This window comes from Gobio gobio, assembly GCF_949357685.1.
Source record: "Gobio gobio genome assembly, chromosome: 8".
In the NCBI taxonomy this organism is placed as follows: domain Eukaryota; kingdom Metazoa; phylum Chordata; class Actinopteri; order Cypriniformes; family Gobionidae; genus Gobio; species Gobio gobio.
The window spans coordinates 17,540,390-17,612,478 of NC_137114.1; the positions used below are offsets into that span (position 1 = coordinate 17,540,390).

The following is a 72,089-nucleotide window of genomic DNA, read 5'->3' on the forward strand; positions in this document are numbered from 1 at the left end:
GAGAGAGAGCTCAGTGGATACAACGGATATTAGCAGAACGACTATAGAAAGAGAGAGATGACAGAGAAAATACAAAAGAGGAAAAGGTCATGGGAATATAACTTTAAAAAGAAGAGTAAGAGGCAAGAGGACACGTGTTAATATCGGAGAAGCTTTTCCTGAAAACGGCGTGAAAACGGAAGCAAGGGTTGCCCTATTTCTTCTCGATACGCGAGTAATTTTGTTTTTGTCTTTTGGTTCCCCTTTTAGTGATCACAATAACCCCTTAGGGTATTCACACTTGGCATGTTTGGTTTGATTAAAATGAATCCTGGTGCGATTGCTCTGTTAGTGCGGCTCATTTGAACATGTGTGAACGCTGCCATCTGAACCCAGGTGTGCACCAAACAAGCGGACAGAGACCACTGAAAAGACGGGTCTCAGTCCACTTCCAAACAAACTCTGGTGCGGTGCGACTGAAATAGGAACGCAACACGGTCCAAAGACATGTAAACAAACCAAAAACAGGACATGATGTCACAAGATATGACCCTAAAAAGGACAGAATGCTCAAGCACATCTGCTTTTTTTCGTCATAGTCATGATTTTGCCATCACAGTTTGGTACAGGCATCAGAACCGCGTCTTCCCACAGCAGATCTTTATTTCTGTGTGTGTGAGCCGCTAATATGACTCCTTTACACATTTTCTAAGCTCTTCACGAGTTCTTAGCTGGTCAAAATACCATCATATGCAGGCTACACACATACAACGAACGCATTTAGCCCAGAACCAAGGATAGTTTTGGATGCGATTGTTTCCGTCGCGAAATATACGTCATAAAAGTCGACCAATCAGGTTGTGAACATATCCTTATGCCTTAGGTTTGGTGTTAAAATGCCAATGTGAACACTAAGTGGGCCACGACTAAGTGTTTTTTTTTTTTCAAACGAACCAAGCGAACTAAACTACAAGTGTGAACACACCCTTAATCTTGTCACATTTGTGACATATTAGTCACTTGGACTATCGTGTTATGTAGGAAGCTGCAAGGGTATGCAAGGGATGACTTTGCCATCGAAGGAGTAGAGGAGCTAGATAAAAATGAGACATTCAACCTGAATTATCATAGTAACACAAATTGCTTTCACTTAGTCGTTGCCTGTGTTGCATAGTGTGTATGTGATGGAGGAGGCATCGAGATGGGCGTGTTTGTTTTGGTGATTTCAAATATCAACAGCGTTCACCAGAAATCGCTTACTGCACCTTTAATTGAATGTGTTACTTGAAGTTTCTTTGTAATTATTTGTGAAATGTATTAAATTATGTGTCAATCTTTTTCCAGTGCACCAGTCAGCATCCATAGCTTTTCATCACGGACAGATGTACTGAGTAAGCAAAGTAAGTCATAAATCCTACATTATTTATGAAGAGAAACATTAGTAAATCTTTAAAAAAATATCAGATACTTTGTGTAATACATCAGGGACAGCCAGCCCCCTCCTCCCCCCTACTCAAAGCCACTGCTAGAGTTCCTCTTAACTATATAAAACATTTAAATTTTAGTAACTGATATGATTGAGATGGAAACTTTCCTCAGACTATGTAAACCATAGCTTAAGTAAAGATGAATGCAGTTTCGACTTTCTTGACCTACCTATAAATGATTATATCACTATGAATTTATCATATTTCGGTCCTTCTTTAGTATTGTGGTTTGACTGAGGCAAGAAACTGGCCCTTTGAAGAGTGTAAATGTCTGTTGACACAGAGTGGCATGCTGGTATATTAAAGGGTTAAAATGACATTTCTGTCATTAATTCCTCACCCTCATGTCATTCCAAACCTGCAAGACCTTCGTTCATAAATTAAGATAGCTTTGATGAAATCCGAGAGCTTTCTGGCCCCACATAGAGAGCAACACAACGACCACTTTCGTCAAACATAAATAGCGACTTTATTCGTCTTTTCTTTCGTGTCACTCTCTTACGATATTCACGTTGTTGGGCTATTCACACAGTGCAACACTTCCGAGTTCTACGGCATAACAGCGGCTCACTATTGGCTGAGCACCACATGCATGCGTTGTAGTCAGGGCTTGACAATAACACCCGCCAACCCGCCATTTGCGGGTGGATTTCAGCTGTGGTGTGTAACACAGTCCCTCCCACTAGCCACTTTGGCGAGTCTTCTCAAAAGGTATCTGTTATCGCGTTGTGCATTATAACAAATCACACGCCATTCTGTTGATCTTTTGAATGCAATGTCATATAATCAGAGGCGTTCAGATCAGTCACCACTGAAACGCGGGAGTTTTGTTCAGTGCATGCTCTCACTCACTGAGATCTGCACTCATCATAAACAGAGCAGAGATGCGTGCGATGCGATTGACTGTTTTTGTTCTATTTCAGCAGCACACAGATCACAGCAGAACCATAAAGTTGGCTTGACATTAGACATTCAATATTCGTGAATTTAGGGACCGTCTCTAAAGTTACATACAACATTGATTGGTATACACGTTTCTAACTTCAATAGCATTTGAAAATGACGACTTAGTCAAAAAAAACAACTGTAAAGGGTTCATATGGGTGTGAGGTATGATGCACACCTTTTAGATTTTTAGATTTAATAAACTGTCAAATTACATGAAAATATGAATATTTATATACTATGCTACTGTATGGGTTCAAACACAAAATATGCTAGATTTAACTATATCATAGCTGATAGAACACTGATGAGAATTTTTTTTTTTTCCAGACAAACAACTGTTAGTGTTTCTCTGTCTAGATTAAGGATCTTTACACACAACCTCATTAGAGCTATTTGATGACATGTTATACATTTCCTGTAGACTTGATTTGGGTGTGTACAGTGCTCATTAACATATAGCCAATAACAGACTTCCCAACAACAAAATTGTGGCCAGTGAAAATGCTGAGTGGCTAGTAACTTTGGAAAACCACTAGCCACAGTGGCTGGTGAGCAAAAAAGTTAATGTCAAGCCCTGGTTGTAGTGCTTACGTGAATCACGTACGAGAGTGAAACAGAAAAGAAGAGATTGTTGAATAAAGTCGTTATTTTTGTTTGTTTTTTGAACACAAAAAGTATTCTCTTCGCTTCATAACATTAACACCCTGTAGCCCAAGACTGGTTTCCCACTGAAGCTAAGCAGGGCTTAGCCTGGTCAGTACCTGGACGGGAGACCAACTGGGAAAACTAGGTTGCTGCTGGAAGAGGTGTTAGTGAGGCCAGCAGGGGGCGCTCACCCTGTGGTCTGTGTGGGTCCTAACACCCCAGGATAGTGATGGGGACACTATACTGTAACAAGCACCGTCCTTCGGATGAGACGTTAAACCGAGGTCCTGTGGTCATTAAAAATCCCAGGATGTCCTCCGATAAAGAGTAGGGGTGTAACCCCGGCATTCTGGCCAAATTTGCCCATTTATATATATATATATATATATATATATATATATATATATATATATATATATATATATATATATATATATATATATATATATATATATACGATTGGCTTCATCACTCGGTCTCCTCTCCACCAATCAGCTGGTTTGTGGTGGGCGTTCTGGTACAATATGGCCGCCGTCGCATCATCCAGGTGGTGCTGCACATTGGTGGTGGTTGAGGAGATTCCCCCCTTCTATGTAAAGCACTTTGAGTGCCTAGAAAAGTGCTATATAAATGTAACAAATTATTATTAATTATTAAGGTAGAACCACTGTAGTCACATGGACTATTTTAATTTTTATCTTAATATGTGTTCTGAAGATGAACAAAGGTCTTACGGGTGAGGAATTCGACATGAGGGTATAAGGAATTAATGAAAACAATTTTTATTTTTGGGTGAACTAACCCTTTAATGAAGATTATTTTAATGTTGGTATTATTATTGTTATTATTATTAATCATTGAAACTGGACTGTTAAGAAAGTAAGGATACTGAACAATGGTTTATTTATCGTATTGCATAAATGCGAAGCCCTATGCTCATAGTTTTGTTGTTAAATGTCATGATCATTTGAACCCTGTTAATAAATCCGATGCTAAACTGGTGCATTACTTTGTTCATTCGAGTAATGTTGTCTAAAATTTATGTCAATTGTATGCCGTAACACGCTGTATGTGCAGTATTCTGCTGGTGCGCAGACATAGCATAGCGTATGATGTTTATTTAAACCTATGGAGAATATAAGAACATGTTCTTGCAGTACTTTGGCATATTCCCATATGGCTGCATCCACAGAATTAATTGAGGAAAGTTGTGGGAAGGATACAGGAAGATTTCAACAGTGGTAGTTGCTCATGTTGAGTTTGCATAGCAATAGGGGAGTTTTACAAGTGTGTTGCTGCAGTGTTTTAGGGGAACATTTGGATAACCTTTGCTGCAAACCTAAGGGAGCCTTAGTTTTACACTTTCTCCATAGAGTTTCAAATTAATTGGTTGCATAGCACAAGGGGAGGCTCCAGTGTACTTACAATGCCCAAAGTGCTAACGCTATTGGAGCACTGGGAAAGCGTATGTAAAGGTGCTGAACGGTCACAAATGTGTGAGCATTTGGGAAGCGTTTCTTTAATGTTGTTATATCATTAGGGAAGCACTTGTGAAACTTTGCCTCTGGGTACTGCCTTGTGAGAGATCTATTGGGCGAGTATTTATGGATGGTTGGAGAAAACAGCCTCCAACTATCAGTTTTCAAGGGGCGCATGTTTGGAGAAGACAACAATGTTCAGCAGCCTTTGTTTTTCTCGAGCTTGCACCTTTCGTCTGGTAATGACTTATTGCACTGTTCTCAATCCTTAGCATGCATTAATTGAATGTGATTGTAATACATGTGAGATGCAATTCATGTTTGTAATTGAGAGGATTATTATAAATTGATGAATTTTTTGAACAAATGAGGTATTCTTTTTGCAGATGGTGGTATCTAAAGTGAGACATAAAAATGTTTTTAAAACATTTGAGGGTGCCATTTAAAACCTTTTTGCAGCATTCTCTCTTTGATATAGATATATATCTGTCAAGAGTTAAATGTATTGTGAGTGAATTATATTGTGTTTGCTTTGGGCTGATCGTCGTCGTTGTTGTTGCCGGGTGAATGTTTGTTGCTGCGCTCAGTCCCACCCTTTGATGTCTCCTGCAGGAAGAGGCGTGGCTTACAAAGTGACATAAGTATTCTGCGGTATTCTCTGCGGAAGTTCTGATTGAGCAGTCCGTACACTACGGCGTTCAGGCAGGAGTTAAAGTATGCCATGAAATAACTAACCACAAACAGCCAATCAGGGACCATGGGCGCAACACGGGGCGGGTCCACCGCTACAGCCAGGCCAATCAAATTCAGCGGCGCCCAGCAGACGGCGAACAGCACAAAGACGACGAACATGGTCAAGAAGTGGCGCAATTCATTTGGACGGAGGCGTGGCCTGACGTCGGTTGTGACCCGCCTCCTCACACGGAGCACCAGCACCCAAATCCTCAGATAACAGAACGTAACTACGCCGATGGGAAGTAGGAAATGCACGGTCACCACAGCGATGGTGTATCCCGCACTTGTCGTCTGACTAAAGGTGCATGAATAGACGCGGGGGTCGTACGTCAATGACCCCAACGCCAGGTTTGGAAGAATGGCAAGGGCGGTGAGTACCCAGACTAAGACCAGTAGCGCCATGGTTCCGGCACGGCCATAGATCTTCTCGTAGGTGTTGGCCTGACAGATGAAACAGTAGCGGTTGATGGCGATGGCGGTGATGTTGAAGATGGAGCCGATGACGCTCGCTCCCATCAGGAAGCCGCTGACCTTACATTCCATTTCCCCCGGCAACCAGCCTGCGTGCAGCATGGCGTGCAAGATCAGAGGGTAGGGATAGCAAACCACCAGAAGGTCGGCGAAAGCCAGACTCACTACAAACGCATTACCTACAGGACACACACAGAGAGAAGGAAATCAAATACAAGGCCTTATGTTATGGCATTAGAGCAAAATCAATTACTTTTGCTACATTCACATCATGTCGGAATTACTATAGTTACTAGTTTCTAAATCTTTACTAAACTCCGAATTACAAGTAGGAGTTCTGACATTTTTTATAGGTGTAGTCAGGGAACTACACTACCTTTCAAAAGTTTGGAGTCAGTAAGATTTTTCTGAAAGAAGTAACTACTTATGTCACCAAGTCTGTATTTATTTGAAAAAACAGTAAAAACAGTAATATTGTGAAATATGAATAACATTTTTGTAATTTATTCCTGTGATTAAAGCTGAATTTTCATTATCATTACTCCAGTCTTCAGTGTCACGTGATCCTTCAGAAATCAGCTCAGGGAGTAGGGAGCAGTGAACACTGCGTAGGGACCCTGTCAAATGGAACGCAGCAGAAAGTTTCCACTGTTGCACAATTCGGTCCCCATTGAAAGAGAAAATGCTGTGTAATGCAGCACAGCCAATCAAAAAAAAAAAAAGTAATACAGTTGTATGGAGCAGGATTTTAAACCAATGGGAGTTATCTGTGGGCGGGGCTTCTCACTGTGACAACACCTGGTCAGAACAATGATTTCATATGGAAGAGATGATGCCTGACACTTTATCACATCTGGTTAGGACACGGCATTACAAGAAACATGTCACTGGCTTTGGACAACAAATTGTACATTTCTTTTTTTGTCAATTGCATTAAAACTCCAATTAAAATACACTAGGTTCTTCAGATCCAATAAATTATGATACTGAAGCAGCATTTATCTGCCACTAGAAAAAAATTGGTCGCACTTTATTTTAGAGTTTGTGCACTTACATGTACTTACAGTGTAAGTACTGGTTAATATAAGGTAACTACATGGTTTAAAGGGTTAGTTCACCCAAAAATGAAAACCCGTAAGACCTCCGTTCATCTTCGGAACACAAATGAAGATATTTTATTTGAAAGCTGATGGCTGAGAAAGGCTTCAGATAGGCCTCCATTGGCATTCAGTACATTTACAGTCACAAGACCCATAAAAGGCACTTAAAACTAGGGGTGCACCGATCCGACTTTTTCAGTCCCGATACCGATACCGATGCCTGGGCTTTGTGTATCTGTCGATACCCGATACCGATCCGATATATTGTTGAATTAATAATAAACTGTATATCTTCCACCTTATACCTTCCTTGAAGAGACTAAAGGCACCAGACTTTACTAACTAAACATAACTAAGACAAAATAACAGATGTATGTAAGGTGTTGAATTCTTATTTATTTAAAAAACAATTGTGCATTCAAATCTAAAATAGAATGTAATCTAACTTCTTTAAATAAATAAAATGTAGCAGTGGAAACAAAAAACAGTGTATTGGTCAAACATACAATAGTAATCTGACAGTTACCAAACATTTTTTACACTACAGATAATTGTTTTGGTATATAATCATATCAATATTAAAAAGTAGCATTACAAATTAACAAATAGTCTAATTTTCTGCCTTATGCAATTTAATAAAAATTTTCAGCTAGCTAATAACAACTTTGTTCTGGTTTCACCTCACTCCAGATTAAATGATTGTAGGCTAGGCCTATTTATTTTACTACACATTGTCAACAGAAATAAGATGAAATACTGTTGATAATTAAAAATAATTCTTACTACCCACTCTTGCTAAATTGGGTAAGCACACTTGTGTTCTCATTTCAGTTGCGTTCTGAGTAAATTAATAAACTGAGTTCATGAGTTCAGTGTTGGACAGATCAGTTGTTCTGGCCAGTCGTTAAAATTATTCGGTTCAAAGGAGTCATTAGGTCACGAATCGGACATTAGCAGACGCGTTGTGTGCGAATCCCGTCTGTTAGAACATCGCGAAAGATGTCAACACACAGAAAACACTTCATAACTGGATATAATTTGTCTCCCGCTTATTGAAAGTATGCTTTATGTCAGCTGGTCAGAGAAGAGTCAATGTTTTTTGAGCGCAATTCACACCCAGTGATAATTCAAGGACAAAATTGTCCGAATGTGTCACGTGCAACATGGTTTCGGTCTTCCGAGCTTTTGATTTGGATTAATATGTGAAATATGAGAGCGAACACTGATTATTTTGAAGACCCAGAGAGCGTGCGCGGGGGAGGAGCTCTCAGATCGGTCTCTCTGTCACTCAGTCACAAGCGCAGCATCTGTTCTACATCACTCGTAAATCACAATAACTCATCAAATTAGGCTTTGGCCGTCAAAAAAATGTCAATGCAGGAAAGACCCTGACTTTGCAGTAATACCCTCGAAACAGCGACAAACTAGTTGGCGTGGCAAGCGTGAAATATCTCCTCCACACAGCCGACTCTCTGGCTCGCTCCCTTCTAGCATGCGACACACGTGAAGCTGACGAATGACGTAGGTTCTGCTGCGACGGAAAAAAACACCTGGATCGGCTTGTGGATCTGTTAATTTTTCCGATCCCCGATCCAGGTGTTTTGTCAGTATCGCGGCCGATATCCGATCCTAATATCGGATCGGTGCACCCCTACTTAAAACGCTGTTACAAAGTCCATCTCACCACAGTGGCTCCACAATAATTTTACGAAGCGACGACAATAGTTTTTGTGTGCAAAAAAAAATCAAAATAACGACTTTATTCAACCTCTTCTTGTCTTCCGTGTGTGACTCCAAGACGCATGCGCAAGAATATGACGTAGCGCCGGCGTTCGGCTTTAACCCCATTTGAGCACTACGCCGAGACCTAAAGCACGATCAATGTAGAATCCAACAGCTTAGATACGGCGCTTCTTCCTCTGCTTGTAAACAAATTGCTTCTGGGTCATGTGTCCAAACGCTGGATCTGCGTAATATTCTCGCGCATGCGTCGTGGAGGCACACACGGAAGACAAGAACAAATTGGATAAAGGCATTATTTAGATTTTTTTTGCGCACAAAATCTATTGTCATCGCATCGTAAAATTATTGTAGAGTCACTGTGGTGAGATGGACTTTGTAACAACGTTTTAAGTGCCTTTTATGGGTCTTGTGAGTGTAAATGTACTGAATGCCAATGGAGGCCTATCTGAAGCCTTTCTCAGCCATCAGCTTTCAACAAAAATATCTTCATTTGTGTTCCGAAGATGAAAGGAGGTCTTACGGGTGTCGAACGACATGAGGGTGAGTAATTAATGACAGAATTTTCATTTTTGGGTGAACTAACCCTTTAAGCTGTCCTCCAACAAAAAAAACAGACTCTATTGGTCGTTTTTCAAGCACCTTATTATGACCTTTATCTACGTTTTAAAGTCATGCCCCCTCTAACTGGCGTAAAAATAATGACAGTGTTGTGTTACGTCTGTCTCATAACATATGACTGTCGTTACCAATCAAAATGCGTGTTCATTTAAATGCAATATGTGGACTTTTTATCACATTTCGTCATATTTCCATTTAGAAAAAATTACCAACTATGTGACCTATATAGGCGTATTGGTTGGAGGACATGTTGGGATTAAGGTTAGGTTTAGGGGTAGGTTCAGGCTTAGTACCTAGTTATTACCCAGTTATTATAATTACTACAATAAGTACATAGTATGTACATGGGGAACAGGGCTCTAAAATAAAGTGCTTTTGCACACATTCTTACAAAAGTTTCTTGTCTAGAAAACACACAAACACAAGGAAGGTCAAGCAAGAAAGGAAACTTGACAGCAGCACCTGAACTGTTGTTGACATATTGCGTGTCTGGGAGTGAAGGAGCGTTTGTGCATGTAGGACAGGCTCAGGTGCACTAGTATTTTAAGTGTGAGGTTCATGCAAAGTTCAGATCCATTAGATTAAGTGTGGTGTCTGTGACACTGAGTTCTCCTCTACACTACAGTGTGCATGTTTGCCAGTCGGTCTCTTGCATGCATGTGTTGGGTGCTGGTTTGTTGGAAGTAGAGACTGTGTTCCCTTCAGATCAAGTTGTGTAAGCATTTACAGCACAGCGAGAGTTCAGATGTAGTTCAACACTTACTCCACACACAGACACGTACACCAAACCAATGTGTTACAGATCTCAAATACGTTTTGCAATGGATACATTCAGTGCATATCGATTGAATGCATTTGGCAAAAAGAGCCCATATAGAAAGTAATAATTTTAGGTTAATATTCCATATCATATCTCATCCAAATGACTTATGCTCCATTCACACTGATTTTATCGATGGAGGTCACCAGGTCCCTAGTAGCCATTCCTCTATGCTGTATAGATATTGCAGCAGTGCATTATATTTTGATGAATGTCTATCAATACGTGAATCAAACATGCTTAGAACAGCAACCATTTCTGGCACAGTTAACATTGCGTTGCTGCTCATTTCAACGTTTTTAAACTGTTGCATCACAGGACACGCCCACATTGCATCACAAATTGTCACTGTCTCTTATGTCACCGGAAATTGAATAAAAATGAATGATTTACGGTCCATGCAAATGGACGTAAACTTTCACAGCTGCCCATTTCCTCTTATCTCTCTCCCTCTTCTTCTCCAATTTGCCTTCCTCATCAGGATCCGTCAATGTCTGCTATCTTTCTCTCGCCCTGTGCCAATATCTCCCAGCGTATCTGATTTCCGATCCATCTCTTTTCCTCTCACTTATTACAACTCAATTCGCCTTCGCTCCCTTTCGTCCTTACTCACAAGAAGATTAAGAGGCAAGAGGAAGAAAGCTGCTGAACTTTTAAATGTTTTAATTGGTATGTTGAAAGGCTTTCTGAAAGAGAAATCGGGTCTAATATCTTGTCTGGAAGCTAGGCCAGAATAAATGTTCTTGAACATGAAGACAGAGTTAAGAAACAAATAAAAATTGGCTTTAGTAGAGCATCATACACACACACAAGCTTGTGCTCATTACTTCTGTGAACCCGCCACAAGCTGATGTGAGGACAAGGATGTGAGGAATAATGAATAAGTGAATGAATAAGTGTTCAGGAGATGAAAATTGTGCTAGCTACACAGATGCTTCCTGCGGGGTTTTGGGCTTTGACATTTGGAACAATATAATGTTTGTTAGCTAAACAGATGTTTAAATTGTTGCCTTCATAAACTCAAAAGCACATTGGTCCCCTTTACACCTAGCATTTCGATGCTTTTCAATTATTGTACCACTTACAAATGACATCAGATGTTGAGTCATCCGTAACATTATAATCAGAATATTTCAAAATGTATTTCCCAGGGAATGCATGAACTGTTAAAATGTATATACAAAGCTAAGTTGCTTTGGATAAAGGTGAATGCCAAATGGGTAATGTAAAATGCTTTCTGTCATTTGAGAGACAAAAAATATCTGGAGTCTGGTCTACTGTGTTTCCCTACTTTAGAAACATTCAGTAAAGGATGCTAATAGGTATTAGAAATGAAGACAATGGTGAAAAATAAAGTTTTAATGCTCTACAAATATTTTACAGATGATAAATATAGAGCAAAGCAGAAAATTTCAGCTGTTAATGCCAGGTGTAAAAGGTGGTTAAAGAGAAGTGCAGTGATGACTTATTTTTGTAGGCCAAACTTGGCATGGCATCACTGGCAGCACCGTGGTTCCCTCGGCAAAAACCCAACAGGATAATCTGTGATTAGTGATAACCTTTCACAAATGAACACAACTTTTATACATTTTTAAGTGTAAAACAATCAGCAGAAGTCAAATGCTAAACGTAGGCTATAAAAGTACTACACCACCGTCACCATCACTAAGCATTAACACTTTACAATAAGGTAGTATTAGTTAACGTTAGTTAATGCATTAGTTAACATGAACTAACCATGACCAACACCTCTGTTCAGCATTAGTTCATCTGTGTTAACATTAGTTCATAAAAATACATCTGTTCATAGTTTGTTCATATTAGTTCACAGTGCATTAACTAATGTTAACAAGATTTTAATAATGTATTAGTAAATGTTGAAATAACATTTATGTTGATACATATTTGTTGTGTCGATAATTGATGCTGTGTGAACGCCTATGTGTAATTGCATCTTGAAGCACGTATGAAATCCGTCCAATGGTGTGACGGAATATTATAGGTGGGTGATGTCAAGACCAGAAGGCTGTAAAGTGCACCCAGACCAAACCATGTCAGCTTCTGATGCATGGAAGGGTGACGCAGCGTCTCGTTCCCTTTTCAGGGAACCAAGGTTACAGTCTGCCCCTGAGAGGACTTACAGCTGCAAGTGCCGCCTCGACTCCCAGTCTCTATGAGGGGGGCTTGAGTAGTGACATTTAGCTTTTAAATAGACATCTTCCTCAGAACTAAATGCAGCCAAAGATCAACCAGACAAGTAAATACGGCCTGGATGAAAGGCTGAATATAGTATATTAATACAGACATCTAACTTCTCAAATCCAGACAAACATTTCATTTAATTTCTCAAAATTAAATGCAGCCAAGAAACAACCAGACAAACATACACGGTTTGAATGACAGGCTGAATATTCATATTAGAATAGTTTCAATATACAAAAAGAATCATAAAATCATAGCTTGCAAACACACATAACTAGTTTGCATGTGAACAAGAGAGAAAGGGAATCTCCCGTGTGCTCAGCTATATATATTGCGGACCCAAGCCACTAGATTCTTTATTGACTTTTTTCCCTCGAGAAGAACGCCAATAGGAGCGGAGCTAAAACTCCCGATAGTGCATGCAACACATAAATCACGTGTATCCCCACTCATAATGATTCAAATTGCTCCTTGCTCATCATTATACTCCTGTCTTATTACATAAATATATTCTTGAGACAAATAAATAGACAGAGACCATTTTTTCACACAGAACGCTTGCTGAAGGCACAGAAGCTGACATTGAATCCACCCCCCAAGATTATTGTTATATACACGAGTCTTGTCTGAAAGGCAAAGGATTGAGGTGTTGCTGTAATTTATTGTAATATCTTCATTATTACTGAAAAGTCTAGTTACAAATATAATTCCTTTGAAGTGCTTAATCTCTCACTCTATCTAGTGTAAATGATAAATCCCGTTTGACATTTGTGCTGGCTACTGTATCCAGGCCACCAGGGCACCATACAGACTTTATCTTGCTTTATATTTTCTATCAGAGTTAGTACTGGCTACAGATAAAGTCCTAATTGTTGGTGATTTTAATATCCATGTAGATAATGAAAAAGACGCATTGGAAGAAAACAAAATTAAAGGTTTTTCGCATTTCGTGGAAAGAGAGCACGATTGCATACAGAAAGGCCTTAAAAACTTAAAAGCTTATTTTTTAACTTTCTTAGAAGAAAACAAACACAACCCTATGTATTTATTTTATATAGTGACTAAATTAACAAGAAATAAAGCTTCAACTTCTGACGTTTCCAAACAGCACAACAGTAATGACTTTATGAACTTTGTTACTTGTTTTATAATATTAGGGAGGAAATTATAACTATGCAACCATCTACTACAGTACTGCATCAGAAAGTGCATTGTGACATCCCTGAGGAAAAATTCCATTCATTTGTTGCTATAGGAGAGGAAGAATTGTATAAATTCGTTAAATCATCTTTATCAACAACATGTATGCTCGACCCTACACCGACTAAGCTACAGAAGGAGATGCTTCCAGAGGTCATAGATCCTCTTCTTAAAATCATTAATTCATCTTTGTCATTAGGATTTGTACCGAAAACTTTTAAGCTGGCTATTACTATTAAACCTCTTATTTAAAAAAAAATACTAGAAAAGACAGTGTCCTCGCAATTATGTTCCTTTTTTAGAAAGAAATGGTATCTGCAAGGATGTCCAGTCAGGATTTAGACCGTATCATAGTACTGAGACTACTCTCATCAGAGTTACAAATGATTTGCTCTTATCATCCGACTGTGGTTGAATCTCTCCATTAGTGTTACTGGATCTTAGTGCTGCATTTGATACCATCAACCACAACATTCTTTTGAATAGACTCGAAAAGTATGTTGGCGTTCCGCGCAGAAACTGTTCTCATGCATGCTGTTTGAATTCTTCGCTGAAATGTGATCTCATGTGAGATACAGTGCAGTGATTGGGTTAAAAGAGTTCATTCTCAGATTTGTGAAAGCACACTTTTACGTTGTGTTGCTTTTCTTTGCTTTTCAACCCGGAAGAAAGAAATTGTTCAGAAAAACACAAAAATAACCAATTTTTGGTAAAAATGTATGAGTGACTGTGCAGTCTGTACATATCTGTTCACATCTCAAAAAATGTGTTTTGGGGTTTCATGACCCTTTTATTTTTTTTCCAAAGATGTTTTTAGTCATTTTATGTAGTACTTATCACGCTGACGTATGTTCAAGTATTTCGTTTTAATTAGTTATTTGATGCTATAAAAAGGGGGTGTTTGCGGTTGAGTCTGCAGGAGCAGGAGTGTGGGTGGGACCTTGATGCCACAGCTCTAAACAGCAAATAATAGACTAGATACAGAAAACGTCTCGGTTACGTATGTAACCCTCGTTCCCTGAAGGAGGGAACGGAGACGTACGTCGGAACTGACCGACGAATTGGGATCTGATCTCAGAGACCAATCTACTTCGAGTGTATTAAAAACGAGCCAATGGAGATTGGCATGCGATCCACGCATTCCACGCACCGCCCCGCAGCGCGGGTATAAATAAGGAAGTGGAATGCTTGATCATTGCCTTTTTCTGCTGAGGAGCCGAACTAGTGACTCGGCCCCCTAGCGGAAGCACAGCACCTGGCGACGGGACGTACGTCTCCGTTCCCTCCTTCAGGGAACGAGGGTTACATACGTAACCGAGACGTTCCCTTTCAGTCGGTCACGTTCGACGTACGTCGGAACTGACCGACGAATTGGGATCCCTACCAAAACGCCAGGGCGCTGGCCCTTCCAGCGTCCTGCTTGAGCGCACTGGACCGTCTTAGATGGTACGGAAGTCAGGGCTCCAAGCAGGGAGGTCAGTCACTGCTGTTTCTGCAAGACCCACTCAGTGTGACTATTGGATAACGCTGGGAAGCGTGCCCGTCTCGGGAGATGGTACGCTGCGGAGCCACGTCCTTCGTAGAAGGCTAGGTGGCAGAATACACATAAGGACTAACCTGGCAGGGTAGTGCAACATATGGCAGTCTCTGGGGTGGTTCCAGCCTGGTCCCAGGGGGGAAAGAACACGCCCAGAGACGACAGAGCGGGCTCTGTCAAGGGAAAGACACGGGGCTAGCCGAGTAGGGCAGCTGGTACCGTGGAAGAATACACATATGGGGTAGCCGTGAGGGGACCGCTACATATGGAACCCAGCCTACACACACGTTTCACAAGCATACGGGTGCAGGCCTGGCGTCAGACGGCCGCAACGTCTGGCACCGCAGGGGTGACGGAGGAGCTCGACAGGGTTAGCCGTTTCCGGGGAACACAACTGGAGAAAATAGACGCACGTATCCGGCCCAGAGGGCGGGAGTGGCGTTGCAAGCCGACACTTAGAACGGGCACTTAGCGCTACTGGCCACTGGGGGCGAGGATGCGGGAAGATACCGGCTCTACACGGAGGCTATAGAATCTAGCGAACGTGTTAGGTGTCGCCCAGCCCGCAGCTCTACATATATCTGTCAGCGAGGCGCCTTGAGCCAGCGCCCAGGAAGAAGCAACACTCCTTGTTGAGTGTGCTCGCAACCCGAACGGGCAAGGCACGTCTTGGGACTGGTAAGCCAAGACGATAGCATCCACTATCCAGTGGGCTAACCTCTGCTTGGAGACAGCCTTTCCCTTCTGCTGGCCTCCGTAACAGACAAAGAGTTGCTCTGAGGTCCGAAGGCTTTGAGTCCGGTCGACGTAAGCGCGAAGAGCGCGGACGGGACATAACAAAGCCTGGGCTGGGTCTGCCTCCTCCGAGGGCAGCGCTTGCAGGTTCACTACCTGGTCCCGGAAGGGAGTGGTAGGAACCTTGGGCACGTATCCAGGCCGGGGTCTCAGGACAACGTGAGAGTTGGCCGGCCCGAATTCTAGGCACGATTCGTTGACCGAAAGTGCATGCAGGTCCCCTACCCTCTTGATGGAGGCCAATGCCGTCAGAAGCACTGTCTTCATTGACAGGATTTTAAGCTCCACAGACTGCAAAGGCTCAAAGGGAGGGCTCTGAAGTGCTCTGAGCACTAGAGCTAAGTCCCAAGAGGGTAACGAGTTTGGACGAGGAGGATTTAGCCTCCTCGCACCTCTGAGGAACCTGACGATTAAGTCGTGCTTTCCTATGTACTTACCTTCGACTGCGTCGTGATACGCCGCTATTGCCGCGACGTACACTTTGAGGGTGGAGGGAGACAGCCTTCGCTCCAGCCCATCTTGCAGGAAAGAAAGCACGACACTAACCGAACACCTTCGGGGGTCTTCCTGGTGGGAAGAGCACCATTCAACGAACAGGTTCCACTTCAAAGCGTAGAGGCGCCTCGTAGAGGGGGCTCTAGCAGAAGAGATGGTGTCCACCACTGCCTGTGGTAGACCACCTAGAACCTCCGCGTCCCGTCCAGGGACCAGACATGGAGTTTCCAGAGGTCTGGACGCGGGTGCCATAGAGTGCCCCGTCCCTGAGAAAGAAGGTCCCTCCTCAGGGGGATCGGCCAAGGAGGGGCTGTCGCGAGGAGAGTTAGTTCTGGGAACCAGGTCCGGTTGGGCCAGTAGGGCGCAACTAACAAGACCTGCTCCTCGTCCTCCCTGACCTTGCACAGGGTCTGTGCAAGAAGGCTCACTGGGGGAAACGCATATTTGCGCAGGTCCCGGGGCCAGCTGTGCGCCAGTGCATCCGTGCCGAGGGTGCCCCCGGTCAGGGAATAGTACCACTGGCAATGGGTCGAGTCCGGAGAGGCAAACAGGTCTACCTGTGCGGCTCCGAAGAGGTCCCATATCAGCTGGACCGCCTGGGGATGGAGTCGCCACTCCCCCGGAGGTGTCGACTGGCGAGAGAGCTCGTCGGCTGTCTGGTTCAGCGCACCTGGGATGTGAATGGCACGAAGCGACCTCAGATGCTTCTGACTCCAAAGGAGGAGGTGGCGGGCGAGTTGGAACATGCAACGGGAGCGTAGACCACCCTGACGGTTGATGTACGCAACGGCCGCAGTGCTGTCCGTACGGACCAGTACATGCTTGCCACGTAGCGGCCCCTTGAGGCGGCGCAGTGCCAAGTGTACCGCTAACAACTCGAGGCAATTGATATGCCAATGCAATTGAGGTCCCGTCCACAGACCTGAAACTGCATGCCCGTTGTACGTGGCCCCCTAGCCCATGGAGGAGGCATCCGTGAAGAGCACAGCATGCCTGGACACTTGTTCTAAGGGCACCCCGGCCCGGAGAAACGAAGCGTCGGACCATGGGCTGAAAGTTTGGCGGCAGTAAGGAGTCACGGGGACCCGGTACTGGCCGCTCTGCCACGCCCACCTCGGGACTCGGCCATGGAGCCAGTGTTGAAGCGGTCTCATATGAAGCAATCCGAGCGGCGTAACCGCGGCTGCAGATGCCATATGCCCCAGGAGCCTCTGAAAAAATTTCAGTGGGACCGCTGTCCTGTTCTTGAACGAATTCAAGCAGTTCAACACCGACCGGACCCGCTCTTCCGTGAGGCGCGCAGTCTGGCTGACCGAATCCAGCTCCATACCGAGATAAGAGATCCTCTGCGTGGGACAGAGTTTGCTCTTCTCTCGGTTGACCCGAAGGCCCAACAGGCTGAGGTGACTGAGCACCATGTCCCTGTGTTCGCACAACTGCTCCCGAGACTGGGCGAGTATGAGCCAGTCGTCGAGATAGTTGAGGATACGAACGCCGCGTTCTCTGAGCGGAACAATGGCTGCCTCTGCGACTTTCGTGAAGACGCGAGGCGACAGGGACAGCCCAAAGGGCAGGACTTTGTACTGATATGCCTTCCCCTCGAACGCAAAACGTAGGAACGTCTGTGTCGAGGAAGGATAGAGACATGAAAGTACGCATCCTTCAGGTCGATCGCTGCGAACCAATCTTGGGGACGGATGCATTCGAAGATACGTTTCTGCGTTAGCATCCGGAACGGGAGCTTGTGCAGGGCCCGATTCAGGATACGCAGGTCCAAGATTGGCCGTAACCCACCCCCTTTCTTGGGTACAATGAAGTAGGGGCTGTAGAACCCCGCCTTCATATCGGCTGGAGGAACCGGCTCGACCGCGTCCTTCGCCAGTAGGACATCGATCTCTGACCGCAAGACCTGAGCATCGCTGCTTCGCACGGAGGTGAAGAGGATGCCCTTGTACTTGGGAGGCCGGTGAGCGAACTGAATCGCGTAGCCGAGTCTGTTGGTACGGATGAGCCAGCGAGACGGCCTGGGGGCCGAAGCCCAGAGACCGCACAAGCGGGACCAACGGCACCACAGACGTACCAGGGGTGGGGCAGCGAGGCGGAATAGACAGACCCGACTCGGGAGGCCCGGAGGCGGCCCGGAGTGTTGTCTGAGTATTCCAGGGTGGGGCAGAGTGTGGGTGAGAAGGCCCGGGGGCGTTCTCGGTGCCCACACTGCCGCCCCCTGGCGAAGGGAGGGGAGGAAAGAAGTGACAAGGCCCGGGGGCGTCGCACACTGCCAACCTGGCCCTCTTGGGGCCCAGGGAGAGAGGAAACTGCTCTGAAATGTGGGTACCGCTGGACTCCGGAGAGCCAGCGGCAGAGTATTGACACCAGTCAGGGCCCCCGGTCCTCCTCCGGGGGGGTGAGGGAGGGGTGCGGACACCAACTCCCTCGGAGCAGCTCCTGTTCTCCCTGGGCTGCCCATCTCAGGGCCGCTTGCCCTTACGCTTGCTTGTAGACTAGCAAGCCCTGAGTGGGTTGGGCGCCTCCCTTACGTCCGACACCCTGCCTCCCAGATGGAGGCTGCTGCCTGGGTTTCGCAGGGGCAGAGGTGGACGCAGGGGGGGCGCCCTCGGCGACAAGCAGGCAGAGGTGCTGCGAATTAGGATTTTTTTTTTTTTTTTTAAACCACCTCTGTCTGCTTCTAGGCCATCAAGAACTGCTGGGCAAAGTACTCGACGGCGTCGCCGAAGAGGCCAGCCTGACAGACAGGGGCGTTAAGGAACCGAACTTAGTCGGACTCACGCATATCTGCCAGGTTTAGCCCCAGGTTCCTGGACCACTAGTGTGGACATCGCCTGACCCAGGGAGCGTGCAGTGACTTCCGTCGCCCAGAGAGCGAGGTCCACCACCGCATGCAGTTCCTGCATAACCCCTGGGTCGGGACTACCCTCGTACATGCAGGACAGAGGGTAGTGAGAGAGGGAAAAATTTATACAGATTTTGGCCCTTTTGGTGTTCCATATTTTGACACCAAATAGTTCCATACTGCTCATTTTTCCAATGCCCATCCGGGAAAAAAGGCACGGGGGTAGGCAAGGCGATTTAAGCGTTGCACTACGCCTCAGCCACCCGGGAAAGCATGGCTGCCAACTCTGAATCTGATTCAGCAAAAGCACACACCATTATAGTGGGAAACTCAGCATCATCATTTCCAGTGCATAACAGCCCTCTCTCCGATGCAGCAATTGACATCTGTCCTCTGCCAGAGCCACAAATGAAACATTAGGTCTCCTTGTTTTAAAAGGACCAGCAATCCCATCTGTAAGCTACCAGCAGGCATGTGAAACAGTGAACGTGGCCGTCAAACTCGACGGCACACGGTGCGCTGAACGCTCAAGCCCTATGAAAAGGCAAGACGAACACCGCACCGACGTGGTCATGTTCTCATGAGAGAACATGAACCACCCACGAACAAAGTCTCGGCATGCTCATGATGCGATAGAGGAGTGGGGGCCCGAAGAGATGTACCCGGCGGGGATGCCCCACTGTAATCCTCAGGTCCACCAAAGCTTATTAACTAAAGTAGTCCTTTTCTGATGCACCAGAAAAGAAACTAGATCAGGGAATAAGGAAAGGGACTCAACCCCATTTGAGGTTTCATAGTCTGGACCGCGCATCTAGAGAGTGCCGAGTGACGCGCTGGGTTGCCGTGGCAACCCCCGCTGTCAGCCGGCGCTCGACGGCACACGGCGCGCTGAACGCTCGAGCCCTTACGAGAAAGGTGAGACGAACAACGCGCCGACGTGACCATGCTCTCCTGAGAGAGCATGGATCACCCACGAACGCAATCACACATGTTTATATGTGAGAGAGATCGTGGCCGTCAAATGAGGACAGGAAACAACCGCATCCAGAAACACACGGTTTGAATGACATCTTGAAAAAGACGCAGGGTCAAACCGTGTTGCTCTTTTAGAAAAGGAAAACCGCTCTTTCAGTGCTGAAGCACTCAGGGAGAGGACCGCGGCTCACGCAGTTCAGATAGTGCAAGCCTGCGTGAGCACTCAGAAATGGAAACGCCCAGCCAACCAACAAAACCAGCTCTTTATCTCCTCTGAAGCGGCCACCCGCTGAAAAGCGCCGTCACACCCGCACTGGAACAGCAATCCTTCTCACGAGACTCGAATAACACTCTTCGTAGACACAGCAATGACGCTGTTCGGCTCCGAAAAAAAAAGGCAATGATCAAGCATTCCACTTCCTTATTTATACCCGCGCTGCGGGGCGGTGCGTGGAATGCGTGGATCGCATGCCAATCTCCATTGGCTCGTTTTTAATACACTCGAAGTAGATTGGTCTCTGAGATCAGATCCCAATTCGTCGGTCAGTTCCGACGTACGTCGAACGTGACCGACTGAAAGGGAAGACACTCTTCTCCACTCCTCAAAAGCATAAAACATTAACCTTTACAAACATTTTCTGCGTCCCAATTCGCCTACTTATACTATGCCCTAAAAGTATGTACTCTTTTTGTGAAGAAAAAGTACATACTTTTGAGTGTGTAGCAAAAGAGTAGACAAGCTTTGGGACATACATTTTGGACATACATTTAAACTTGTCTGTCAATCATCTTGTCACAGTTAAAATACTCCAAATTTAATTTAATTTCCTACCATATTGGAATTTCTCAAAATTAAATGCAGCCAAGAAACAACCAGACAAGTATACACGGTTTGAATGACAGGCTAAATTTTCATATTAGAATAGTTTCAATATACAAAAAGAATCATAAAATCATAGCTTGCAAACGTTGTTCTGCAGTCTTGGAACTTTTATGCAGAGACTCCAACGCTATCTCATGACCGATTTGTACGTATTTTACGAGGTGGCTAATTTGTATGAATTTGTACGATTTGTCTAATCTCCAGTGATGGGTAGATTTAGGGGCAGGGCTAAGGGGTAGGTCATTCGTACAAATTTATACGAATTGGGCAACTCGTAAAATATGTAGAATTTTGCAAAAATTGTACGAATTCATACGAGTGAGGTCGTATAAATTCATATGAATTAGCCACTTCATAAAATACGTACAAATTGCCGTGAGATCGGGTTGGAGACTCTCCTCATATAATGCAAAATGATGCAATTAAAGGTTAATGGCAAGTTAATTTGTAAAAAGTCCCCATTGTTATTACAGATGAAATATAACAGATAACATAAAATAAATATTTTTTATCAGGTTAAGCTGATTAGTAGTCACTCAAATCTTTATCTAAGGCTGCATCCAAAATTGCATACTTCCCTTCTAAATAGTAGGTGACAAACAGAATGTGACAAAAGAAGTGTGCCAGTAGGCAAAAAGGAGGAACTGTAAATGGGGGCTGCTGTGGCTGTCTACAACTCTGCATAGCCTCATGAAACGTGCTGATGACGTGTGAGGTCTGCGTGAGCAGGGTGCCAGGAGGTATGGAAATACATATGTTGACAGGCAGGTAGGAAATCTTCGGTCCGAATGCAATGATTGGGTGAATTTTTTTATTTTTTATATTTAGACCACTTCTATTATTGATGGCTATTATAGGATAACAAAAAGTGTTTATAAAACAAATTGCCTACCCTGCCTCACTGGCCATTGGAAGGTGTGGCAAAAAGTTTTAGGGCCTGTGTACAGAATTTCATTCATGATTGAAGCAGGTGGAGCTACTGTATGAGGTTTTGCAGACAGCACTGGAGTTACGAGGTTTAGTCACAAGCTCTTTTTAGTATTCTATTCAAGCTCTTGTATAACACGAGATGGACAAGATGGCGCGCAAATAGATGCAGCATTCAGTGCTCTCCCTTTCTGTGCTCTGTTTTGTTGTTTGTGTGTATGTTATCTGTTCTATTACAGGTTGCATTGAACAACATTATGCATTCTGCTCTTCACTGAGACCTGGATTCATTCATCTATTCCAGATACAGCTACCGAGCTAGCAGGCCACACAAAACACCGCCATGGCAAGGCAAGGCAAGGCAAGGCAATTTATTTATAAAGCACATTTAAAACAGCTACAGCTGACCAAAGTGCTGTACAATCTATCACTAAGTACAAAGAAGTACAAAAACTTACAAAATAGAATATATTACAATATATAGCAAGCGAACGGCTTTTGAAGCAGGTAAGTTTGTGAGTTTGTAAGTTTGAACATATTCTTTAGTCCTGTTGCACGACTCAAAGTAGTAGCTGGATTCTCCTACTAATATTATATTTCGTTCTGTGTGGTTTTTAGCATTTTTATTACTGCCATAGCAAATTGCAAAATTGCATTTGAATAAGATTTGACTCTGTTATTACCGAGAGAGCTTTGCACTTAAGTTGCCTATATCCAGGCATAAATTGGTATTGATTTAAAGCCATTCACGGCCTATCATCTGCGCATTGAAGTGTAATTATCAGAGCCAGCTGGGTGAACGAAATAGTGTATATATACAGTAGTCAGCTGTCTTGTCATTCGGGCAAGCGAACGGCTTTTGAAGCAGGTCGGCAGGTCGGCTGAGCGCGCATGTAAGTTTGAACATATTCTTTAGTCCTGTTGCACGACTCAAAGTAGTAGCTGGATTCTCCTACTAATATTATATTTCGTTCTGTGTGGTTTTTAGCATTTTTATTACTGCCATAGCAAATTGCAAAATTGCATTTGAATAAGATTTGACTCTGTTATTACCGAGAGAGCTTTGCACTTAAGTTGCCTACATCCAGGCATAAATTGGTATTGATTTAAAGCCATTCACGGCCTATCATCTGCGCGTTGAAGTGTAATTATCAGAGCCAGCTGGGCTCACTCAGCAACGAATAGGTTCTATTCGTCGAGCGTTCCATAGCTGGTGCGGAAGCGTCAGCGGGAGCGTTCAGCCCGCGTTTCAGCCTCCGTGTGTGAAGACCGACGCGGGTAAAGACATCTGTTTTCGACTCTTCCTCTGCGCGACTCCTCCGAGGCAACGACTCCGATAAGGCACCTAGTTATCTCCATTCTTCTCCTTTCATCTTCCTTTCCTCTCTCCAACCATGTGCGTCCACTCCATCCCCGTTATCTTGCAACCACGCCCCACTATTACACGTAGACGTAGACGGCACCGCAATACTGCTAATCTACGTCCTGTTCCCTCCTCCTCTAATGCCCCTCCGTCTCTTTCTTTTTCTGTGGGGTTATGGAATTGTCAGTCAGCTGTCAATAAAGCTGACTTCGTTCCTGCCTTTGCCACTCAATCCGCTCTCAAAATCCTGGCCTTGACTGAGACCTGGATCCGTCCAGAAGACTCAGCAACACCTGCTGCTCTCTCTAATAATTTCTCTTTCTCCCACACCCCTCGCCAGACTGGGAGGGGTGGGGGCACGGGTCTTCTCATTTGTAACAATTGGAAATACTCATCTCACACAGCTCTTTGCAATAACAACACATTTGAATATCATGCTATAACGCTTACAACTCCCACTAAAATACATATTGTAGTCATTTACCGCCCCCCAGGTCCACTGACCACCTTTGTCCATGAACTAGATGTTCTGCTGTCCTCATTTCTAGAGGATGGCTGCCCACTCATACTCGGCGACTTCAACATTCACCTGGACAAATCCTATGCTTCAGATTTCCACACCCTCCTAGCTTCATTCGATCTCAAACGCCTCATCACTTCACATACCCACAAATCTGGTAACCATCTGGACCTCATTTACACACGCAGCTGCTCTACTGACAGCATTTTGGTCAAACCTCTACACATCTCAGATCACTTTTTCATCACATTTAATCTTCAACTTACTACTCACACACCACCAGTTCCTCCACCAGTTACTTTCAGGCGAAATCTGCGCTCACTCTCTCCTTTTCATCTCTCCTCTGCTCTGTCATCCTCCCTTCCCTCATCCACACAATTCTCTTCTATGGACGTTAACACTGCAACTGACACTTTATGCTCCACTTTAACTTCATGTCTAGACAATATCTGCTCCCTTTCTTTTAGGCCAGCACGAGCTACTCCCTCTAACCCTTGGTTATCTGATGTTATTCGTGAACACCGGACGATACTCAGGGCAGCAGAGAGGAAATGGCATAAATCAAATCACCCATCTGATCTAGCTAAGTATCAATCTTTGCTCTCATTCTTCTCAGATGAAGTACATTCAGCTAAATCTTCTTATTTCCAAAACAAAATCAGCAGCACCTCAAACTCACGCACATTATTCAGAACATTCAACTCTCTGCTCTGTCCTCCTCCACCACCTCCCACCACCTCCCTATCTCCAGACGACTTTGCACAATTCTTCAAAAACAAAACTACAACTATCAGCAATCAGTTCTCACCCCCGCGCACTGTCGATTTTAGATCAGCCACTTCCACGACCGAACATACTCTCTCCTCATTTAGAAGTATCTAAACTTCTCCTCTCCAGCCATCCTACCACCTGTCCTCTCGATCCCATTCCCTCACACCTCCTTCAAGCCATCTCTCCTACACTCCTACCAGCACTCACACACATCATCAACACATCGCTCTGCACTGGCACTTTCCCTACCACTTTCAAACAGGCTCGGGTAACTCCACTGCTTAAGAAACCCACTTTAAACGCATCACTCATAGATAACTACAGACCTGTCTCTCTCCTGCCATTCATAGCAAAAACTCTTGAACGAGTTGTTTTCAACCAGGTTTCATCCTTCCTCTCACATAATAATCAGCTGGACACTAACCAATCCGGTTTCAAAAGGGGCCACTCCACAGAGACTGCATTACTGTCGGTCACCGAAGCCCTGCGGATAGCTAAAGCTGAGTCCAAATCATCAGTCCTCGTCCTCCTTGATCTATCTGCTGCCTTTGACACGGTCAATCATCAGATTCTTCTGTCCACCCTCTCATCACTGGGCATCACAGGGACTCCGCTCCATTGGTTTGAATCTTATCTCACAGGTAGGTCCTTCAAGGTTGCCTGGAGAGGAGAGGAATCCCAAGCGCATCAACTGACCACGGGGGTTCCTCAGGGCTCAGTGCTTGGACCTCTCCTTTTCTCCATTTACACTACTTCATTAGGTCCCATCATACAGGCACATGGCTTCTCATATCACTGCTATGCTGATGACACTCAGCTCTACCTTTCATTCCAACCAGACGACCCCACAGTAGCTGCACGAATCTCCAGCTGTCTGGCTGACATCTCTGCATGGATGAGTAAAAATCACCTACAGCTCAACCTGGCAAAGACTGAGTTCCTCATCTTTCCTGCCAGTCCCACTATGCAACATGACTTCACCATCCAGCTAGGTACATCCCTGATCTCCCCTTCAAAATCAGTCAGAAATCTTGGAGTTACATTTGATGACCAGTTGTCCTTCAGAGAACACATTGCTAAGACAGCTCGCTCATGCAGGTTTGCGCTCTACAACATCAGGAAGATCTGACCATTCCTAACAGAACACGCAACACAGCTTCTTGTCCAGGCCCTGGTTATTTCTAGACTTGACTACTGCAATGCGCTTCTGGCTGGACTCCCCTCTTGTGCGATCCAAACACTTCGAATGATCCAGAATGCAGCGGCACGTCTGGTCTTCAATGAGCCCAAAAGGACCCACGTCACACCACTCTTCATCTCTCTGCACTGGCTACCACTCGCTGCTCGCATCAAGTTTAAGGCGCTGACGCTTGCCTACAGATCCACCACGCGCTCAGCTCCTGCATACTTTGACTCGATTCTACAAATCCACACCCCCACCAGAAGCCTTCGTTCAGCTAAGGAGCGAAGGCTTGTGGTACCATCACAGAGAGGCAAAAAATCCCTTTCCAGAACATTTTCATTCAACGTTCCCAGCTGGTGGAACGATCTGCCCACCGCCATCCGAAATGCTGATACGTTGACAACATTCAAAAGTCAACTAAAAACTTATCTCTTCCATGAGCACTTAACCTAAAAAAAAAAAAAATTCTTTCCTTTCCTCTTTCTCCTCCTCTTTCCCTCCCTACTCTAGCCTGTGCTACACTGAGAAATGTACACGGACTAAGTATTTCAGGCACTTGTTGCGCTCACTCGACTCTTCACGCCCATTCGCTTATTGTTCCCCCAAGTTGTAAGTCGCTTTGGATAAAAGCGTCTGCTAAATGCATAAATGTAAACGTAAATGTAAATAACTGAAAAAAAAAAAAATTACATTGATTCAAAAGCAAGTCTTTAGTGCAGATTTAAAACGTTCAACATCGGAGGAAAGCATAATGTGGGCCGGCAGATCATTCCACAGCCGTGGGGCCGCAACAGAAAAAGCACGATCACCTTTTAATTTCAAACGTGACCGCGGCACGGTCAATATCAGCCTGTAAAAAGACCTTAAGGGCCTTTAGAGCCTTAAGAGCATTTCCGGACTAAGAGCAAATCTGTGATATACTGTGGAGCCTGGCCGTTTAATCCCTTATATACATATAATAAAACCTTAAAAATAATACGGTATTCAACCGGCAGCCAGTGAAGTGAAGCTAAAACAGGCGAAATGTGTTCCCTCTTCCGTGTCCCAGTAAGAAGTCTGGCAGCAGCATTTTGTACCAATTGCAGCTGTGATAACGAAGACTTTGCCACACCAAGGTATAATGAGTTACAGTAATCAAGCCTGGAGGAAATAAAAGCATGAATCACTGTCTCCAAATCTTTTGGTGATAAAAACGCTTTCAATTTTGCAGTTGATCTCAGTTGATAAAAGCTACTCTTCACTACTGAATTGATTTGCTTATCGAACTTAAGGTTGTTATCGAAAATCACTCCCAAATTTTTTGCATGACCATGAGAGTTTACAGATAAAGGACCCAAATGGTCATCTATCTGTAAAATAGAATCTAGTGGTCCGAAAACTACAATTTCAGTTTTGGAGTCATTCAATGTTAGAAAATGAGCTGCCAGCCAGCATCTTACCTCAGCAAGACAGTTCAACAGAGCGTGTGTATCAAAGCTATCCTCATGTTTCAAAGGGAAGTACACCTGGGTATCATCTGCGTACAAATGTTAAGGAATGTTATGCTTTCTAAAAATCGAGCCTAAAGGGAGCAAGTACAGTGAAAACAATAGCGGGCCCAAAATAGATCCCTGTGGTACACCACAAGTTAATGGTACTGAAGAGGAGGAAAAGTTTGCAACCTCCACAGAAAATGTTCTATCAGAGAGATAGGATAGGATGGCTGGACCAGGGACTCTGGTAAGTTCAGAGGAGGGGGGGGGGGGGGTTATGTATTTATGTAAACAACAACTGGTGCACTAACACCAAGACTATAAGCAGCCAATGCTCCCAGGACCTGGAGTACATAACTGTTAAATGCAGACCCATACATCTTCCTCGTGAGTTCACTGTTGTCTTGATAACTGCTGTATATATATCACCGGATGCTAATGCTAGCTTGGCTCTTGGACACTTCCATTACATTATTAGCAGTCAGCAGAGTATGTATCCTGAGGCTGTTCACATTGTTGTAGGGGGCTTTAATTATGCAGATTTAAAGGTAGTGCTCCCTAAATCCCATCAGCATATTAAGTGTGCTACTAGAGGAGCAAATCCATTGAACAAAGCCTATTCTAACATCAAGCAGGACTTCAGGGCCTAGCCACTACCACACCTGGGCCAGTCAGGCCATGTCACACATGGCTCTCAATCGAAGGATATACACACCTAAGGAAGAGTGTTCCTACCACATTCAGAACAGTTAAAACATGGCCTGAAGGTGCCTCTCTTCAGCTGCAGGATTGCTTTGAGTCAACAAATTGGGATGTTTTTGAACATCAGGATTTGGAGCAGTACACAACAGCTGTCCTAGCCTATATTTAGGTACTGTATGGATTCTGTTATGTTGGATAAATGCACCCGGGCTTATCCAAACAAGAAGCCTTGGATGACTAAAGAAGTGCAGTGCCTGCACAGGGAGAGGAACGCTGCGGTCAGGGCTAGTGATGGGCAGCTGTATAGTGCTGCCAGAGCCAACCTGAAGTGAGGAATTAAAGTAGCCAAGGCTGCATACAGGAGGAAAATTGAGGACTGCTTCCAGAACAACAACCATAGGTGTGGCAGGGGGTCTAGCACATTATTAACTATAGACCCAGCAATCTCTTGGCTGTTGATGGTGATGCGTCGTGGGCAGGGGAGCTGAACCACTTCTTTGCTCGCTTCAAGGTGGTGTCACCGGAGGAAGCCACACTACATCCACTAGTCCACAGTAGTGCAGGAGCACGAATTTAGGTGCACGCTTAAGGCAGTGAACTAGAGGAAAGCTGTGAGACCCGATGGCATCCCTGGACGTGTGCTGAGGGAATCCGTGGATCAGCTGGCTGGGGTCTTCACTTGTCCAGTCCCTGTCCCAGGCTGCCGTACCACCCTGCCCTAAAGTCTTCTACAACAGTCCCACTTGCGAAGAAGACCATCATCAGCAGCCGTAACGATAACTGTCCTGTAGCACTGACACCTGTTATTATGAAGTGCTTAGAGAGGCTGGTTCGGACTCATATCATCTCAAATCTCCCACCCAGGTTGGACCCATACCAGTTTGCTTACAGAGCCAATACTTCCACAGAGGACCCCATAGGAACAACTGTCCATATTGCTCTGTCCCATCTAGAGCTGCAGGGGAGCTACGCTCATTTGTTATTTGTAAACTTTAGCTCTGCGTTTAACACTATCCTCCCCAAAAGACTAGTGTCCAAACTGGGAATATATCACTCCATCTGCCTTTGTATTAAGGATTTCCTTAGTGATCACTCCCAGAGGGTAGAAGTAGGCTCCCACATTACCTCAGCCCTCAACCTCAGTATTGGCTCTCCTCAGGGCTGTGCTGAGCACCTATTCCAGGGATGGGAAACTTCAGTCCTGGAGGGCCACTGTCCTACAACTAACCCCAATCAAATCCACTGTCCAACCCAAAACAAACCCACCTAAACCAGCTACTCAAGGTCTTCAGAGTAACTAGAAAGCTACAGGCAGGTGAGTTTTTATCAGGGTTGGAGCTAAACTCTGCAGGACAGTGGCCCTCCAGGACCGAAGTTGCCCATCCCTGCTCTATACACATGACTGCATGTCCACTCCAGCAATAGTAAACGAGTCTGCCTACAGGGATGAGGTGGAGCAGCTGTCTGTTTGATGCACAACAATTTGATCTTGAACACCACCAAGACCATGGAGCTGATCATAGACTTTAGATCATTCAGCCTCTGTTCATCAGTGGTGACTGTGTGGAGAGGGTATCAGACTTCCTGTTTCTGGGCATCCATATAGAGGACATTTTGACCTGAAGCGTCAAGACCACTACTATCATAAAGAAGGCACAGAAATGACTGCACTTTTCTGAGAATACTCAGGAAAACTCACACAAAAAAAAACGGTTGGTGTCCTTTTACCACTGTTCAATAGAGAGCATATTGACATACTGCATCTGTGTGTGGTTTTTCAGCTGCACAGATGCGGACTGCACTCCAGAGGGTCATCACCATAGCACAGAAGGTTATAGGTTGTCCCCTCCCCTCTTTGGACTCATCTCATCCAGGTCATTTTCTTTTTGAATTGTTATCTTCAGGCAGACGGTACAGGATACTCAAAACTCAAACGAACAGACAAAAAATAGTTTCTATGCCAAAGCCATATTTGTTTTAAACTGCACTACCCTGGAGGAATTCACCCTCATTGAATTCAGGTGTTCCAATCACTTCCATGGCCTAGGCATGCAGACGCTTCTACAAACATTAGTGAAAGAACGGGTCGCTCTCTCAGGAGCTCAGTGAACTCAAGCGTGGTACCATGATAGGTTGCCACCTGTGCATTAAGTCCATTCGTGAAATTTCCTCACTACTATATTCTACCGTCAACTGTTCGTGGTGTTATAACAAAGTGGAAGCAATTGGGAACAACAGCAACTCAGCCACGAAATTCTCTGTCTGGCAATCCAATGAATGAGTCTGGGTTTGGCGGTTGCCAGGAGAATGGGACTTGCCTGACTGCATTGTGCCAAGTGTAAATTTAGGTGGAGTGGGGATTATGGTGAGGGGTTGTTTTTCAGGGGTTGGGCTTGGCCCCTTCATACCAGTGAAAGGAACACTTAATGCTTCAGCATACCAAGACATTTTGGACAATTTCATGCTCTCAACTTTGTGGGAATAGTTTGGGGATGGCCCCTTCCTGTTCCAACATGAACAGTAGTACTGGTCTTGTGTGGAGGAACGTGACTGGCCTGCACAGAGTCCTGACCTCAACCCGACAGAACACCTTTGGGATGAATTTTGAGCGGAGACTGAGAGTCAGGCCTTCTCGTCCAACATCAGTGCCTGACCTCACAAATGCGCTTCTAAAAGAATGGTCAAAAATTCCCATAAACACACTCCTAAACCTTGTGGAAAGCCTTCCCAGAAGAGTTGAAGCTGTTATAGGTGCAAAGGGTGGGCCAAATCCATATTATTTGGGCGGCAGTGGCTCAGTGGTTCATGTAGGTTGTCTACAAACTGGAAGGTTGGTGGTTCGATCCCCAGTTCCACCTGACTAAGTGCCGAGGTGTCCATGAGCAAGACACCATAACCCCAGCTGCTCCTGAAGAGCTGGATGGCGCCTTGCATGGCTGACATCGCCGTCGGTGAGTGAATGAGTGTATGAATGGGTGAATGTGAGGCAAATGTAAAGCGATTTGGATGGCCGTAGGTCTGTTAAAAGCGCTATATAAATGCAGTCCATTTAACATTTACCATATTAAACCGTAGGGATTAAGAATGAGATTTCATTAGAGTTCATGTGCATGTAAATGCAGGCGTCCCAAAACTTTTGGCAATATAGTGTATGTGTCTGGTTTCACAGACAAAGCTTAAGCTAGTCCCAGACTTTTAAAATGCATGTTTGAGCTGTCTTAAATGAAAACGACATGCACTGATATCTTAAAATATGTCAAGGCAAGGCAAGTTTATTTCTATAGTACATTTCATACAGAGTGGCATTTCAAAGTGCTTTACACAGAAATAGAATAAAAATATTTGTCACATGTCAGAGCCATTGTTTTGTCTCAAGATCCAGGCATGTTTAAAAAAGATACTTAAATGTCATCATTTAACTAAGGCTCAATCCTGGCTTAATCTAAGCCCTGTCTCTGAAGGTGCCATGGTCTTTGACTCGGACTTGAGACCCGACTTGAGAACAACAACACTGATGTGAATTCTAGAAACCCGAATACCCATTATCACGGTCTTCCCCCATCAATTCATCAATGCTTCAATTGTTTGTCCAAGGAACCAATGAGATTAAATGTACAGCAAAAGGAGTTTCTTGGATCTTCTCTCACGTCTCCAATAGAGTTTCAAATGTCTCAAAATGTGATCACAGGGTACAGTAACAGCCAATTTCATTTTGCATCATGCAGAAAATTCTGAGAGGAAGTGGATATTTAAATGAGATGTACCTGAGAACACCATTAGGTGTTTTGAGCCACCGCTGAGCATCAAAAGTTTCCTCCGGGTCTCTCTCACACACATTAACATACACAAAGCCTTTAATTAACAACAGCAGCATAACAGAGAATGCTCTCACACACACACAAACACACACACACAACAATTAATGATGGCAACGGAGGGTAGTGCTTAGTCAACATGAATGTTAATTAAATCTCTAATGACCCCAAACTAACGAGGACTTCACCAACACAATCTCTATTTTATAGTGTAAAAACACACATGATGGGTTCTACCATCTCTTTTGCCTACCTAACTGGGTGTGTATGTATTGAAGATAAATTAACGTAGGTGTAAAGTGCTTCAATTGTGGCAGCTCCGCAGGCAATGTCCTCAGGGACTTTGTAATCTCACTTGGCACCAATAACCCTGTATCTGAGGAAATTTTAGTGTGTGTGAAAGTGGGTGTGTGTAGAAAGGAGTGGCTTTATAGGATGATTAAACAGCCTTGTATTAAATGGCCACACACACACACACACACACACACACACGTGCATGTAGAAAACGCTACATTTTTCTTTGTCAGCTACAGATCATGTTTCACTGCACGCCGCTGACGTGGCCGGTCTCCATTGACACTGATGCTGTTTTTGACTGACCTCTGCAGCCTTTGTTCCATAACTTTTACACCTCGACCTTTTCAAATGCACCAATCGCTTTTACAGCTCTTAAACTCTGACCTCTCACACTTTTTGTAAAGACATGACAATGAGGCACATCTCACTGCAGTTTTCACAATAATAAGCCAGTGTGCACAGCAAAAAGTGACAAGAGGTTACCCGTTAAGCTGAGAACAGAATAGTCTTAATGGTTGCTGCAAAGACTTGCAGAGTGATTTTTCTCAGAATGTCACATTTATATTCAGTGTTGTGTTGTACATTCACTGTATGAAAATAGCGTCTTTTGTGTTCCACAGAAAGAAAGAACAAATCCTTTAATGCTTCACTCCTCTAAGTTCAATGCATCAGGAAACATTGTCTTAAATCGTGTTAAGAGGTCTTTACTGCACTGTAGAGATATGACCCTCACATTTACGAGAAATAATATCTTAAAAATCCTTTTCGCTCTCTAGGGAATTAATTACACAGGTGCAAGGAATGATGGAGCGCTGCTGGACAGAAGTATGGGCGTGATGCTGTCATCTCATTTGCATACAGTTTCCCTAGGCACAATTCATTTTCTCCATAGGGAGATTGATTTTGAACAGTAATTTATAACCCTTTAAAGACAGACCTGCTGTGAGGTCCTAGGTTGCTAATCAATGGTATTTGATTCTGCCCCAGCCGCCAGCATTTTTTTCAGAATATGTTTTTCAATAATCGTGTTTAAACGTGCAGTATGTAATATTGACAGCTAGTGGTTGAAATGGGTACTGCAGTCCGAATTCAAAATATTGGAGAGCGTTGTTTCCCCCTCTTCGTCAGACTCGACGCTCACGCGGGTTGTCAGATTGAGGACATGCATCTGGAGTGAGCGCAAATGACAATGGAAGGCAAGGAGACTTACACACTGTAAGTTGATGAGTTGATTTATCAGGGTTTTAATATGCTCCCGTTCAGAGATTTCACAGGATGATGAGGTTTTTTAGGTTGGGTAGCATCTGCAATCTTTGAACCAGTTTGTTCGTTTGGCTTTCATGGCTACTATACACTGTTTTTTTTTTGTTAAATGGTCAATTGGCAGTAGGCAGAATCACACAGTCCAAAACAGACATTCAGACACGGAAAGCACATTTCAGAATAGAAAAACTGGCTGTAGCATTGCTTTTTTAGACAAACGAGTATGTGAACTTAGCATTTTTCCTAAATATCTGCAAAAATATTAGGCCTATGTCATTTTTATGCTATGTCATTTGTAAAAAAAAGTACATGCAAGCACTGCAAATTTCAAGCTTTCGAAATACTTATATATGTGTGTGTATATATGTGTGTGTGTGTATATATATATATATAAAACACATTATTTCTGTCATCCTTGGACTAGTGTTGCATTATATGATCACTAGTTAGTTCATTAACGTCTTGAAATAACTTAAAGAGCTGTGAGAGAATGAGATGAGAGACAAATGTCAGATCTGTGTCATGTGCGGCAGCGGCAGATCTTAAAGTGACAGCAACCTAATAAACCAGTTTCTGTGATGTCTGTCAACTATAGCTTTAATAAGGATTAATCTACATTTAACTTAACATCTATGCAGTCCAGACTGTTATATATTTCCTACCTGTTAGACAGAAAGGCCACAGGTAAATATCATGGGTTTATGTGAGGATTGTGTTAAGTTCACTTAAATTAGAAGCTATTTTTTTAAAGCCTAATAAATATTGAGATTGATATAGATTTCAATTATACGGTAATGTTGAATGGTCATCATTAATGTCAATTTTGATTCATAGAGACATAAGTATCTGTATTAGTATCAGTGATGCTGGCCTCATAAAAAGATGCCATCACAACAAATATTTTCAATATAAAGTCTAGTTAAAGTTTAGTTGTTTCTAAATTAATTTGAAGAGTACTGTGAAATGATTACAATATAAAAATATTAAAAACTCTGTTTTTAAACGTGATTAATCATTATTAATTACAGAAAAAATGTGTGATTAATTCAATTTTCGATTGACATCACTAATGTATAAATGAAGAGTTCAGATTCAAAAGCCGCTAAATGCCACCTCCGTCAAAAATGAGATAATCAAATTGAACGAATGCTCTCCACACATAGTATACCTTCATCCAATGCTTTCACATCAAATCTGCTAAATCCCCGCGTCAGCCCATTTAGAAAATACGGAGTGTCTATTTACACCAAGTGCAAATAGCGTGCCTCGTTAGCTCCGCCTAACAATGCCTGGTTGGGCCAAACAAGACGCAAAACGTAACATCTTCAACGTCTTCAGTGGCGCAGTCAGCAAAGTGTAAGGGTCAAGAATCTAGTTTTGGACGTGATCGACCCAGGTTCGAATCCGCCTTTTGCCAAGCTCACTTTTCTCCTTTTTCCCATCCCATATCACATCGGAAAGGCATTTACTTTCAATAAAAATGAAGGAAATGTTCTAAAAGTGGAAATAAAGTGCCTAGCTAAATGTTGCATGTAATTACTATTGTAAATAAAGTATATCACTATTTTCACTTAGTATGCTATTTCATTTAGTAAATTGCATCTACAGCTATTTGCACAGTTATTAATTATAATCTATCACTAAGAACATTTTATTTTCACTTAGTGTAAATAGCATCTATCACTATTTGCACTTAGTGTAAATAGCAATTATCACTAAATATTTTCACTGAGTATAAATATAATCTACTTGCTATTTACAATTGGTGCAAATAGCCGCTGCCTTAGAAATACCAGTTCGTTGGCAGACACCGCTAAACACCAGTTCCCTTTGTCAGCAAAATCCTATAAGTCCACAGAAACCAATCAGAAGACGCGATTGAATCATTTGATTTCAAGATGAATGACGGTGTGGTATGAGCTGGTTTTTCGTTTTTATCGTGTTTTGTACATCATTACAGTTTCAATGACAGGATTTCAGCAAGTAAACACAACTGTATTCCTTGTGCTTCTGTAAAACTCTTGACAGAAACGTATGTGGCTGTCACTTGCATCACAGTTCCCCCTACTGTGTGGATCAGTTTCTTCATTGTTACATTTTGAATTCATCATTTGCAATGTTTCTAGTTGCATCTTTAGTGATTTTGCAACTGTTTACTATGTCTTGTTGTCCAAAGAGGTTTTTGCAAAAAAAAAGCACACAAGGACTTTTAGACTGTTAAATTTGTTAAAAATCAAAATCAAAAAGTGACATTTTTGAAAATATGGCATTTCAATAACTGACTAATAACCTTTTCATTGCCATTAAAGTGAAATTACTGAACCTAGGAGCCTCATAAAAAAAATGCTAATTTAAGAGAAAACATGCCAGACAGACTTTTTTGTCAGGTTTTTGCATCTGAACTCTCTCTCTCTCTCTCTCTCTCTCTCTCTATATATATATATATATATATATATATATATATATATATATATTAGTGCTGTCAAACGATTAAAATATTTAATCGCGATTAATCGCATTAATGTCATAGTTAACTCACAATTAATCGCACATTTTTATTTATTCTAAATGTCCCTTGATTTCTTTTTATCCCATTATTTTTTCTTATTGAAAAAATAATGGCTGCTCTTATCAACATAGAAAAGTGGATCGGCTTGCTTTGTGCAAATGTTTGTTTTATTGAAAACAACATTGGCATACTGTAGTGTTCGATTTCACACCAACATTCTCACTTGCAGCAGTCATTCACACTTGGAGCAAATAATCGCTCACACAATGTAACACTGTCCATCAATAAAAGGGTGAAAAAAATACTTTGTCGCACAAACAGCCCCTTCAACAGCCCTTTCTAAGGGATCAAAACAGGGCGATACAAAATAAAATTACAAAGTGCACATGCAAGGTAAACTAGGACTCAGCCTATAGTGCAGTTAAACCATGGCTTAATACGTTTCTCAAGTTTGCTTTGAACATAGCAGTCAGTCCCAGCCTCTTATTTCAGAAAGAATGAACAGTAACCGTTACCGATAAAAGGTAAGCATACTACTACTTTGCTTTGAGCCAGTTACTCAAACAGACAAGTAATGGTGGCTCTCGAAGGCAATTCGTAGGTCCCGTCGTTGGCTGCGATGCGAATAATATTAGCTAGACCCTCGTCCTCCACAACATTAACAGGCCTACATGCAGTAGCCACCCATTTAGCTATGGCTGCAGTAAGTTTATTCTTAGTTGTGGTATCCATGTGTTTCTGTCTGAAGTCATCCATTGTTGCCTGGCTTTGACGAGGGGGCGGAGAATTCGAATCAGCTGAGTTTTTGGCCATTAAGTGGTATTTCAGACTGCTCGTGCTGCGATGATAGCTCAGTTCACAACGACAAAACACACAGACCACTTTGGTCTCATCAATGGAACCATTTGGCAACTTTTTAAAAGAAAACTTTCCATTCAGAATACTATTGGCGTCTCACGCTTGCCATCCACATCTACTCTTTTAATGGCCCAAACAAGTGTGGGCAGCCGCAGCGTGCCTGATGTTTTGTTTCCGGTCTAGCTACATCCGGAGTGGTGTTGTAGTTTTTCTAACGTTACTAGTTGTTGCAACAGCATGTGAAAAAACTACAAAGTTTGTTAGACCAAAAAGAACGTTAATCTCGCAATAAAAAAATTGACGCCGTTAAAATAGGTTTGCGTTAACTTCGTTAATAACGCATTTAACTGACAGCACTAATATATATATAAAAATTTATTACTTGCAACTTGCAATAACCTATTTCTCTGTGCATGTGACGGTGATTCATGCATACATGTCAGTCAGCGCAGCATTGCACGTCAGGCTCGTAGAGCTTTATCACAGTCCATTCAAATTCTGATTTTGGCCGCCTCTGAAATGGGTAAAACCATAGATATTACATAAGAAGTTCAAGTAAATACGCAAGAAATGCGCGCTCATTCAAGGATGTGCATTTATTGCATGGACGGAGAACGCACGGATGCCTGCATTTCATCTGACGGTACGCATAAAAGGTTTTTTTAAAGTTAAATAAGCGTAGCCTAACTATTACACACCTTTCGGAGCATCAGTGAGAGCAATGGCACCGCAGAACGAGTAAAGCCTACTCTATCTCTAGACGTTTTAAACGTTTTTAAATCAGAAAACTGCAAAAAGCAACGAAATTGTCAGACATCCATTTAGCGCAAGTTCAAAGAGGAAATACTGAAAAACAGAGCTGGTCCTCTCAATACTGTCTGTTTATTTTACTGAGAAATGGCTTCAGATGATTCAGTGAGAGAGCAGTCCAAACTCATTCAAGTGGATTCAGGCCGTTTTGCAAATGCGTTTGACCCATTCATAATTTAGAACATAATTTTAGCGTCAAAATATGCGCACTGCGCAGTTCAGTTACACAGTGTAACATCTTGAACCTAATGCTGTTAAACTGAATATACGATTTTTTTTCTTAAATATCCACATAAACAACAAATTGTTCATCACTATAGCAACAGGACCCCGTTAATAGGCTATACCCCCGGACCTCGCACATCACGTTCGCACAGGGCCTCGCACCACCCTTGCGACTGGCCTGTATATATATATATATATATATGTGTATATGTCTGCATATTTTGCAATAAACATACATTATGTGGCCCGTGCTGTCGTCGGAATGCACACAGTATAATTTCGAGCTACAGGCAAAACAAGTGAAAAATTTCGATTTTAGTCAATTTTGAGGTTTTCACAAAAATGTGTTCATTAAGCTCTCATCTAGTGATCCCAATGCTCCAAATAACAATCAAACATCTAAAAGTATCATCATTTGAACGTTTTCTGGGAGGAGTACCTTTCATTTGTCCATGAAAATGATCTCGCTCGCACTGACTGACAGGTCAGACGTGTGCGCACAGAGACGCTTCCGATATACATACACAGAATTACAGTATTTCAAAATATCTGTCTTGCCGAGTATTCATGCAAACATTACCTGTTATGTCTTATGTGAACGTTTGGTTAACTGTTGGGGAAAAACATCTGATGTGTATCATTATATTAGATCCTTGCGGTTACTCTTAATATATAGACTGTCTGTCTCTATGTTAATCAAACAATTGTGGCATCATGGGAAACAATTTTTTATATATATTTGTCCTGTAGATATTTGGTTTTGACTTAGTGTGTGTTTTAAGGTATGGTTGCTATGTGATTTTGTTTGGAACATTCAGAAAACTTAAAGGCGGCATGAAATCAAATTTTACAATTCGTATTTTTATATTAATGTTGTAGTGTTTACTATAACTGATTTATCTGTGCACTTCATTATTTTTTTTAAATTAATTTACCCTTATAATCTTTAATCAAATATGTTAACTTTCCCTCCCCCATCGAAACGACCTCTCTTCTCTCCCGGTCATGTGCTATGGGCGAGGGCGGGGTTATCACCCCGTCTCGTTTCTGCACCTCCTCTCAGAAACATGTCACTGATCGTGGTTTGGTGCATTTTTCTCGGTATACACAATACCTTCTTCAAGAAGGACTTGAGGCAAAAAGAGAGAAATATATGAGAAATAAAAGCTTTTTTTTATGTAAAATTTACTCAATATAGTCGGACGAACAGCTTATCGTGATGACTCGCACTGAGAAATGCAGCATGTGAACGCGCTTACGGCGCTCCCCCTTATAAGGGAGAGCTGAGAAAAAAGCTTTACAGAAATAAAGCCATAAAAGGCTTAAAATAAGTAAAATCTGTAGCATAAACCAGCGAAAAGTGAGGAAATATGCTCAGTAACATTATGTAGAAAAGATTTAGAGAGAAAATACATTTATTTAAGAAATAGATCGAGTTTTTCTCCACAACTGAGTGCAAACTTCAAATCTGCCTCCATTTTGTTAGCAACGCCCAACGCCCAACTTCCAACGATCCAATCAATTCCCGAAGGACGAAATCAAGCCTCGCCCTACATTTTTTCTAATTTCAGAAGCCGTTTCACTCGGATATACGTCACAATAAGGAGAAAAAGACGATCTCAACTTCCGTTTCATGCCGACTTTAAACTCGATTTTTCTCAAAATGGACTTTGCTGACTCTATCGACTTCAAACAGGTGTAGCTCAGTTACTTTTTGTCCGATTCAAACAAATCATACATCACTTTGAAGGTCTTTTTAATAGAGGGGTGCGAAAATAATAACTCATTTTTGATGATTGCGACTCATTTTGCCAGCACAGGTCACCTCACCATCAAAAACGTTTTGCTTCAAATCATAGTTTGTAGTGTTGTTTTGATTCACCTCGTAGCTGATTGGCTTGGTTCATGGCCTTAACCAAGAGTTAAATGGGAAAAATGAATGGGAAAAAATACTACCGGAACAAGGGCACTAATGCACTCTATAGGATTTCATTCTGACCAGCACGGCACAGACAAAAGGAACCTTTAGGAAAACTAAACGCATCTGATGTATTAATCAATACTACCTGCTCCAGCGGTTCACCCGGACACAGCACAACGTCGGGCATGTAAAATAAAAAAATGCAATCATGCCATCATTTGAGCACTCCAATACTTGTGCTACCCTAATGCAAATGAATCATCACAGGTCAAAGTGAAGGATGCAGTCAAGGATGACAGACACACACAACATTTATCGCATGTCCTTTGAGTATCTATATAGAGCACCAGCAAACTCATCACTCTATGCTAATGAGACACTGAATGTCACCTTGTGGTTCTCACAAACACACCCTACCAAACACAAGCAAAAGCCCAGAACATGAGGTCAAAGACCAAATCTAATGAAAGGACTGGACTGAAAGCATTATAGAGATGAAGAAAGGGAGTGTTTAGGGGGGGGAATGACGGGAACATTTCTGTCATTTCGGTCTCTCTTCATCCCTTTGTAGACAACAAGGTGTTATTTGAGAGCTGGAGTGCAGGGATGTGCTGGTAAATCGGCACATTGCTGTGTTTACCGAGACTTTGTTAAGACAGTGATGGGATGATGCCACCTGCACATTTCAAGATAAGAAAGTATCAAAAATCTCCAAAGACACAATGACATGCATAGCAAAGCTCTCTCTCTCTCTCTCTTCCCATGCGTCTGTTCTCACTCTCACACACTCCATATTACTGACGACTATTACAGAACTCATCCGACGTATCAAACTCTGACCTAATAACACAGCGCTGTCGAATGTTTTGACAGGCTGCCTGTTTGGAGATATTGCGGTTCACATCTGTGTTTACCTACTCTCGCTTTCTCTCTCTCTTTTTCTGTTCCCATTGACAGTTTTTCACGTGCTCTAGAGATCAATGAAAAGCTGAAATCTAAAAAAAAATGATGCATTTTAAAACCCACCCTTCAGAAATCACTGAAGACAAGAACTCTGAGGTCAGATAATGCAAATTATAAAGAGAACAACATATAATACTTCAAAACAATTTGACAATTCTCTGACAATTTCATTGTCCTTTGCTGATCCCTCCACTGACCCCTTTTTTAAATTCTAGATTTTCTTTTGGAGAATGAACATGCTTTCTAAAGTTTAGTTTGACTGTTTTGTCTCTAACATTTCACCATATAAAGACATAAGCTGCGTCCGAAATCGAATACTTCTCTACTATATAGTGTGCGAAAAACAGTACGCCAACAGAGCAGTATGCCTGAATTCATAGTATTCGAGAAACAGTAGGCGAAAAGTACCCGGTTGACCTACTACTTCTGGCGAGATTTTGAAGTGCGCATACGATGGACACTTTACTATCCCATGAGGCCACGGCAGACGATTTATGAATGGAGGTGATGGGACGCAACTGACGCTGGTAGGTCACATGATCATGACAACATGGCGGATATAGTACATCCGGATTACATTCATTCTACATTCATTCATACTATATAGAACATACTTTTTTAACGATCGCGAAGTTCGTTCAAATTCAAATGTAGTACATACTCACATAGTACGCATTTCGGACGCAGTCATAGACTTGATCGGCATTACTGGGAACACCCACAAAACGTCATATCCGCTTATGCCGTGGGGGAAAACAAGCCATTAGAATGAATGCACGTAGACCTTGTTAGACGCTTTATCTTTACTCTTTGTAATGATTACGATTCATTTTTGCTTGGTGCAGTCCCGAAAAGTTGCCATGTGGCGTTCTGCACCTCTAGTAAGTTAAAAAACCCTGATCTGAAGTTTTATACTGCAGATGGAGCCGTTCGTCATTTCCGAAAGCTTGGGCAATACGTCCATTACAATTAAACATTTGCACTACATAGCTAATGACATCAACTGGACATTTCGTGACTTTTGTTTCCTAGTATGTGATTAGTTGAAGCCTTTTCTGACGCTTCAAGTGTTAAAAAATAAACATAGTTTTTTCGCCACAGCACATTCTCGTTCGGTGTGGAAGCTCTCATTACACAAACAGCTGATCAAAAAATAAAACCATTGCGCAAATTATTCATGCGTCATATTCGCGTCCAGTGTGAAAGGACCTTAATGCGTGAAATTATTAATGTGCAAAACATTCAAAAGTCTTCTTTATTTCATGATGGGAAGGGCTGGGCTCATTGTGCGCCAAGCTGTTGGTCACATTATATGTACGGCACTTGTACATTTTCTCGTCAAAATGCTGCTCCCACAAATATTACACAACATAATAGCTCAGCTACTTCATAAATCACCCGGTGTTTTGATGAAGACGGATGCTATAAAAACTGAAAAAAAAAAAATTCACTATTGTCGGTAATTCTAATAATATTGTGACACTGACATGTCAATTTCATAGCACAAGACACATTTTATGCTCATTTTAAAACGTTAAATATATGTAATACATACTTTTAATCCATTAAATTCAGGAACACTGAATTAACGTCTTCATGGAAAGACTGGGTGAGTCATGAAGTTGGCATGTCATACCTATATGGGGGTCGGCGGAGCAGCATGAATTTTGATGAGAAAATGACACTCTGGCCATTGATTCGGTTGGGTCGTTTATAGAGGTCGACCGATTCATCGGTTTTGCCAATTAATCGGCACCGATAGCTGATTGGTGGAACAATCGGTTATCGGCAAAAATCCACACCGATGGTTTTTCCGTGTTGCGTCCGTTGCTGGAGCAGCTGAGACGGGTGCGCTGTCATCACACAGTACAGGAGCTCTGAGAAGGGTCAGCTGGTATTATAGCACGAGAGCGGCTTCTAGAGGCGAAATAAAAACTCACTGATGCCTTGTGTTTACATTCACACACGCGCGGAGAGAGAGTGCTGACACATCAGATGCGCGTTTAAAACACGACAGCGAAAAGGTACGAATACAGATCACTACATTACTTGTTTCCAAATCATTATAAAGTAATTAATTTGTTGTCTAGATGCTGCATTAACAGGTAAATAACAGCAGTGTGTATGTTTGTCAACGAGGCTAAGAGGACGCTAACATTAGCAGTACCTAAAGCAGGTAAAACAATGTGATAAAAAAACACGCAAGTCAGACCTAAATGTTGCATATCTAAAATTAGTGATGTGAGAACACAAACTGTATCGTCATGACGCCGACAGAAACATAAACAAAGCAGAAACGTGATCGTTTTTTATTAGATAATCTCTTTCTAAAAAAGCAGACTGTTTAGATTTATATGAAATGGTAACACTACAATAAGATTTAATTTGTAACATTGACTAAGGTTAATAAATGCTGTGAGAGTATTGTTCATTGTCAGTATGTTCATTTCAACATTAAATTGAGTTTGAATTTTTGTTTTTATCTGTTAACCTTGGTTAATGCACTATGAACTAACATGAATGATCAAGGTACAATTGTATTGTTCATATTAAATGCTGTAAAAATGTATGCATAATGCTTATAGTTCATGTAAGCTAATGCATCCTATTTGCATAGGGACTTGTACGTGCATGAAATGTACATGCATGTTTCTAGGTTATAGGGAAAGAAACAAATTTGACCTGTAATATTTTATGTTTAAATTATGTTCTGAAGAATTTGTTCTGTTAGAACTTCTCATTTTAATATTCATATACGTTTTTAATTTAGCACATTTTCATGGATCAGTACTGTTTTATTTTATTTCTTGTTATAAAGTTCAACACTGTTTTACTTAGGGTTTTTTTATCCAGTATCCATTGTAAAAACTATCGGCCGATTAATCGGTTATCGGCAAGTGCGGTCCAACCTAGTTATCGGTATCGGTGAAATCCACCATCGGTCGACCTCTAGTCGTTTATCAGTCACAGATACTGTACGGACAATCTGACCCAATATGGCTCAGTTTTTCTAGATATCTTGCTCTGTCGAGCGGCAGAAGTGATTCTACACCGGCTAAACTGGGTTAACCCCATCCATTTACATTGTGGGGAATGGACTGTTTCCCCCCACGCCGACTCCGCCCCCACGCCACGCCCCCAGCTATGACTATTGTGATAATGAAAAAAATGCAAATGACAATCCATAATTTAAAACCATATGGTCCTTCATATTAATGAATGGGGGACTCCAATAAAATGCTTTTTCTGAGTGGAACGAACTGGAATTGCTTTGCATTCTCTCACACTCACTCACAGCAGTAAGCCCATAAGTAAATAGATGTTGACGGTAAATTGAATCTGGGCTATTGCTGTTTCAGACATGCAATTCACACCGGTACTCATTCTCAGATACGTGTGTGTAAATTGTATTTCACACCAAATGCGTTTAGATTTTCTTGATGTCCAAACATGCGTTCATCATCTTCACGAGCATATACACCACCACCTCAAACATCCGTTAAAGTATCACTGTCAGACAGCCTTGAGTGCACAGTGTTATTCTCAGGCTCCGACCGTCTTTGATATCTGTGAGTTATGTAACGTCAAACCTCTCATGTCCATGAAACATATTGTTCTTCTTGACTAAAAATGAATCAGTGGGCAAACAGGAACACAAATGAGCAGGTTATTCCATTCATAGAAATGACATTTTAAACTAAAATATCAAATTGAGTTTGTGTACGTTTGAAAATAATTATCATTTTTAGAAAATATTTTAAATAGACTCAAGTATTTAAATAGCATAGAGTCCGTTTTATAGCTGTATGTATGGTGAAAATCCCCCAAATTCTCCACATTTTTTTTTCTTTTTTTTTGAATGAGACAGTCATTCATGCTCAGGCCGTGTGTGCAGTGCACGTGAATGGTTGGTCTCCCAGTGAATGAAGCACCGGGTATATTCTTGAATTAGTGGCAAGGCAGCTGTTCACAGTATTAATGAGCCTCATTTGAAACTGCAAATGAGTCATGCGAGTATTATCCTAATAACTCCTTGAGCCAGCGAATGATTCTCATCCACTTTTAGGGGCCGTTCACGAAAGACGCGGGTTTTTTTTTTTTTTTTTTTTTACTTTTCTTGCTTTATAGCCTATTTTAACTTTCAAAAATGCGTCCTGTGTTAACATCATCTCATCTTTCAGTTCAATAATGTGGACTAAAACGCGCGCACTCACCCGCGTTTCTCAGTTTTCTATTTCTGAGCACCGAGATGATCACCAGCACGTTACCGAGCACATCCACCACACTCGTGAAGATCAGCACACCGGCCAGCACCATGACGACCCATGCTGGCCGCGCGCCTGCTCCGCTACCCCAAGCGCGACCCTGCCCGACATCCGTCCGGTTCCTGACGAGGGAGACATTCTCGGGCATGTCGAATAAAGTTCCCCCCTCTCGCAAAAAAAAAAAAAAAAAAAACACGCGCTCGGTATCTTTCTCACGAAGCTTCTGTCATCTTCCCCTTCGTCAACAATAGCACATTTCCATATTCTCACCAATCCTTGGGAAGCTCGTGGACGGGGTTTGTTTTCTCATTAATGTGCCACAATTGTCTTGACTGACGAAAACGTTCAACTTCACGGTGCTCGTTCGCCCACCTCGCCGCGCGCCTTTTAAAACTCACTCACGGTGAGAGCGCGGCGGCGCACGAGACGGTCTCCGAGCTTCTCGCTCTGGTCGCGTGCGCTCCGCCGGTATTTCCCATTGATAACGGAAGGATCACGTTGGCGTGGGTTCACTCCTTTCCCACTTCTTCCCGTTCAGCATGTTTACATTGACGCTTGAGCCGAGTTCAACTGAGACGCCTCCAAAAGCTGTCAAACGTGGGACGCGTCAGCTCGCCTTGTATGTCCAGTCAGTCAGACTTTATTTATTTATTAATTCACTCGGTGGCGACGGAATCCGATGCTTGAGATCGGGTGATGGGGTTGAATTCCCGCCTCAGGAGTGTGAAACCTTTAAGTGCAGCATGACTGGTTTGGACACCAGTGCGTGTCGTTAAAAACGGTTATCTTCATCTGAGGTGGTGTTCACGTTTGAGGAGCTAGACTGCCGTTAAACGAATCCAACTTAGAAAATGAGCATTTCTTAACAGTAATTCCGTGTTTCCCCCGCCTCAAAGGGACTCCCCCAGCGACTGGGTGCACGCGAGCAGAGTTCCCGGTCCAGTTCTCGGAGAAGTCTAGTTAAACGGCAGATGGAGAGACGTCGCCTTCGACCCGCTCTGCACGGCCGGTCTCTTTCGGTCTCCTCATTGAGGACCAAAATCCGTGAGCGCGCGCCACCGCTGTTTACAGCTGCCCCGTTCGCATCACGCGCTGGGAGCCTCCGCGTGCGTCTAAACTTGTCCTGAGAGCGCGCAGGTGCACGTGAGGGCGTCCTGTCACAAATAACGGAGTTGAATTAAAAGGCCTCGCAGCGTTTTTCTACCGAGCGATACTTTAAAATCCCCAACGCTTACCAATCACTAATCATTTATTCATTTTTTTTAATATAAAATAAATCAAACTCTATTAAAATTAATAGCAAATATATAAATATAATTCATTTTTTAAGCTATCTTCAATTTAAAAAAAACGTAAAGGGCAGTGAATTCAAGATCTAAAATAAATAAATACAATAAAATCACACCTTATTTATGACAAATTATCACTCATAATTGGTGCTGGGTCCACCAAGCTCAAAATGTATAAACAGCCTAGATGTACACATCGAGAGAACAACATAATACAACATATACTGTACACTCTAACTAAACTATTAGGGAAATAAACGAAGAACTGTTGTTTCAATATTCTAGCCAAACATCAGTGCATGCTGGGAGCTAAAATCCCTGCCCCTAGTGCTTCAGGCATCGCAATACATACAGCTTATTATTTTACGATACCTCTGACTGACATGATCTGTCAAAGTTTGTCGATGTGCCATTTAGGCTCCCCTAAAATAAATTCTACCTTAAAGGGTTAGTTCACCCAAAAATTAAAATTCTGTCATTAATTATTCACCCTCATGTCGTTCGACACCTGTAAGACCTCCGTTCATATTCGGAACACAAATGAAGATATTTTTGTTGAAAGCTGATGGCTGAGAAAGGCTTCATATAGGCCTCCATTGGCATTCAGTACATTTACACTCCCAAGACCCATAAAAGGCACTTAAAACGTCGTTACAAAGTCCATCTCACCACAGTGACTCTACAATAATTTTACGATGCGACAACAATAGTTTTTGTGCGCAAAAAACAAACAAAATAACACCTTTATCCAACTTGTTCTTGTCTTCCGTGTGTGCCTCCACGACTCATGCGCTAGAATATGACGCAGATCCGGCGTTCGGACACATGACCCAGAAGTGATTTGTATACAAGCAGAGGAAGACGCGCGTATCTAAGCTGTTGAATTCTACATTGATCGTGCTTTAGGTCTCGGCGTAGTGCTCAAAATGGGGTTAGAGTGTGCATTTCATGGATTCCCGAACGCCGGCGCTACGTCATATTCTCGCGCATGCGTCGTGGAGGCACACACGGAAGACAAGAAGAGGTTGAATAAAGTCGTTATTTTGATTTTTTTTGCGCACAAAACTATTGTTGTCGCATCGTAAAATTATTGTAGAGCCACTGTGGTGAGATGGACTTTGTAACAGCGTTTTAAGTGCCTTTTATGGGTCTTGGGAGAGTAAATGAATGCCAATGGAGGCCTATCTGAAGCCTTTCTCAGCCATCAGCTTTCAACAAAAATATCTTCATTTGAGTTCCGAATATGAACGGAGGTCTTACGGGTGTCGAACGACATGAGGGTGAGTAATTAATGACAGAATTTTCATTTTTGGGTGAACTAACCCTTTAATAATTGAAACCAGCTGAAAATGTTTCAGGCAAAATTTCACATACACAACTCAAACAAAGTACAATGTTCACAGAATAGGCTATATTCTGTTCAGGGTGTTCTCAAACAAAACTGAATATCTTTAAAGGTCCCATGGCATGAAATTTTCATTTTATGAGGTATTTCAACATTAATATGAGTTCCCCTAGCCTGAATATTGTCCCCAAGTGGATAGAAATGTTGATCGGTGTAAAACCGAGTTCTGGCTGTCTTTCTCTGCCTTTGAGAAAGTGACAGGCCAGACGAGCCAATCCTGAAGTCTCCTGGTTTGACGTCCAAGCAGGAACGGTTTCCTCCCTTTCCTCCGCTCAGAGAATCTGGCACGCCCATGCAAACGCTCGAGAGATCATGGGTTGTGAACGAGTGAACGCTGGCAGTTTCTCAGTGTTTGGATGTACAAATGAAAACAGAAGTCTTTTTTCAGTTCCTTCTGATCTGTGATCAGTGATTTCTTATGTGTAGCTAATTATTTATTATTCGTGCACACACTGCGGCTTCTCTCTCTCCCGACAGAACGGTGTTTTCGTGTTTTCTATCTTGTGAGTCAGTGTTTTTGTACGTCCTCGTCGCGTCTATCTGTTCTTAAATGTGCATACAGTCTTTTCTGTTTAACATCAGCAGTCACATCTTTAGAGATAAACTTCACACACGCCGAAGCTCGGCCTCCAACATCCCCGACCCCCAGTACTGCATCTGGCCCACAGCGGAGGCACCAAACGCGGCGTGAGATTAAGCAGAAGGAGGGTAAGCGTGAGCATATCTGGGCTAGGCTAGCCAGCTTTCCCCACAATAAACTGGATTACATTCGATTACAGCTGTTGTGTCTTTGTTTGCGCTGTGTAACGTTACTCAATGCGCGTCACTGACGCTATTCATATGATTGGAACATATCTAGAAATAATGCTATACTCAACACTTACTAACTCGTTCATCTCGCTGTAATGGTACATTGCATGTGTTACAAAGTTGGTAATAATGATGAAGACGGACTCGGTGTGACTGGGACTCGTGTTTATTCAGAACTCTCAGATACAAACACAAACTCGCGCTGACAGACAGCGCTCTCACAACTCAGTAGTTACTATAAATAACTTTGTTAGCAATCGCTCCGTCTCCGTGATGTCCGGTTCGCGAACGAATCATTCTTTTGAATCGGTTCTTTTTAGTGAACCGAACCAGTTCACCAAATCGGACTGAATCGTTCTAAACGGTTCGCATCTCGAGTCAGCGCTGATCCATCATTTACTAAAGTTACTAACTTTCTGACATGAGTGACAGCCCCTCCGACTAGAAATAAACTAATAACCTGAAGTATATTCTAGTAACTACAACAGTTCACCCTGAACTGAGACATGCTGAGAGAACTGATGAGAAGTGAACTCAGGTCCATCCGTCTCTCTGGCAGACTCGTGCCTGCTCGTGCCTCGTTAAACCACGCCCCCTCCGCTCATTTCAAATGCAAAGATGTCAGCCAATCACAACAGTGGGCGTTTTTACTGAAGTCTCACAGCAGACACGCCTCTTGAAACAGGGCAGTCAGCCACAGGGCAAACAGCAGTATAGACAAAATGCCTTTTATTTCTAAATTATGACATTTTATGATGAAAAAATCATACTAACAATATAAGTACACCTCAGGAAACACTATAAAATAATAGAAAAATGCCATGCCATGGGACCTTTAAAAGATGTGATGGCACCAACCTGGCTTTGCCAAAACATGACTTTGTTTTCATGCAAACTAAAAATGAAAAATAATGTGCTCTTGCAGAAGTCAATCAGATTAGAGATTACTTGGTCAAGAAAGTGCCATCCAGTTTTATTCACAATATGCATCAGACAGACTGTGGGCTGTCCGTGGGCATGAAGCCTGAAACCAGCTCAACATTGTTTAAAACTGAGACTACTACTTTTTAAACAACATTGGAAATAATTGTTTTATGGAACAACCTAATTAACAGCTTGCAACCCTGGCAACCATCTCACCAGTCACTGCTCCAAACTTTCTGACTAACAACTTGACTTGGCTAAAACTACGTTTGTTACTTATGGTTTAAAAGGAGACGCATCCTTCCCCATGTTCAAATGAAACCTATGCCACTGGGTTTGATTAACTTCGAGCAGTTAAAAAGACGTTTTTTTTCCCATTTAGCTTATCCTATTTCTATGGTGCAGACGGATAGCAGCTGAAATGAGAGAGGGCAAAGAAGTATAGCACAGAGAGTTACCCACTAGGTCACAATTCATTTAAGGGCACAACCGGTGCAGAGAGTACATGTCCCTCAGCTATGTGATGGGGCGGGTTCCCGTGCCACCCCACAGAACACACACACACACACACTCACACACACACACATGTTTGTTTTTGTGAAATGTGAGGACATTCCATAGGCGTAATGGTTTTTATACTGTACAAACCGTATTTTCTATCCCCTTACACTGCCCCTGCCCCTAAACCTAACCCTCACAGGAGACTGTGCAGTTCACTTTCTGTGAAAAAAACCTTGTTCTGTGTGATTTATAAGCATTTTGAAAAGTGAGGACATGGGGAACGTCCTCATATTTCACCCTCTTTTTGTAATACCTATGTCATACCCATGTCATTATACACATGCCCACACACACACACACACACACACACACACACACACACACACACACACACACACACACACACACACACACACACACACACACACACACACACACACACACACACACACACACACACACACACACACACACACACACACACACACACACACACACACACACTGTCTGGTTTACTATCTCCACAGGAGTAATGATTTTTATACTGTACAAACTGCATATTCTCTCCCCTTACACTAATCCTATCACACAAAACTTTCAGCATTTAAACATTTTCCAAAAAACTAATTCTGTATGGTTTATAAGCTTGTTTCCTCACGGGGACCTCAATTTAGGTCCCCACGGTGACACGAGTGCCTATGAGTCAGTGTGCATTCAGATTGAAGTCTCTAACGGGATAGAAAAACGTGTACACACACACACACACACACACACACACACACAGTCAGAAAGGAATGTTATCCACACTTAACACAGACATGCTTCACCTTGTGAATTTCCTTGCAGCTTGGGAAAAAGGGTTCCAGCATATCATTAGCTATTACTCAATTAAAGCATATCATGGATACACGAAAATAAATTTGGTTTGAATTAATCTGTCCACAGCGTTAGGAATAAATCAAACATTTGCACTCAGGATGAAAGACCAATGTATATGGATTCTCGTACGTATTTGATATATGTGCAAATATGTATTTGGATGTGTTTTAAAAGGTAATCGACATATACATGAAGGGATAGATAGATAGATAGATAGATAGATAGATAGATAGATAGACAGACAGACAGACAGACAGACAGACAGACAGACAGACAGACAGACAGACAGACAGACAGACAGACAGACAGACAGACAGACAGACAGACAGACACAGACACACACACACACACACACACACACACACACACACACACAGACAGTTAAGTCCATTTTCATGGAGACAGAAGCCTACTTTGTAATTTATCACAGTGATACAAATATGTAAAACTCCAAAAAGAGTCTCTGCCTGCACTTTTTGAATTGTTTTTTTGTTTTTGGATGTCAGAATGAGAACAACAACTGAGCAGTATTTACAGAAAGGTACACATTGCACATCTATTTTTTCCTGTTTACAAATACAGATACGGCACAGAAATGTAGAGATGTTTGCTGGCGCGTGTGCGCCTTTATCTCCACGAGCCAGCGATGCCATCCAGCGTGTGCGCTAAATCAGCAACCCCCCCCCCCCCCCCCACCACCACCACCACCACCACCACCACCTTTTTTTTTGGGGGGGGGGACCAACACATCCACACGGTTCAATAACAACAGATAACAGCCCTGCCTACTCAAATCAGTCCAATGCGAGGTGTTGGAATGATTATTTTTTTTACACCCACAACACCACCGCTGGGAATAAAGGAGGCGTTTACAGCGTGGAAACCTGGCTGCGACTTTTTGGTCGGGTGTGTGCGTGGGTACACGGGCTGATTGTTTGAGCGCGCGGCTTGTTAGCAGAATCGGGTTATGTAAGCGGGTGTCTGGTTTCTCCGGGATAGAGAGAGAGGCCTTGCCTTTCTTTGATGTCAAACTGCAGGAAACCCTCTCGAGACTGGCGGTGCTTGTCACTGTCTGTGTTTTGGTTTAATTTGTATGGCATGTGAAAGAATTCACATGCGTGTCTGTGCGAGAGTGAATGTGTGTGGGTGAGTTTAAGGGTTTGTGAAGTTCTGAGACTGGTTAATGAGTAAAATGATTGGTTAGACCCTGTCTTCCCTTCCTCACATTTGAACAACAAACTACAGTGACCTCAAAAGTCACACAAATGTAAAGTATATTATCGTACAGCACAGCTCTCTATAAAGTTGGATATACATTATATTCAACATATAGTAACTCATGGAAAGCAAATCTGATTTTGTCGCAAATATCGCCCAGCTCTTTATATAAAGTTGGATATATACACCGATCAGGCATAACATTATGACAGGTGAAGTGAATAACACTGATTATCTCTTCATCACGGCACCTGTTAGTGGGTGGGATATATTAGGCAGCAAGTGAACATTTTGTCCTCAAAGTTAATGTGTTAGAAGCAGAAAAATAGGCAAGCATAAGGATTTGAGTGAGTTTGACAAGGGCCAAATTGTGATTGGCTAGACGCCTGGGTCAGAGCATCTCCAAAATTACAGCTCTTCCCGGTCTGCAGTGGTCAGTATCTATCAAAAGTGGTCCAAGGAAGGAACAGTGGTGAACTAGCGACAGGGTCATGGGCGGCCCTGTCTTCCTGCATTCAGCAACCTATATACTATAGCAGGGGCGTTTCCTCCAAGAAGGCAAGGGAGGCACTGCCTCCTCAAAAGAACTGGATGAGAAAATGCATTCAAAATATGACATTAAAAAGTGTAAAAGTCACATGTTTTTATAAAGTAACACTGTCCAACAGCGACACCTGCAGGTAAAGTTATAGCGGGAGGCTTACCTCCCCTGAGCCCATTGATTTTAAACAGGTCCCCCTAAAGTGTGCGGCGAGTTTGTTGGGGGGAAAGTCAGGTAAGAGGAGGCAATACCTCCATCAAGCCATGATTGGGTATGATTAGTTTATGCGATAAATCCCGCCTCTTGTTTTTGTGCGCATTCTGGAATTCTGCCTGAATGAAGACAATGATGTGATTAATGGGAAGACTAATTAAAAAGAAAAGTAAACAACTCAGCCACTTAGATATCACTGCTTTATGTCACATCAAAATCAAACTTGAAATGGCCTGAAAACATGAGGACTGTGGGGTTTTACTGAGCGATCAGGTCTCTGGTTCGGGCTGTCTCTTAATCAACCTGCTCCATACTCCGGTGAGCCTAATTCATGCCATTCCTTTCTGTCACAATGTTCTCTGACTTTTTCACTCCAGCCCTCCTGTTTTCCCACGGTGCGATCTAAAGTGGCCTTCACCATCACGCTTCTGATCGGACAAGCGAGAGAATGGGGAACGGCCATGTGGGACAATGTACATGAATGTTGCAGCACATTTAAGGAGTTTTTGGAGGAGCTCTGCAAGGTTTTCGACCGCTCTGTGCTCGGGACGGAGGCGGCGCGGGCGTTATAATTGCTGCAACAGGGAGGTTGGTCCGTGTACAACTATTTCATCAAGTTCCGCATGCTCGCCACGTCATGCGGATGGAATGCCAAGGTGCAGTGGGATAACTTTTTTTCAAGGGCTGGCAGAGCATCAAGGATGAGATATATTCTCACGAACTACTGCCAAGCCTCGACAGATTAGTCGACCTCGCCATCCGTGTTGACAACAGGATAGCTCTCCATTCCCGGCATCGGAGGGGAGTGGCCTCTCACAAGCTCTTCTCCAACCTGGTATCTGGAGTGGCGGGTGACGCGACTTCTCAGGGTCTCGTCCTGCCTGAGGAGGAGCCAGTGCAGATCGGGAGAGCTCGGCTGACGATCACCAAGCATCATCATCTTACTCACTATCTGTATCTATACTGTGGGGAGGCGGGGCATGTGGCGGCCTCGTGTCCAGTGAAGAGGCAACGTTTACCGCTCAGGGAAGGGCTTACGTTGAGCATCACTAATATATTGCTGCCGTCTGGTGGTCGTACCGTCCTCCAGGCTTTATTACAATTTAATAGGGCTGTTCATCAGGTGTCAGCTTTGATTGATTCTGGAGCGGAGGGTGATTTTATGGACACTGAGCTGGCCAATGTACCGGAGGCTTAACATGACTTGAGAGCAGTTTTTAGTAAGTCCCGAGCTTCATTTCTTCCTCCGCACTGCCCGTATGGCTGTGCGATAGATCTGTTGCCTGGCACTTCTCCACTCCTTAACTCTCTTTCTGGGCCTGAGAGGGAGACCATAGCGAAGTACATCAATGATTCTCAGGTAGCTGGCATCATCAGGCCCTCTTCCTCTCCAGCTGGGGCAGGGTTCTACTTCGTAGGTATGAAAGATGGATCGCTCCGTCCCTGTATAGATTATCGGGGCTTGAATGACATCACAGTAAAGAATCGTTATTATTTGCCGTTGATGTCATCGGCCTTCGAGGGGCGACCATCTTTACAAAGTTGGGCCTCCTCAATGCTTATCACCTAGTTCAGCTTAGGGAGGGGGACGAATGGAAGACCACCTTCAACATTTTGTGTATTTGGTCATGCCTTTTGGACTTTCTAACTCCCCGTGCGGTCTTCCAGGCACTTGTCAATGACATGCTCAGAGACATGGTCGACCGGTTTGATTTTGTTTACCTCAACGACATCCTGATCTTCTCCCAGAACGAGCGCGACCATGTCCAACACGTCAGCCGAGTGCTCCAGTGGCTGCTTGAGAATCGTTTATTCGCCAAGGTGGAGAAGTGCGAGTTTCACGCACGGTCGGTTCCGTTCCTGGGATTTATTCTTTCACCCGAAGGTCTCCGAATGGATCCCGCCAAGGTAAAAGCGTTTGCTGATTGGCCTACCCCAGATTGTCGTAGAGCGGTCCAGTGATTTCTGGGGTTTGTTAATTTTTACAAGAGGTTCATTCGGAATTTCAGCCAGGTTGCCCTTCCTCTGGCGTATCTCACCTACACTCGTAAACGATTCTGTTGTTTGCTGCAGACCCAGGCTGCATTTTCAAACTTAAAGAGTCGCTTTGTTTCGGCCACCATCCTTGCTACTCCTGATCCGTTTTGTTTGTTCGTTGTGGAGGTGGATGCGTCAGAGGTGGGAGCGCGGGCAATTTTGTCTCAGGGGTCACCTGATGACAGTACATCCCTGCGCATTTTTTTCTCATCGTTTAACCCCCTCTGAACGGAATTACGACATCAGGAATAGGGAGTTACTAGCTGTTAAGTTGGTACTGGAGGAGTGGCAGCACTGGTTAGAGGGTGCAAAGGTTCCTTTCATAATTTGGACCAATCATAAGAACTTAGAGTACATCTGCACTGCTAAACGGCTTAATTCTCGTCAGGCCTGCTTGGCACTTTTTCATTTGGTTCAATTTCAACATCTCCAACCATCCGGGGTCCAAGAATGGTAAGCCTGATGGGCTTTCGCAGATCTTTTAGGCTGAACCAATATTCAAACTCCCTGTGACCATTCTGGTGACCATTGATCATTCATCGGGTGGTAGCGATTGTCACCTGGGCGGTGGAATCCAGAGTCTGCACTGCTCTGCACAACGTCACAGTTCCCGCGGGGTGTCCCCGGGGTGTGCCTGTTGTTTAAGCCCGAATCAGTCCGAACAAGTGTACTACAGTTGGTCCACTCATCCGTACTAGCTTGCCACCCAGGAGCGACTTGTACCTGCTGTTTAATCAAGCAGCGGTTCTGGTGGCCTTCCATGGTGCGGGATGCTCGTCAGTTCGTGTCAGTATGTCCGGTTTTGTGCTGCGGGGATGGGCTCCAATTGACCCCCAGCAGGGCTACTCCAGCCACTACCTATTCCTTCGAGACCCTGGTCAGACATAGCAATGGACTTCGTCACAGGCCTACCTCTGTCTAGCGGCAACACGGTAGTCCTCACTGTGGTGGACAGGTTCTCGAAGGTGGCCCATTTTATTCCCCTTTCCCAATTTGCCTTCAGCGAGGAAGACAGCGACTATTGTCCTGGATCACGTTTTCTGTATTCATGGCCTCCTGGTGAACGTGGTCTCTGACAAGGGTCCCCAATTTGTCTCTATGTTTTGGGCAGAGTTCTGAGGAGTTCTTCAGAGATGCCTCCGTATGCGGAGGATCGTCAGAGAAGCCCTCACTCAGACTGGTGACAGGAACAAGGCATCAGCGGATTGTCACCATGCTAAGCCCCCACTTTACGTGGTCAGAAGGTCTCAAACATTCCTCTCAAACCCCCTCACGTAAACTGGGACCCAAATTTATAGGACCGTCTTCCATCACTACGGTGCTTAGTCCGGTGTATGGTGAGTCCACTGGGGGAAGGGGGGGGGGGGTGTTCTTCATCTTGTGTCCTGGGCTGATTTTACAGTGCGGTTGTGCGTGCAGATCCTGAGCTGATTGCCCTCACCTGTCGCTTGTTCCATTCCCCCTTATATTCTCTGCTCTGTCTCTTGTTGTCAGTAGATTCAATGCTGTTGTTTCATGTACGGTTGTACCTGTGCTGTGTGTCCTTGTGTCTTACCTTCATCTGCTGCTGTGCCCAGGACACCTAGATGAGGTGTCATACAGCTGGCCGTGCACTCGTTGTCCTCAGTCTCGTTCCCCGTCCTGTTGGGCATTGCACCTGAGGTGGTCTCCACGGCCTGTGTCCGCAGGTGTCTGTACGGACGGCTCTGGAGTTGTCACACCTCCTTTCTGTTTGTGTGTGTGTGTCACTATACACGTTGGATGTTTATTAGGTTTTCTGAAGTGCCTAATAAACTGTTGCACAAATTAGTACTATCTTCACGTGCTTGACAATTACAATATCACATTAACAAACAATGGAAAGTGCTATACAAATACATTTAAAAAATATCTGTGTCATCAAAATTAATTAATGTGCTGCTTATTTTAAAGCAATATACGAGATTCAATAGCTATGCGGTTCAGAATCACACCTGGGGACACACCTTGACGTCATACATCCAATAAAAATGAATGTCCAAAATTGCATATTACAATAGTATATGCTACTTCTGGTTTGAAACTTCATGACCATTAAAAAGTGCATTCTTTATAGTATGAATGCGGGTAGTATGAATGAAATTCGATGTACTACATCTGCCATGTTGTCACTGTCATGCATCGCTTCACTCTCATTCACAAATCCTCTCCCGTGGCCTCATGGGATAGTAAAGTGTCCATCAAACGAGCAATTCTGCTATTAATATGAATTTGGACATAATAACTATATAGTATGGAAGTAGGCATATTTGCATGCAGCAACTGACATACCAGTTACTGACCCAGGAGAAGTGAGTTCATCATTTGTTATCTGCTGATATTGATATTTCGTATTTTATATAATAACATTAAGACATTTTAAGTGCAACTTTATTGTCCAAATTATTTTGAGGTCACTGATCTAGAGGCTTCACCCCGATCATGTCTTCACGCATCACTGATGTGTCATCAGTTTGCTTTGCTCCCGGCTGACATGTCGTCTCCATTATCAGGTTTAACTATCTTACATCAATTTTTTATGTTACATCAATCTCTCTGTGACGCTCCACTGATTCTGATGCTGCCATCGCACAAGGGTACGTACTATCTGTGTCCCAAGATGAATTCATCCACAGAATTATGTAAGAAAACTTTGCAAAGCCATTTAGGACAGTTCAGTCATGTCTAAATGACAAATGTCTGTCTTCATATGATATAGTGTTTTTTCTTCTTTTGTTTAACTCTATTTATCAGCAGTCCAAGCATCTGTGTACTCAATAAAGCTGAACTGGAGCTGAAGTCAGTTCATGCTTTAGTACTCCCCCTGCCTGGTTAATCAGTGGATGAGATAGAATGAGAGGGAAAGAGAAAGGAAGACAGAAAGAACAAAAACAAATATTACACAGAAGAGTTGAAAAGAAAAGAGAGAAAGACAGAGTGAAAATTGTGCAGGGGAGAAAACAAGCAAGGCAGAGTAATGGACTTTCGACTGTGATCTATTGCTTCATTCACAATTTACAAAGAGCTATTGAGAGAACATGCACACACAACTTGACATAACCAGGGCAGCATACAGCCTTTCTGTACATTCAGACACACATACATACATTGATAAAAAAAACAAAAAAACATCCGGGTGCCAATTCAGTCAATGAGAACATGAGGATCTAAACTGATGAATCACAGGTCTGTTCTGAGTCACTGACAGCAGGGGAAAACAATGGTAATAATTAGTTTCATGTTCTTATACAATCATGCACAGTTAGGGAAGTAAAATAAATATTCTTAACCCTTAATGGTCCTTAGGGACAAATGTGGGCAAAATATTTTTTCCTTTTTTTTAAATAGTTTCCTTAATCTGAGCAGTACATCTAGATTTCCTAAGTTTGCCACCTGAACACACACACAAAATTGGACTTGATTCAACAATGTTAAGTGGTTGAAAAAAACCCCTCCATAATTGGTCCTTCATGGACGAAAGTGGGCACCCATAGGAAATGAATGGGAGACTATAATTCACAGCATTTTTTTTTTGTCCAATAAAAATCAATAAATCCAACACAATGCAGATCATACACATAAATGAAGGGGTGACCCTATACAACATTCTCAATATGGCAAAAACTCACACACACACTCACACACACACACAAAGCATTGAATGAGCGCTATACCAGAGCGCTAAAAAATAAATAATAAAAGTCAAATAAAAACAGTCACTCACACACGCACACACACACACACACATGTAGTGTTTTCATCTTTTATGGGGACTTTCCATAGGCGTAATGGTTTTTATACCGTACATACCGTATATTCTATCCCCCTACACTGCCCCTAAACCTAACCCTCACAGGAGACATTCTGCAATTTTACATTTTCAAAAAAAATCACTTAGTCTGATTTATAAGATGTTTTCCTCATGGGGACCTAAAAATGTCCCCACAAGGATGAGGATTTCGGATATTGCTATCTTTGTGGGGACATTTTGTCCCCATAACGTGATGATTACCAGTCCACACACACACACACACACACACACACACCAACACAGTGTTCACTATCTCCATAGACATAATGGTTTTTATACAGTACAAACTGTATATTCTCTCCCCTTACACTAACCCTACCCATCACACAAAACTTTCTGCATTTTTACATTTTCAAAAAACTCATTCTGTATGATTTATAAGCTTGTTTCCTCATGAGGACCTCAATTTAGGTCCCCACGGTGACATGAGTGCCTATGAGTCAGTGTGCATTCATAGGGATAGAACAAAAAATGTACACACACACACACACACACACACACACACACACACACACACACACACACACACACACACACACACACACACACACACACACACACACACACACACACACACACACACACACACACACACACACACACACACACACACACACACACACACTTCAAAATCCGATCAAAGTCCTACTGCAAGGTTTGTTGATGCTTCCAAACAACATAAACATACAACATGTTGTACGTTGTTTATTCATATACCTGTTTTTTACCATTTACTTCTTGAAGTTATTGAAATGTGATGTTTTTTGTTAGAAATAAAGGATTACCCCGTCTCCTACTTTGTCTTTTCCTTATAGCATGGTCAGATTTGCAAATGTCGGCATCTTTGTATAGTCTCACCCAACACAAATGTTCTTTTAAAAAATTCTACAAATTTAACTTGTGATTCAAATCTAAAACTTGAGAAGTTGAGTTTGTTACAACATTGGTTTACAGATTTCAGCCTATATGAAGCCAGTGAAAACTACAGCCATTTAGTGGCTCTTGATTCTATCCCTGCATCCAAATGGGCATACTATCCACCCTATCTGCCCTAAATAGTATTGAATATTAGTAGGGATGGCCCGATACCGATACTGGCATCGGGTATCGGGTCGATACTGTCCTCATATACTCGTACTCATAAAATGAGCCGATACCACGCACCGATACCACGCGCGTTTTGTGAAACGAAACTGGCCACCACGAGCCGCCGCTTTGTCTAGGACTAGGTGAACGCCATATGAACGTAAAATGTCGGCGGTTTGGGCTCATTTCAAGATAAGGGATAATGACAGCGGCAAGGCAGACTGTAAGTTGTGTTCAGCTAAGGTGGCAAGATGAGGAAAAGAAAGTACATTGTTTAACACCAGCAATCTAATTAAACATCTGAAAACGCATCATAGTGCTGAATACACACAGTTTAGGCAAGCTAAACAAGCAACTCAGCAGCCAACATTAACACCGGTTTTACAGAAGCGCGAGAAGATGTCCAGAGATAATCCACGGGCACTAAAAATAACAGAGGGAATTGCATACTTTATTGTACTTGATGACCAGCCATTGTCGGCTGTTGAAAATATAGGATTTCGACATCTTCTTGGCATACTGGAGCCGCGATACGAAATTCCGAGTCGCCATCACATTACAACCGCTATGCTACCGAAAGTGTTTCATGACGTGAAAAAGCACGTCAGTGGCCTGTTGCAAGTGACTGAGCTGAGGAGATTAACCGCTGTCCTTTGACGCGACGCGTGCAGTGAACACACATCGCTAGTTCTGTTCAACGGCTGTTCACAAAGAATGCGTTCGTGGCAGTGAAATGGGAAATGACACAAGGTAATGAGACGCACGTTGAACTTAAGCTCACTGCTTTTAGAACGCCGTTTCATACGCGAGAGACGCAGATGCAACAACAGGAACTATAGTAGCTACTATGTGTTTGAGATTTCATGTTCACATAATATTGACAGGCTCAAAGGTGTTATCATTGTTTTTACAAATCATTTACTACTAATAATATTATCATCCGTGTGAAGACATTTCCCCACAAAGTAGGGAATACCAGGACACACACACACATGCAGACAGCATACACTTCATTATTTAATCACACTGTCTTCACAACAGTTTGTGTTGGCTGTAGTCAGATGACTTTAGCTGTGGTCAAACTGCTAGCCTACATTGTACTACTGAAGAAATAATCTTTAAATAAATAAGCTTTTAATTGTTTAACAATATTTCATCTTTAATATGAATGAGTTTGTCTGGAATTTATCATTTTTACTTTCATATTTTTACGTTGCAGTAGTGTTGACAGTGAAAGGCTGTTCAGCTCAGTGTCACATATTGTGAATGCCGACAGAAACAGAATCACAGCTGATCATGCATAGATGATTTTGTTCATCAAAAAGAACCTGCCTCTCATTCTCCCAAAAAGTACCTTAGAAGTTAGTTCAGATCACATTGCTGACTGAAATGTTTGTTTAATTGAAACAAGGGAGCTGTCACTGTGCCATAGTTTAATTGTTGTTTAATTGAAATATGCAGTAGTTTAATTGAGACTTGCAATAGTTACATTGATGTTTTGTTTAATTGAAATATGTAAGTGTTTCATTGAGACTACACAACAGTTACATTGAAATTGAGTTAAATTGAAAGCTGCAGACGTTGTCAAACATTTCATTGATATATTGTTGAGTTGACGGTGTTGACTGTACAATACGTTTTATTTATATTTTGTCAGTTGTGAAGACAGTGCCAGTATTGAGGCTTTTTGTTTACACAGAAATATATATAATTTATTTTTTATTTGAAATTGCCTACATTTATTATTTTACTCATTATTTATTTTAGACTTGTTAAAACAAGCAGAGAAAATAAAAACAGTCTTCTAACCTGTGTTCCGTGTTCTGTCTTCTGTCTTCTTTTCTGGTAGCCTGTAATTACTTTCGCGGTAGAAATATCGGTATCGGTACTCGGTATCGGCAAGTACACAAATGTAAATACTCGTACTCGTATCGGTTTGGAAAAAAATGGTATCGGGCCATCCCTAAATATTAGTGTCACATACTACTTAGGATGGATAGTATGCACATTGAGATGCAGGCTATGTAATTGCTATTTTTATATCAACATATGTCACCGAAGCATGCCAAATTTTGAGGTTTTGGCTGTTTCAACTTACTGGAATGAATATTTTTACTGAAGTAAAAAATGAATTAGCTCGCATGATGTGACCAAAGTGTGAGAGCCTCTGCTTAGTAATTTTACCCACCAACGATATCTTTGTTTAAACACGTTCTAAGATTGTCTTGTTTGTAACCTTTGATGCATGGCACTCGCAGCATACGCCTCCAGCACCATAGTTCGAAGGCATCAATTTACCTCTATCCCCCTTCTTAAGTATCCAGCTTTGATTATTCGGGTCTTTGTTGTAATGGTATATTGACTTTTCCTTGCATCACATTTTAGTGCAATTCCTCTGTTGATGTCCAGTCTTGAACCGTTGCTACGGACAATTTTGGATCCAAGGAAGAGGAAATCTTGTACTGATTCAGTTTCTTCTTTGTCAATTGTTACATGGACTGTGCCGTTGCCTGCTGTTAAGGTGTAGCCCCATGCACTCACTTTCATCCTTGACTCTTTGGACCAGATATTCCAGGTCCTGATCACTTTACGCAAGCAGGGTATCGCAGGTTATTGATGTTTCTCCCACCAATTTTCACACCAATTGATGATTCGTCCAGATTACATTGCCTCAGGATAGACTCTGCTTACAAATTGAACAGGGCCAGTGATAAGATCACCAGTCAGTATTGTCAAATGCTGTCCTGACTGTAGCTTCCTGATTCTCATAGAGTGCTCATATTAATTCCTTTAGATGCCCTGGGATACCCATTTGCATCAGGCAATTCCACAGCTTATCATGATCAACACAGTCGAATGCTTTACTGTGTTCTATGAAGCAAATACAACTGGTATTCGTGGGTATTCTCCATGATCCACCACAGGTTAACAATATATAGGCCAATATACAGTACATATATATATATACACCTCTGATTTTTCTGACTGTAGGATAAAAAAAGCTGGAAGAATTACAGTAAAATCTTGCGCTTTTGACAAAGACAAAGAGGCTCAGGTGTGCATGCTAAAACTGACCTGTCATCTGCCAGAAAGAAAGGAAGAACCAGGACGCTTTGGGACGCCCATCCACCCATGGAAATGCAGCTATTGACCTGTTTCAGAGCTCAGGGCTGGATTTATCCCCTTAATAAAACAGCCCTTCGCACGACACATCGGTTCTTTGTTTTTCTCCTAAATACCCCTCTCACCTTCCTCTTCAGCAGTCTTTTGTTTGATTTCTCTCTGTTTTTCTGCCAAAAGCCAAAAACATTTGCCGAGAAGCTTAAAGACTCTCTTAAAGAAGATGAGAGAGAGAGAGAGAGAGAGAGAGAGAGAGAGAGAGAGAGACAGAATGAAAACAATCCACCACAAACACATTTCAAAAGGAACTTTTAAATATATAGAGGCACACAAACAAACAGACAAAAAGTCAAACAGAAGCACATCTGCAGTCGCACACAAACCCGCACTGACCTGCATCTCTTCATCTCTCACTTAATCTCCATCATTCTTCCTAATAACAACACTACGTGTGCGGTGTTTGCAAGGTCAAATCAATGTGTGTGATTACTTTCTTCAGCTATCTTATGCTTCAAAGGAATTCTGGGACATGGCTGGCCGCTCAACCAAGTGGCCTCTATCAAATAAAAAATTAATAACATCACTCTGAGATAATCACATTCTTCTTTCACAAGATGCAATTTCAAGTAAGCACATTTATTTAGTATTATATTTGATTTTTAAAAAGGAAATATTAGACCTGGTTTTGGAGTTCTCGCAGCTTGTTCTCGACACATCATCTGAGCAGAACTTTCTTCTTGTGGGTGTCCGAGAACTATCGTGTGATTGGTCAGAAATTTAAAGTGGAGGGGGTTAATGCAGAGAATCGGAAATGTCCGGCACCTGCTTTTCTCGTGAGGTATGGAATGTCAAGGCCAGAACGAAGTTTGTTCTTGTTCTTGCCACCTCAAGAAAACCAACAAATTTCTTTGTTCTTGCGGAGTATGTACCAAGCTTTACGCAGCATGTTTGAGCTTCCTCAACAACCAATGAGGTTCATTCTTGTGAGTTACACAGCACGTTTCAGGTTCTGCAAGAACCAATGAGGTTCATTCTTGTGAGTTACACAGCACGTTTCAGGTTCTGCAAGAACCAATGAGGTTCATTCTTGTGAGTTACGCAGCACGTTTCAGGTTCTGCAAGAACCAATGAGGTTCATTCTCATGTTTTATGCAGCAAGTTTGAGCTTCTGCAAGAACCAATGAGGTTCATTCTGGTGTTACGCAGAACATTTGAGCTTCAGCAAGAACCAATGAGGTTCATTCTGGTGTTACGCAGAACATTTGAGCTTCAGCAAGAACCAATGAGGTTCATTCTGGTGTTACGCAGCACTTTTGAGCTTCAGCAAGAACCAATGAGGTTAATTCTGGTGTTACGAAGAACATTTGAGCTTCAGCAAGAACCAATGAGGTTCATTCTTGTGTTACGCAGCACATTTGAGCTTCAGCAAGAACCAATGAGGTTTATTCTTGTGTTACGCAGCACATTTGAGCTTCAGCAAGAACCAATGAGGTTCATTCTGGTGTTACGCAGCACGTTTGAGCTTCAGCAAGAACCAATGAGGTTCATTCTGGTGTTACGCAGCACGTTTGAGCTTCAGTGAGAACCAATGAGGTTCATTCTTGTGTTACGCAGCACGTTTGAGCTTCAGCAAGAACCAATGAGGTTCATTCTCGTGTTAAGCAGCACGTTTGAGCTTCAGCAAGAACCAATGAGGTTCATTCTCGTGTTACGCAGCACGTTTGAGCTTCAGCAAGAACCAATGAGGTTCATTCTCGTGTTACGCAGCACGTTTGAGCTTCGGCAAGAACCAATGAGGTTCATTCTCGTGTTACGCAGCACGTTTGAGCTTCGGCAAGAACCAATGAGGTTCATTCTCGTGTTACGCAGCACGTTTGAGCTTCGGCAAGAACCAATGAGGTTCATTCTCGTGTTACGCAGCACGTTTGAGCTTTGGCAAGAACCAATGAGGTTCATTCTTGTGTTACACAGCACGTTTGAGCTTCAGCAAGAACCAATGAGGTTCATTCTTGTGTTACGCAGCACGTTTGAGCTTCAGCAAGAACCAATGAGGTTCATTCTCGTGTTACGCAGCACATTTGAGCTTCAGCAAGAGCCAATGAGGTTCATTCTCGTGTTACGCAGCACGTTTGAGCTTCAGCAAGAGCCAATGAGGTTCATTCTCGTGTTACGCAGCACGTTTGAGCTTCAGCAAGAACCAATGAGGTTATATTATTTTAAAGAGTCTATACTGTGAACTTCACACACTTCGCACTTTTGAAAATCCAGTATTTAGTTGATTCTGATAAACACTCATTGTCACAGTTGTAAACACGACAACTTTCAGCCAACGATCGGTGGGCGTGACGTCTGAGGCTGAGACTAAACTGAACCCAGCTAGCAGACCAGAAATCTGCAGCCAGTTGCAAAAAGCCTTAGTTAGTGATTATAATGACTTTAGTGATCACAACAATAATTATTATAAAGTTTGTTGCACCTGAGCCTTCAGAGTTTAACGAGCTGCTTCATAAACCCCTGCAACAAAACTGCAGTAAGTTCTTTGACAGCCAGTGACATAAATGACAAAAACACATCAGCAATTACTGAAGCATACAGAGGAGATAAAGATAAATTAGATGGAGAAGACCACCTGCACACGATACACTCTGATACTCTGACACAGTGTCACACCACAACACATTTCAACACACATTAGCAAACATGTCCTCATCTGCCTCATGTGCGCGATTAGATCCGACTCATGAATATCTCAGCAGAGGTAATGAATAATACTGTTGAGTGCCGAAACTACAACTACGCTCGTTGCATTTTTAAATACAGTCGAGAGATAAAAAAATTATCAAAGTGGACAGCATGGTGGAAAATGCAGATAGAAGCTATTTTCATTTTTTGAAAAGCAATTATGCATTACATGTAACAGAACACTGAACATGTAAATAGGCAGTGAAATTACAATCACTAGTTGTTCCCCAAGGGCCTTGCATCCACATTTCTAGGTGTTCATGATAATTCAAGGAAAATATATTCCCAGGCAAATGCACAAGGATTGGATCAGCCCTGAATGAACAACTTTTTAGTTTGCCCATCTGCAAAACTTCCCTGTTGGATGTGAGAACAACTTTCAGCAGCTGTTTTTGTGGCATTCGTGATTTAAAATGTTTGTGAATTGGCTCTTGAGATGCTTATTAGATTTTTGCATGCAAATATGCACTACTTTCCAGATGTTGTGCTCATGGCTATCTGTAGGTGCGTACCGGGAGGCAATAATTAAATTTAAAGGGTTAAAAGAAATCATTTACCCTCACCCTCATGCAATTCCAAACTTGTACAACTTTCTTCTGTGGAGTACAAAAGAAAGATTTTGAAGAATTGTGTTGCTATAGTACTGTTGCTATTGTTCAAGAGGTGTTATTTAGTATGATTTATTTACTAATATGGTATTTATTAAGTATTTTTTATATTTACACTTTTCAATATAATTATAATCAGCTTGATATGTGCTTAAAGGTATGTTTACATGACCATGATGTACTAAAAACAGGAAAAAAAATATCTTTTTCACCACCTTTGTTGAACCTGGAACAACATTCCTGTAAGTTACGAGGTGGGGCCTCCATGACTCCGACTTGTTTGTTCAGCACATCCCACAGATGCTCAATTGGATTGAGATCTGGGGAATTTGGAGGCAAAGTCAACACCTCAAACTCGTTGTTGTGCTCCTCAAACACTTCCTGAACCATTTTAGCTTTGTGGCAGGCTGCTTAAGGAGCCACAGCCACCAGGGAATACCGTTTCCATGAAATGGTGTTCATGGTCATAAACAATTCTTAGGTAGGTGGTACGTGTCAAAGTAACATCCACATGAATGGCAAGACCCCAGGTTTCCCAGCAGAACATTGTGCTTGCCTTCTTATCCTGGTGCCATGTGTTCCCCAGGTAAGCGACGCATACACACCTGGCCATCCACGTGATGTAAAAGAAAACGTGATTCATCAGACCAGGCCACCTTCTTTCATTGCTCCGTGGTCCAGTTCTGATGCTCATGTGCCACTGTTGGCGCTTTCGGTGGTGGACAGGGGTCAGCATGGGCACCCTGACTGGTCTGCGGCTATGCAGCCCCATACCCAACAAACTGTGATGCACTGTGAATTCTGACACCTTTCTTTCAGAACCAGCATTAACTTCTTGAGCAGTTTGAGCTACAGTAGCTCGTCTGTTTGATCGGACCACACGGGCCAGCCTTCGCTCCCCACGTGCATCAATGAGCCTTGGCCGCCACGACCCTGTCGCCGGTTCATTCCTTGGACCACTTTTGACAGATATTGACCACTGCAGACCGGGAACACCCCACAAGAGCTGCAGTTTTGGAGATGCTCTGACCCAGTCGTCTAGCCATCACTTTTTGGCCCTTGTCAAACATGCTCAAATCCTTATGCTTGCGCATTTTTCCTGCCTCTAACACATAAACTCTGAGGACAAAATGTGCACTTGCTGCCTAATATATCCCACCCACTAACAGGTGCCGTGATGAAGAGATAATCAGTCATAATGTTATGCCTGATCTATGTATTTCAATTTACTTTTGTGTGAAGAACAAGCATAAAATCATTCAGACAGATTTATGAAGAGGTTTGCCCGATTCTTTTAAAAGAACGGATTCAATCAGTAAAGGTGCAATAGGTGATTCTCTACAGAAACAATTTTTGTTATGCTGGTTGAAAGTCTCCTCATATCCTGATAAAATAGCAATTACTATTTTAAGGGATGTTTGTACAACCATTGCATACACTCCGAATGAAATGAAAGCATGCATTCCCTATCAGTCAACGTGTGTTTGCATTCCACTGCGCAGCCTGTTCACGCAGACATCATACGCCAGTGTTCACGTACGCTAAGCAGAGCAAGAATGGCAGGCAAATAGATGTTTACGTTTGTTATTGTAGAACTGTTACTCACTGTACTATAACATTTTCTCACCTGTGAAAGACACATGATGTAATCCAATACATTATATATCTGGTCGTCTCGTGGAGGAGACGTGGCTTTGGATGGCGATTTGCAGGGAGGATGGGATCGTATACTTTCAATGCTAGCAGGATAAAGTTAGCATTTCCAAGATCACCTATTGCACCTTTAATAATAACTATTTCTTTTGAGTCAATTTTATTATACAGAAAAGCGATATCCATTGAATTATGTTAACTGGAAAAAACTCTAATCAAAATCACTTTCTAAAATCACTATTATAACATTTCCAAGACTTTCCCAAACTCTTGTTTACTTCATGACTCAAAAATAAGAACAGAATCTCTTTTCTCTCAACTCCTTGTTTTGGAACAGAACCAAACCTCGTGTCATCAAACTAGCGCAGTTATCCTGATGTTTTGCACCGTCCACCATCCACCTGGTTTAATCGGTTTAATTTTCTCATTAGAAGCCCATCAAGAGGTGAGAGCCACAGTGTAAAAGAGCACCAATTTTTCTGGTCTCCAAGAGGACATGTACATCAGTTCAGCTGAAAAGGCCCTTAAAGTTAGAGGCAAAAAAAAAATGATTGAGGACAAGAAATCGAAGCACCCTGTCCACTTGAAAAGCCACAGCAGTGGAGAAGATAATGAGCCTGAGAAGCTCTCAAAGTGAGAGTCTGATTACACTCTAACTACACACACACACCATACAGACCTGATTAAATACCAAGCCGTGTACGTTCTCCTCGCTTCCAGAAAGACTCCTGACGAGTTACTATCGATCTCTTATTATACACACACTGATTGTAAACATCTGAAGTGTTATTGAGTTGTTGCTAGGTAAGTGCAAAACCTCAAAACATAAAAATATGGGGGTGCTCAATAGCCCCTTTCACACGGTCTTCACTGGCAAATTACCGGTATGAGATCATGTGAACAGGACCTTTTAAATCAGTTACGGCAATTTACCATTAAGGTAAGTTGTAACATTACCTGTACATTTCGGGTAATGTGGTCTGTGTGAACGCAGAATGAAGAGCATGTACGAAGCATAGGCCGTAAAAAAAAATTGGACGACTCATTCTCTTCCGCTGAAGAAAAGTGAAGCCGCCGGAAGTCAGAATATGGCGCTGATTTCATGTGTATCTGAATGCATATGTAACGGAGGCCAGCTAGTAGTCGCTGTGTGAGTAAACCTCACTCCTCTGATCTCAAGAGATGCTCTAGCGACTGACACTAGGGGTTGCAGTCTTTAGCCTCCTTGTTAGAGCGTCCGACTCTCATGCCGAAGGACCCGAGTTCGAGTCCCGCTTGGAGCGGGCAGTTCGAACAGGAGGGGCTACGTTGGTGCCGTGACCCGGATAGGAGTGAGGTTTAGGGGGGTGAGTGTAACGGAGGCCAGCTAGTAGTCGCTGTGCGAGTAAACCTCACTCCTCTGATCTCAAGACACGCTCTGGCAACTGACGCTAGGGGTCGCAGTCTTTAGCATCCTTGTTAGAACATTTTTATAACATCAAATAACTAACTAAAACTAAACTTATTTAAAGAACAAACCCTTGAAATAACATCAGCGTGATAAAAACTGCCTAAAATGACAGAAACCAACTTTGGGGAAAAATTTTATGAAGTGTAATTTAATTGTTTATTTTGTCTCGGGTCCATTAGAATACACGGAGGGGCGGGGGTTAGGAGCTATACTGGACCTGGGGGTGATCGAGACTTTCGAACAGGGGCGGACTTAACCATTAGGCAAAGGTAGGCAACCGCCTGGGGCCCCTTGAAAGCCAAGGGCCCCCTAAAATGCTTTTTACATACGAGATGCGAGTTCAGCGCGGACGCACAAGTGGTTGCTGTGGTATTCATTACCACGACAACCGCCTGCGCATCGGCGTTGAACGTGCTTCTTGTAGAAAGTGTAGCGCCCAAATGATTTCCGCGATTCAGAAGACGCGTACAGGATCATAACATCCTGTCACGGAGTAATCCCGTGATCATGAATGGACTGCTTGCATGTACCCCATATCTAACACATACATTGATACATCCTCTGACTTGTGCAATGTTTTTGAATGTTTGAATGCATTGTGTTTCATGTGTTTAAGATATGTGGGGATACAATGTGCATTTGTTTGTAATCTGTAGTGGATACATGTGCAATGCAATGCACAATGCTAACATTGTTCATTTATTGTTATTATAAATAACCACGATACACATTTGCCTAATTTCAAATCTTTATTTAATAGGGGTTACACAGTATAACAAATATAACTTACCGGCTTTAAAACACCAGTGACCAAACCTGTAGTGTTTTAAAAGTGAAGTATTTAAACATGGTGGACATGCTGTCTGAATGGGAGAAACCATGTTGGGTGATGTCATGGGGGGTTTTTCCAGTATTCCTGTAAAACAAGGTTTATCTTTGTTGAATCATTTGTTGTATTGTTATATTGTGTTATAGTGTAACTTGATCATGGATAGATAGTTTTTATATGTTTAAGGGGATAAGTAGTGCATATGTGAGGAGGTAAAACTTACCTGTAGAATGGTACACTCCCGGGTGTGGCCTAGGCTATAAATGGCTGCTGGAGTTAGTACATGGTGGGTAGAGTGAAGTCAAGTCTATAGATGGTCAGGTTGGTTTTGTGAAGTGGAAGCACAGTAATAGAATATTCTGTTTAAGAACAGCTTGCTGTTGCTAACAAAAATAACTTAACATAATTATATATATTTATTTTATTTTATTTTTATTTAATTATTTTTTGTACATAGTTCTTTGTTTTGACTTCGCTGTGGGATTTGCACTGTGTGCCCAATAAATTCACCTCAACTCGGATTCCTGTCACCTTGGTCTTATTATGCCTCAGATCGCGAGTGCAATCGCTAACAGATGGTGTCAGAAGAGGGATTAAGAGGCCAAAATAGACCGAAATGCCGCCCAAAACAAGAGGACAGCAGATGGTGAACATGGATATTGAGGATGGACAGCAAGCAGCAAGTGGACCTACAGAGGGAGAGGGAAGTGTGCAGCAGGCTTCGGAACCTCCAGCAACCACAGAAGGGCCAGCCCTCACCGCATTAGCGGGTATGTTTCAAACTTTCTTGGAGTATCAGAAGGAGAGAGATGTGAGACAAGAAAGAGACATGGCTCGACGAGAACAACAATTTAAAGTACTTACCCATCAGGTCACACAAATGCAGATGGACGTGGAGCGAACAAGACACGCTGCCACTGCAGACCGATCAGCATCACGGGGATTGGCTCCGGTGCCACAGTTGCCGAAGCTGCAAGAGGAAGATGATATAGAGCAGTACTTAACCACTTTTGAGAGAATGGCAGAAGTATATTTGTGGCCAAAGGAGGATTGGGCCATTCATTTGATTCCTCTACTCATAGGGAAAGCGAGGAGTGCATTTGTTGCAATGTCACCGGTATTATCCTTGGACTATGATAGAGTCAAAGAAGTGATTCTCAAGAAATATGAAATAAGCGCTGAGACATATCGACAGAGATTTCGTTCTATGGATACACCGGTTGACGAATCCCCAATGGAATTATACGTTCGGCTGAAGGATTTATTTTCCAAATGGGTGCGACTAGAAACAAGTAGCAAAACGGACCTGTTGGAGACGCTGGTACTAGAGCAGTACATGTGGGTGTTGTTCCCAGAAGTAAGAACTTGGGTAAAGGAGCGAAATCCAGCAACAGCAGGAGAGGCAGCTAGCTTTGTTGAGGCCTACATCACAGCGAGGAAGGTTTCCTCTGGGACGTTTTCGTATACTGGAATCCTACCATCCAATAGAGGTAAGTCTGTGGGGTCCGGGGGTAGTTCATACTCTCAATTACAAACCCAGGTTATAAACCCACCCACCCTAGAAATAAATCACCCGTAACAATACACCAAGCATCAGACAAAAAGGATGTGGTTTGTTATAATTGTGCAGAACCAGGGCATACTAGTCCACATTGTCCTTTGAAGAAGCCTAAATCAGCTCGACTATGCTATATACCAACTGCTACATTACCACCTGAAATAGACAAAGAACCTACCGTTTCTGTGTTACTAAATGGTAGGCCAGTAACCACTTTGGTAGACACCGGTTGTGTAAGAACTTTGGTGCAGGCGCAATACGTTCCAAGAGATTTCTGGACTGAGGGTACCGTTACAATATGTTGTGTACATGGGGACAAAACAGAATTGCCTACTGCTGAGGTATACATTGAGATTCATGGGCAGCCTTACCTGATGAAAGTAGGAATTACTACAACCTTACCTTATCCCGTTGTGTTAGGTACAGACATGCCTATAATAGCAGATTTGGTGCAGGAAACCGCGTGGTGTGGCGTCGTTACTAGAGCACAGGCTCAAAACTTGACTCAGTTGTCACAGCCCCAAGATTTTGCACAGAACACCCTTCAGGAAATGCCATTTTTTTACTGACA

General features: G+C 42.8%; 1 protein-coding gene across 1 annotated transcript; it reads right to left on the minus strand.

Moving 5' to 3' along the window:
* Positions 1 to 5,053: 5,053 nt before the first annotated feature.
* Positions 5,054 to 44,974, minus strand: mtnr1ba (melatonin receptor type 1Ba; the record flags this gene model as incomplete). The annotated part of the gene is made up of 2 exons (XM_079823668.1): positions 5,054 to 5,922; positions 44,776 to 44,974. 2 exons carry the CDS (start codon positions 44,972 to 44,974, stop codon positions 5,054 to 5,056), a joined length of 1,068 nt encoding a protein of 355 aa, XP_079679794.1.
* Positions 44,975 to 72,089: the final 27,115 nt, after the last annotated feature.